The sequence below is a fragment of the Pseudophryne corroboree genome, chromosome 1 (genome assembly GCF_028390025.1).
Source record: "Pseudophryne corroboree isolate aPseCor3 chromosome 1, aPseCor3.hap2, whole genome shotgun sequence".
NCBI lineage: Eukaryota > Metazoa > Chordata > Amphibia > Anura > Myobatrachidae > Pseudophryne > Pseudophryne corroboree.
This window is the reverse complement of record NC_086444.1, coordinates 373,047,532-373,119,620: the sequence shown is the minus strand read 5'-3', so window position 1 is coordinate 373,119,620 and position 72,089 is coordinate 373,047,532. Positions and strand designations below refer to the sequence as shown.

General features: G+C 47.2%; 1 protein-coding gene across 4 annotated transcripts; it reads right to left on the bottom strand.

Moving 5' to 3' along the window:
- Window positions 1-13,723: 13,723 nt before the first annotated feature.
- On the bottom strand, window positions 13,724-68,347 carry EIF4ENIF1 (eukaryotic translation initiation factor 4E nuclear import factor 1). 4 transcript variants are annotated; one of them, XM_063913080.1, is made up of 19 exons: window positions 68,177-68,347; window positions 67,269-67,387; window positions 66,189-66,262; window positions 65,906-66,033; window positions 65,318-65,610; window positions 65,023-65,224; window positions 62,428-62,594; window positions 61,516-61,651; window positions 58,735-58,911; window positions 33,352-33,584; window positions 32,799-32,873; window positions 32,486-32,666; window positions 31,983-32,050; window positions 22,665-22,801; window positions 22,476-22,560; window positions 21,274-21,400; window positions 20,849-21,175; window positions 20,498-20,650; window positions 13,724-14,458 (listed from the first exon to the last, which is right to left on the bottom strand). In XM_063913080.1, the coding sequence occupies exons 2-19, from the start codon at window positions 67,356-67,358 to the stop codon at window positions 14,250-14,252; spliced, it is 2,862 nt and encodes a 953-aa protein (XP_063769150.1). In that variant the 5' UTR covers window positions 67,359-67,387; window positions 68,177-68,347; the 3' UTR covers window positions 13,724-14,249. The 4 variants fall into 4 exon arrangements, with proteins under 4 accessions (XP_063769150.1, XP_063769151.1, XP_063769152.1 ...); XM_063913081.1 differs by lacking the exon at window positions 68,177-68,347 and adding an exon at window positions 68,065-68,136; XM_063913082.1 differs by lacking the exon at window positions 68,177-68,347 and adding an exon at window positions 67,878-68,015.
- Window positions 68,348-72,089: the final 3,742 nt, after the last annotated feature.

Genomic DNA, 72,089 nt, shown 5'->3' with positions numbered 1-72,089 from the left:
ATCTCTTGAATTTCCGGGTACCAAGTCCTTCTTGGCCAATCCGGAGCCACGAGTATAGTCTTTACTCCTCTCCTTCTTATGATTCTCAGTACTTTTGGTATGAGAGGAAGAGGAGGGAGCACATACACTGACTGGTACACCCACGGTGTTACCAGAGCGTCCACAGCTATTGCCTGAGGGTCCCTTGACCTGGCGCAATATCTGTCCAGTTTTTTGTTGAGGCGGGACGCCATCATGTCCACCTTTGGTTTTTCCCAACGGTTCACAATCATGTGGAAGACTTCTGGGTGAAGTCCCCACTCCCCCGGGTGAAGATCGTGTCTGCTGAGGAAGTCTGCTTCCTAGTTGTCCACTCCCGGAATGAACACTGCTGACAGTGCTATCACATGATTCTCCACCCAGCGAAGAATCCTTGCCACTTCCATCATTGCCCTCCTGCTTCTTGTGCCGCCCTGTCTGTTCACGTGGGCGACTGCCGTGATGTTGTCCGACTGGATCAACACCGGCTGACCCTAAAGCAGAGGTCTTGCCTGACTTAGGGCATTGTAAATGGCCCTTAGTTCCAGGATATTTATGTGAAGTGACGTTTCCATGCTTGACCACAAGCCCTGGAAATTTCTTCCCTGTGTGACTGCTCCCCAGCCTCGCAGGCTGGCATCCGTGGTCACCAGGACCCAATCCTGAACGCCGAATCTGCGGCCCTCTAGGAGATGAGCACTCTGTAACCACCACAGGAGAGACACCCTTGCCCTTGGAGACAGGGTTATCCGCTGATGCATTTGAAGATGCGATCCGGACCATTTGTCCAGCAGATCCCACTGAAAAGTTCTTGCGTGGAATCTGCCGAATGGAATCCCTTCGTAAGAAGCCACCATCTTTCCCAGGACCCTTGTGCATTGATGTACTGACACTTGGCCTGGTCTTAGGAGGTTCCTGACTAGGTCGGATAACTCCTTGGCTTTCTCCTCCGGGAGAAACACCTTTTTCTGTACTGTGTCCTGAATCATCCCTAGGAACAGCAGACGTGTCGTCGGAATCAGCTGTGATTTTGGAATATTTAGAATCCATCCGTACTGTCGTAGTACTACTTGAGATAGTGCTACTCCGACCTCTAACTGTTCTCTGGACCTTGCCCTTATCAGGAGATCGTCCAAGTAAGGGATAATTAAGACGCCTTTTCTTCGAAGAATCATCATCATTTCGGCCATTACCTTGGTAAAGACCCGGGGTGCCGTGGACAATCCAAACGGCAGCGTCTGAAACTAATAGTGACAGTTCTGTACCACAAACCTGAGGTACCCTTGGTGAGAAGGGCAAATTGGGACATGGAGGTAAGCATCCTTGATGTCCAGAGACACCATATAGTCCCCTTCTTCCAGGTTCGCTATCACTGCTCTGAGTGACTCCATCTTGAACTTGAACCTTTTTATGTAAGTGTTCAAGGATTTCAGATTTAAAATGGGTCTGACCGAGCCGTCCAGCTTCGGTACCACAAACAGTGTGGAATAATACCCCTTTCCCTGTTGTAGGAGGTGTACCTTGATTATCACCTGCTGGGAATACAGCTTGTGAATGGCTTCCAATACCGCCTCCCTGTCGGGGGGAGACGTTGGTAAAGCAGACTTCAGGAACCGGCGAGGGGGAGACGTCTCGAATTCCAATTTGTACCCCTGAGATACTACCTGCAGGATCCAGGGGTCCACTTGAGAGTGTGCCCACTGCGCGCTGAAATTCTTGAGACGGGCCCCCACCGTGCCTGAGTCCGCTTGTAAGGCCCCAGCGTCATGCTGAGGACTTGGCAGAAGCGGGGGAGGGCTTCTGTTCGTGGGAAGAGGCTGTTTGCTGCAGTCTTTTTCCCCTTCCTCTGCCCCGGGGCAGATATGAGCGGCCTTTTGCCCGCTTGCCCTTATGGGGACGAAAGGACTGAGCCTGAAAAGACGGTATCTTTTTCTGCTGCGAGGTGACTTGGGGTAAAAAGGTGGATTTTCCAGCCGTTGCCGTGGCCACCAGGTCCGATAGACCGACCCCAAATAACTCCTCCCCTTTATACGGCAATACTTCCATATGCCGTTTGGAATCCGCATCCCCTGACCACTGTCGCGTCCATAATCCTCTTCTGGCAGAAATGGACATCGCACTTACTCTTGATGCCAGAGTGCAATTATCCCTCTGTGCATCTCGCATATATAGAAATGCATCCTTTAAATGCTCTATAGTCAATAATATATTGTCCCTGTCCAGGGTATCAATATTTTCAGTCAGGGAATCCGACCAAGCCACCCCAGCACTGCACATCCAGGCTGAGGCGATTGCTGGTCGCAGTATAATACCAGTATGTGTGTACAGGTTGAGTATCCCATATCCAAATATCCGAAATACGGAATATTCCGAAATACGGACTTTTTTGAGCGAGACTGAGATAGTGAAACTTTTTTGTTTTCTGATGGCTCAATGTACACAAACTTTGTTTAATACACACAGTTATTAAAAATATTGTATTAAATGACCTTCAGACTGTGTATATAAGGCGTATATGAAACATAAATGAATTGTGTGAATGTAGACACACTTTGTTTAATGCACAAAGTTATTAAAAATATTGGCTAAAATTACCTTCAGGCTGTGTGTATAAGGTGCATATAAAACATAAATGCATTCTGTGCTTAAATTTAGGTCCCATTGCCATGATATCTCATTATGGTATGCAATTATTCCAAAATACGGAAAAATCCAATATCCAAAATACCTCTGGTCCCAAGCATTTTGGATAAGGGATACTCAACCTGTATATACTTTAGGATATTTTCCAGCTTCCTATCAGCTGGTTCCTTGAGGGCGGCCGTATCAGGAGACGGTAACGCCACTTGTTTTGATAAGCGTGTGAGCGCCTTATCTACGCTAGGGGGTGTTTCCCAACGCGCCCTAACCTCTGGTGGGAAAGGGTATAATGCCAATAATATTTTAGAAATTAGCAGTTTTTTATCTTGGGAAACCCACGCTTCATCACACACACCTCATTTAATTCATCTGATTCAGGAAAAACTACGGGTAGTTTTCACACCCCACATAATACCCTTTTTTGTGGTACTTGTAGTATCAGAAATGTTCAAAACCTCCTTCATTGCCGTGATCATGTAACGTGTGGCCCTACTGGAAAATACGTTTGTTTCCTCACCGTCGACACTGGAGTCAGTGTCCGTGTCAGTATCGACCTGAGGTAACGGGCGTTTTATAGCCTCTGACGGTGTTTGAGACGCCTGTACAGGTATTAACTGATTTGCCGGCTGTCTCATGTCGTCAACAGTCTTTTGTAAAGTGCCGACACTATCACGTAATTCTTTCCATAAGACCATCCAGTCAGGTGTCGACTCCCTAGGGGGTGACATCACTAACACAGGCAATTGCTACGCCTCCACAACATTTTCCTCCTCATACATGTCGACACAGCGTACCGACACACAGCACACACACAGGGAATGCTCTGATAGAGGACAGGACCCCACTAGCCCTTTGGAGAGGGAGAGTTTGCCAGCACACACCAGAGCGCTATATATATATATATATATATATATATATATATATATATATATATATATATATATATAATAAGATTTTACTTACCGATAAATCTATTTCTCGTAGTCCGTAGTGGATGCTGGGGACTCCGTCAGGACCATGGGGATATAGCGGCTCCGCAGGAGACAGGGCACAATAATAAAAGCTTTAGGATCAGGTGGTGTGCACTGGCTCCTCCCCCTATGACCCTCCTCCAAGCCTCAGTTAGGATACTGTGCCCAGACGAGCGTGCATAATAAGGAAGGATATTGAATCCCGGGTAAGACTCATACCAGCCACACCAATCACACCGTACAACCTGTGATCTGAACCCAGTTAACAGTATGATAACAACGAAGGAGCCTCTGAAAAGATGGCTCACAACAAGAATAACCCGATTTTTGTAACAATAACTATGTACAAGTATTGCAGACAATCCGCACTTGGGATAGGCGCCCAGCATCCACTACGGACTACGAGAAATAGATTTATCGGTAAGTAAAATCTTATTTTCTCTGACGTCCTAGTGGATGCTGGGGACTCCGTCAGGACCATGGGGATTATACCAAAGCTCCCAAACGGGCGGGAGAGTGCGGATGACCCTGCAGCACCGAATGAGAGAACTCCATGTCCTCCTCAGCCAGGGTATCAAATTTGTAGAATTTAGCAAACGTGTTTGCCCCTGACCAAGTAACTGCTCGGCAAAGTTGTAAAGCCGAGACCCCTCGGGCAGTCGCCCAAGATGAGCCCCCTTCCTTTTGGAATGGGCTTTTACCGATTTTGGCTGTGGCAGGCCTGCCACAGAATGTGTAAACTGAATTGTATTACAAATCCAGCGAGCAATCGTCTGCTTAGAAGCACCCATCTTGTTGGGTGCATACAGGCTAAACAGCGAGTCAGATTTTCTGACTCCAGCCTTCCTGGAAACATTTTTCAGGGCCCTGACAACGTCAAGTAACTTGGAGTCCTCCAAGTCCCTAGTACCCGCAGGTACCACAATAGGTTGGTTCATGTGAAAAACAGAAAACACCTTAAGGAGAAATTGAGGACGAGTCCTCAATTCTGCCCTGTCAGAATGAAAAATTAAGTAAGGGCTTTATATATGATAAAGCCGCCAATTCTGACACACGCCTGGCTGAAGCCAGGGCTAATAGCATCGTCACCTTCCATGTGAGATATTTTAAGTCCACAGTGGTGAGTGGTTCAAACCAATGTGACTTTAGGAAACTCAAAACAACATTGAGATCCCAAGGTGCCACTGGGGCACAAAAGGAGGCTGTATATGCAGTACCCCTTTTACAAACATCTGAACGTCAGGCACTAAAGCCAGTTCTTTCTGGAAGAAATTAGACAGGGCCGAAATTTGAACCTTAATGGACCCTAATTTTAGGCCCATAGACAGTCCTGTTTTCAGGAAATGTAGGAAACGACCCAGTTGGAATTCCTCTGTAGGGGCCTTCTTGGCCTCACACCACGCAACATATCTTCGCCAAATGCGGTGAAAATGTTTTGCGGTTACATCCTTCCTGTCTTCGACCAGGGTAGGGATGACTTCATCTGGAATGCCCTTTCAGGATCCGGCGTTCAACCGCCATGCCGTCAAACGCGGCCGCGGTAAGTCTTGGAACAGACAAGGCCCCTGCTGGAGCAGGTCCTTTCTTAAAGGTAGAGGCCACGGGTCTTCCGTGAACATCTCTTGAAGTTTCGGGTACCAAGTCCTTCTTGGCCAATCCGGAACCACGAGTATCATTCTTACTCATCTCCCTCTTATGATTCTCAGTACTTTTTGTATGAGAGGCATAGGAGGGAACACATACTCTGACTGGTACATCCACAGTGTTACCAGAGCGTCCACCGCTATTGCCTGAGGGTCCCTTGACCTGGCGCAATATCTAGTTTTTTGTTCAGGCGGGACGCCATCATGTCCACCTTTGGTTTTTCACAACGGTTTACAATCATGTGGAAGACTTCCCGATGAAGTCCCCACTCTCCCGGGTGGAGGTCATGCCTGCTGAGGAAGTCTGCTTCCCAGTTTTCCACTCCCGGAATGAACACTGCTGAGAGTGTTATCACATGATTTTTCGCCCAGCGAAGAATCCTTGCAGTTTCTGCCATTTCCCTCCTGTTTCTTGTGCCGCCCTGTCTGTTTACGTGGGCGACTGCCGTGATGTTGTCCCACTGGATCAATACCGGCTGACCTTGAAGCAGAGGTCTTGCTAAGCTTAGAGCATTGTAAATTGCCCTTAGCTCCAGTATATTTATGTGGAGAGAAGTCTCCAGACTCAATCACACTCTGGAAATTTTTTCCTTGTGTGACTGCTCCCCAGCCACTCAGGCTGGCATCCGTGGTCACCAGGACCCAGTCCTGAATGCCGAATCTGCGGCCCTTTTATAGATGAGCACTCTGCAGCCACCGCAGAAGAAACACCCTTGTCCTTGGAGACAGGGTTATCCGCTGATGCATCTGAAGATGCGATCCGGACCATTTTTCCAGCAGATCCCACGTAAATGTTCTTGCGTGAAATCTACCGAATGGGATCGCTTTGTAAGAAACCACCATTTTTCACAGGATCCTTGTGCAATGATGCACTGATACTTTTCCTGGTTTTAGGAGGTTCCTGACTAGCTCGGATAACTCCCTGGCTTTCTTCTCCGGGAGAAAACATCCTTTTCTGGACTGTGTCCAGAATCATCCCTAGGAACAGTAGACGTGTCGTCAGAAAAAACTGCGATTTTGGAATATTTAGAATCCACTCGTGCTGTCGTAGAACTACTTAAGATAGTGCTACTCCGACCTCCAACTGTTCTCTGGACCTTGCCCTTATCAGGAAAGCGTCCATATTTCTTTTAAGAAGAATCATCATTTCGGCCATTACCTTGGTAAAGACCCGGGGTGCCGTGGACAATCCAAACGGCAGCGTCTGAACTGATAGTGACAGTTCTGTACCACGAACCTGAGGTACCCTTGGTGAGAAGGGCAAATTTGGACATGTAGGTAAGCGTCCCTGATATCCAGTGACACCATATCGTCCCCTTCTTCCTGGTTCGCTATCACTGCTCTGAGTGACTCCATCTTGATTTGAACGCTTGTATGTAAGTGTTCAAATATTTCAGATCTCACCTAGCCGTCTGGCTTCAGTACCACAATATAGTGTGGAATAATACCCCTTCCCTTGTTGTAGAAGGGGTACTTTGATTATCACCTGCTGGGAATACAGCCTGTGAATTGTTCCCAATACTGCCTCCCTGTCGGAGGGAGACGTTGGTAAAGCAGACTTCAGGAACTTGTGAGGGGGAGACGTCTCGAATTTCCAATGTACACCTGGGATACTACGTGTAGGATCCAGGAGTCCACTTGTGAGTGAGCCCACTGCGTGCTGAAACTCTTGAGATGACCCCCTACCGCACCTGAGTCCGCTTGTACGGCCCCAGCGTCATGCTGCGGACTTGGCAGAAGCTGTGGAGGGCTTCTGTTCCTGGGAATGGGCTGCCTGCTGCAGTCTTCTTCCCTTTCCTCTACCCCTGGGCAGATATGACTGGCCCTTTTGCCCGCCTGCCCTTATGGGGACGAAAGGACTGAGACTGAAAAGACTGTGTCCTTTTCTGCTGAGATGTGACTTGGGGTAACAAAAGGTGTATTTTTCAGCTGTTGCCATGGCCACCAGGTCCGATGGACCGCCCCTTTATACGGCAATACTTCCATGTGCCGTCTGGAATCTGCATCACCTGACCACTGTCGTCTGGCAGATATGGACATCACATTTACTCTTGATGCCAGAATGCAAATATCCCTCTGCGCCTCTCGCATATATAGAAATGCATCCTTAAAATGCTCTATAGTCAATAAAATCTTGTCCCTGTCAAGGGTATCAATATTTTCAGTCAGGAAATCCGACCAAGCCCCCTCAGCGCTGCACATCCAGGCTGAGGCGATTGCTGGTCGTAGTATAACACCAGTATATGTGTATATACTTTTAGAATATTTTTCAGCTTCCTATCAGCTGGCTCCTTGAGGGCTGCCGTATCTGGAGACGGTAACGCCACTTGTTTTTATAAGCGTGTGAGCGCCTTATTCACCCTAAGGTGTGTTTCCCAACTCGCCCTAACTTCTGGCGGGAAAGGGTATACCGCCAATAATTTTCTATCGGAGGAAACCCACGTATCATCACACACTTCATTTAATTTATCTGATTCAGGAAAAACTACAAGTAGTTTATTCACACCCTACATAATACCCTTATTTGTGGTACTTGTAGTATCAGAAATATGTAACACCTCCTTCATTGCCCTTAACATGAAACGTGTGGCCCTAAAGGAAAATACGTTTGTTTCTTCACCGTCGACACTGGAGTCAGTGTCCGTGTCTGTGTCGACCGACTGAGGTAAATGGGCGTTTTTACAAGCCCCTGACGGTGTCTGAGACGCCTGGACAGGTACTAATTTGTTTGCCGGCCGTCTCCTGTCGTCAACCGACCTTGCAGCGTGTTGACATTATCACGTAATTCCTAAATAAGCCATCCATTCCAGTGTCGACTCCCTAGAGAGTGACATCACCAATACAGGCAATTTGCTCCGCCTCCTCACCAACATCGTCCTCCTACATGTCGACACACACGTACCGACACACAGCACACACACACAGGGAATGCTCTGACAGAGCACAGGACCCCACTAGCCCTTTGGGGAGACAGAGGGAGAGTTTGCCAGCACACACCAAAAACGCTATAATTATACAGGGACAACCCCTTATACAAGTGTTTTCCCTTATAGCATTTTTATATATGTAATCATATCGCCAAATAAGTGCCCCCCCTCTCTGTTTTAACCCTGTTTCTGTAGTGCAGTGCAGGGGAGAGCCTGGGAGCCTTCCTCACAGCAGAGCTGAGCAGGAAAATGGCGCCGTGTGCTGAGGAGAATAGGCCCCGCCCCCTTTTCGGCGGGCTCTTCTCCCGGAGTTTGTGAGATCTGGCAGGGGTTAAATACATCCATATAGCCTCAAGGGCTATATGTGATGTATTTTAGCCATAAAAAGGTATTATACATTGCTGCCCAGGGCGCCCCCCCCAGCGCCCTGCACCCTCAGTGACAGTTGGTGACTGTTGGTGAAGTGTGCCGACAACAATGGCGCACAGCTGCAGTGCTGTGCGCTACCTTATGAAGACTGAAAGTCTTCTGCCGCCTGTTTCTGGACCTCTGGACCTCTTCAACTTCGGCATCTGCAAGGGGGGTCGGCGGCACGGCTCCGGGACCGGACTCCATGGCTGGGCCTGTGTTCGATCCCTCTGGAGCTAATGGTGTCCAGTAGCCCAAGAAGCAAATCCATCCTGCACGCAGGTGAGTTTACTTCTCTCCCCTAAGTCCCTCGTAGCAGTGAGCCTGTTGCCAGCAGGACTCACTGAAAATAAAAAACCTAACTTAAACTTTTATTCTAAGCAGCTCAGGAGAGCCACCTAGATTGCACCCTTCTCGTCGGGCACAAAAATCTAACTGAGGCTTGGAGGAGGGTCATAGGGGGAGGAGCCAGTGCACACCACCTGATCCTAAAGCTTTTATTATTGTGCCCTGTCTCCTGCGGAGCCGCTATATCCCCATGGTCCTGACGGAGTCCCCAGCATCCACTAGGACGTCAGAGAAATATTATATATATATATATATATATATATATATATATATATACATATACACACATTATATATATATATATATATATATATATATATATATATATATATATATATATATATATATACATACATACATATATATATATATACATATACATACAGGGATAACCTTATATAAGTGTTTTTCCCTAATATAGCTGATGTATATATTAATATGCCAATTTAGTGCCCCCCCTCTCTTGTTTTACCCTGTTTCTGTTGTGCAGGACTGCAGGGGAGAGTCAGGGAGCCTTCCTCCAACGGAGCTGTGAGGAAAAAATGGCGCTTGTGTGCTGAGGAGATAGGCTCCGCCCCTTTTTCGGCGGCCTTTCTCCCGCTTTTTTGTGGAAAACTGGCAGGGGTTAAATACATCCATATAGCCCAGGAGCTATATGTGATGTATTTTTAGCCATTTAAGGTATTTTCATTGCGTCCCAGGGCGCCCCCCCCCAGCGCCCTGCACCCTCAGTGACCAGAGTGTGAAGTGTGCTGAGAGCAATGGCGCACAGCTGCGGTGCTGTGCGCTACCTTATTGAAGACAGGACGTCTTCTGCCGCCGATTTTCCGGACCTCTTCACTCTTCTGGCTCTGTAAGGGGGCCGGCGGCGCGGCTCCGGGACCCATCCATGGCTGGGCCTGTGATCGTCCCTCTGGAGCTAATGTCCAGTAGCCTAAGAAGCCCAATCCACTCTGCACGCAGGTGAGTTCGCTTCTTCTCCCCTTAGTCCCTCGATGCAGTGAGCCTGTTGCCAGCAAGTCTCACTGAAAATAAAAAAACCTATTTAAACTTTTACTCTAAGCAGCTCAGGAGAGCCACCTAGATTGCACCCCTCTCGTTCGGGCACAAAATCTTAACTGAGGCTTGGAGGAGGGTCATAGGGGGAGGAGCCAGTGCACACCAGCTAGTCCTAAAGCTTTTACTTTGTGCCCAGTCTCCTGCGGAGCCGCTATTCCCCATGGTCCTTTCGGAGTCCCCAGCATCCACTAGGACGTTAGAGAAATATATATATATATATATATATATATATATATATATATATATATATATATATATATATATATATATATATATATATATATATATATATATATATATATATATATATATATATACACACACACATATACACATATACATACACATATCTATATAGATCTATACACACACACACACACACACACACACACACACCACAGTGAACCCATGCACCTAATAGGGCAGATAAATACTGTGCACCTAATAGGGTAGATAAATACTGTGTATTTGTAGGGTAAATAAATACTGCACAGTAGATTTTTAATTATCAATGAGCTGAGTCCCAGCTCCTGTAATAGAGCAGATTCCCTGATCTAAATGTCTGAAATGGGGCAGAGGACTCCCCTGCAGGAGGAATGTAGCCAAAGCAAGATGTAACAATATTTCTGCAGCACACTGCACAGAAAAGCTACAAACTCCAGAGACAGGTGTGTTGCCTAGAGACAATGAGAGCTGGGAGCCTCCACCGAGGGGAATAAGCTTCACCCCCCTTCCCCCCTCATACCTTATACATGTAAAGAATCCTCCCTGCACAGCCAGGAGAGGAAAGGAGCTTTCAGTGGCCCGGGAGACTGTGGAGCGGCGTCTCGTCATGCTGCAGCGGCTGGGGAGCGGAGAAAGCCCGCCGTACAGAGCGGGAGTTAGCTCCGCCCCCTCCGCTTTGGCGCCAAATTCAAATCCGCTGTATAGTAAGCGGAAAGCGCCCATGCATCCCCCGGCCGCCTGTATGCTGCGGCCGGGGAGCGATGTGCGGCCGGGGAGCGGAAAGCCTGAGCCCGCCGAACGGAGCGGGAGTTAGCTCCGCCCCCCTGCTCCGGTCACTTTCAAATTAAAACCGCACTATCATCCGGCTGCCTGTAAGTGTGTATGCTGCGGCCGGGGAGAGTGTGTCCTTTGCTGGAATCGAACCCTAGCTCGTGGGCATCGTAACCATAGGTGTTACCACTCTGCCATGAGAGCTATGCTAATTATTACACAGATATATGATATATGTAAATGTATCACCCGGCTGCCTGTATGCTGCAGCCGGGGAGTGAAGAGCGCTGAGCCCGCTTACAGAGCGGGCTGAAGCTCCGCCCCCCCACATAATGGCGCCAATTTCAAATTAGTAAGCCTTTTATGCACTCCAGCCTGTCTGACTGGAGAGTATAGGGGAGCCTGTCCATCCATGTATTAAAACACTGAAACTGAAAAATGTAAAAACATACATCAGTCTGGAGGGGGAGGGGGAGGGGGGGAGATTGTACTCACCGCTTCCTTCCGTCAGGCGTTTCGACCCAGCGGCCCCGACGCGCCGCACGCAGCGGTGTCCGGCCATTTTTGATACTCACCGCTGCCGGAATCTTCTGCTGGATGGAGTGGCCCCGATACGCGCCGCACGCAGCGGTGTCCGGCCAACTCAGGAGAGCTCAGTGTCTCCCTCAGCCGGTGCCCATCCCGAGCCGCACGCAGCTGCGATGGGACCCCGCCGGCATCTCCCGCGGTGCAGACTGGCAGTGGCAGAGCTGCCAGTCTGTGTGTGTGAAAGAAAAAGAAAATAAAGAAAAGAGAAAAAATTCTTCAGCTAAACCCAAGTGAACCAGCTACCTCGGGCACTAAACTAAGACTGGCTTGGAGGGGAGATAGTAGGGGAGGAGCTAGCCACAGTGTGAGAATTTTAAAGTGCCAGCTCCCAATTACTGCCTACTATTTCCCCATTGTAACTACGCTCCAGTGGCCCCTAGTGGATGAAGGAGAACTATACATATGTAATATACACACACAATGCCCAATGATGAAGCAACATTGCCCCCACAGTGCCAGATATGCAATGCCCCCACAGTGCCAGATATGCAATGCCCCCACAGTGCCAGATATGCAATGCCCCCACAGTGCCAGATATGCAATGCCCCCACAGTGCCAGATATACAATGCCCCCACAGTGCCAGATATACAATGCCCCCACAGTGCCAGATATACAATGCCCCCACAGTGCCAGATATACAATGCCCCCACAGTGCCAGATATACAATGCCCCCACAGTGCCAGATATACAATGCCCCCACAGTGCCAGATATACATTGCCCCACAGTGCCAGATATACATTGCCCCACTGTGCGCTCATTGCCCCCCACCCCTTACCGCTGGCTCCGTTTCTTCTATGTGAGGGGAGGAGAGCGCAGCATAGAGTCTCTCTTGCCTCTCAATTCTCTTCGATGCCCGGTCTCACTCTCCAACGGCGGCGGGGTCAATCTGAAATGATGTGCCGGTTCGTTAGCCAATCAGAGCTCACGGACCGGCAGCCAATCAGGAGCCGCGGCTGCTGGTCCATGAGCTCTGATTGGCTAGTAAAGCAGTGCCTTATACAGATTGACCCCGCCGCCGCCGATGGAGAGTGAGACCGGGCATTAAAGAGAGTTGAGTGGCAGGAGAGGTACTGCGCTGCGCTCTCCTCCCCTCACACAGAACGAAGCCAGCGGAATGCAGTATTGTGGACGGTACGGCGTACCGGCTGGGAATTTCTTACAATAATGTGGATGACAGCTGGCTCAGTGCACGGTTTGCTTTGCTGTCTCACATGGGACCAATTCCGATGATTATGGTGTGGAGTATGTATGTTCTTTCCATGTTTTTTGTGTTTTCTCTTGGTTTTTCCCACAGTCCAAAACATACTCAAGCAAGGACTTTGTCCATAGCCCTCCTAAATGCTGCCCCCTGATCAGTGGTGGTGTATAGCTGGGGTGATATAAAGATCAGTGAGGTCCCTCTGTCTCCTCCTGAGCTCCGTGTGTGTCTGTGGCTTCTGCTGCAGGGTAAGGTCTGTGATCTGATTGGCTCTCTGAGTCAGTGAGAGCCAATCAGAGCTAGCAGTGGGTCCTGTTGCCTAGCAGCAGCCTAGAGAGGGGAGGGGGTGAGGGTACTGGCTGAGCAGGCTCATGTCTGAAACAAACTGCATAAACTATATTAGAGGGAAATTAGAAAAATAAAGTTACTTTGGCAAAAGTAAAATATTAAACTCATTTTAGTTCTTCCCATAGTATGTAGGTGTGTGCTATTAAGTCTGCTGGCAGAGTTTACCAAAGTCTAGGCCTACCATACTATCCCTATAAACCAGGACACTTACACAGGTTCTGTGGCTGATTAAAACCAGATGAAAAGGCAGGTATGATGTTAGCCAGCCACAGAACCTGTATAATTCATTAATGTCCCAGGTTTAAAAGAATAGTATGGTAAGCATACCCATGTCTTCTTTTCTTCAGTTAGGATAATAAGATAATATCTTGGGGCATGTTCTCTCCAGATTTCAAAGGGTCTCTATAGCTTAAGTTTGTTAGGAGACATCATGTAACCTCTGCCCCAGAAAACATTGTGCATTGACCTGGTATCCTGTAGGAACTCAGGAGCACATCAGTTCAATCAGTGGGTCCTGACCTTGTGTCAGTAGCCACTGATAAAACAATGCACCACACAAGTAATTATCCAAACTCACTATTAGTATATGCAGATTTAATGAAAGAAAAGACATGTACAAATTAAAGGGAGAGCTCAGACTTTGTAAGTGGCAAAACAGATTAAGCTTTCTCATCTGTACAGCTAGTCAAACAAAAAAAAAAAAAAACTATTATAAGTGAATATATACACAAAACAAAAAATCTTTATACAAGTCTGTACACAAAGTTCATTATCTCCATTACCCCTCAGCACACTGCCAACGCAAAAAGGATAAAAAAAAAGAAAGGAAAAAAGAAAGAAAGAAAAAGAAAAATGCCCCTTCCCAAAATAGGCTTCTTGGGCAAATGAGATGATTCCTCCTTCACCAGACAGTCTGCATTGGTATTGAGCAGAGGGGGGGGAATGCAGATCACTTCATTTGCAGCTTCAGTGTACTCCGTACATTGCAGCCCAAATTTAAACAAAAACAGAGCTGATTAGTTGGGTCTTCTACTAAAGACACCCGTCATCCTCTGCTTGGAACAGATCAGACTGTACACCATGATTAGTTACTCAGTTCTGCTTCACTGTCTGTATTCAAGTTCATCCACACTGATCACTTTAGCAGGCATAGACGGGAGTGGCTGCTGAAGAACGTCCGACCCAAACCACTTGGCCAATCCCACAGGAGAAGTACTCCTTTGAAAACGCTGATCCATCATGTTCAGATTGGGCCGACTTGATAAGCCTTGTGAAGATGTATGAATGCCGGAGAAGCTTTGGGTGCCAGAACCTGGATAACAGTTTTGGATTATAATCAGTAAAATTAGTACATCCAAGCCCCAACCACAGACATTTAAAACACTTACCCCCAAAACAGCAGAGCAGTACAAGCTGTTCTATCATAAAGGCTTATTTAAACACTTACTAACAAGTCAAATAGTTAACAGTTAACATAATTTTAAAAATATTTAATAACGTTTTTCTAGCATCCATAAGGGATACTGGGGTCTTAGTACGATGGGTTTAGATTGGGTCCAAAGGAGCCGGTGCTTCAACTTCAACTGCGTGTGCTGGCTCCTCCCCCTCTATGCCCCCTCCCACAGGCAGTTTAGAAAAACGTCCTCAGGAGAGGATGCACACTCTGGAGCTCCAGAGAATTTTCTTCAGGGGGGGGGGGGGGGGGGGGGGGGGGGGGGGGAGGTCCCAACCTCTTTAAGAGCCGCTTCCCTGCTGCAGGACCACTGTACTGAGAGGTTGTGTTCCCGCGGGTATGGCACCTTAAGCATGCACAATCGCAGCACACCCCTAACATATGCCTGGAGGCGAGTAGAGTGGTGAGTACACAACGGGCTCCGCGCCCCCCCCCACCCCGCCGATAGGGGTGTCCCCTGGTTCTTTGTGTGGTGCGATCGTAGGGGTGGCATCTGGACACCCCCTGGGGGGATTCCATAGCCCCCCTACGTGAACTGTCCGGCAGTTTGGTGGAAACAAGTATTTATATACTCTGTTTGGCACAATATAGGAGACATTGCCAGTATAAGACCATAGCTCTGGCGCCATTACAGGGAGCGGAGCTAACTCAGCAGGACCAGCAGTGTTCTGGCGCCATTCACTGCACACTGATTACAGACACTGCAGGGGACAAATCAACTTCCCAAGGGACACTCCAACGCCACAAGTGGCAGTGGGGTTTATTGTAGGGTGGAGTGATACTACAGGAGCTTAATAAAAAAATAAAATAAAAAAAAAAAAACACACCAAGAGGTCCTAGGACAGACAGACACAGAGACATCTCCCAGCAATTAGCTGGAGGCTGGTTCTTTCTCTGTATAAACTATGAAAAGCATGCTCGTTTCCCATGTCGTTCCCCCTACATATACTAATATACATATACTAATATGAGTAAAAACGAGTTCCGTCTGGTTTTCCTCTATGTGTGGTGTGGTTCTCAGCAGCCATCATCTACAGGCAGAGGAGGGGAATGATTACATATACCAGAGAAATCTTACTTTCTCTGCAAATGTTATATCTGCCACACCTGCAGTCAGGGGTGTCGGAATGGAGGGGAAGGGGGCAGCAACTCGCTCCACCCAAAACTTGAGGCGCTATCCACCCATACCCACATGCCTGTGCCACCGCCAGCTTCAGCGCTGCCTGCGCTGTTGTATTAGCAGTGGTGCGTCCGGCACGGCTACTATAATGTTACCCAGCAGCAGAGCCGGCGCTAGCCGCTCAGCATTGTGCGTGATGCAGGGAGGCGTGGCCTGGAAAGGTGCTCTCCTCATTCCACTGTTTGCTGCGCCTGTCAGCTGCTGCCCGGCTGTGGCAAGCCACAACAGTGGAAGAGGGAGCACCTCACTGAGACTGCCCGGCTGGGGTCTTCTCTCCTCTCAGAGGGAGACAGCGCTATTTGAACTAGCGCTAGGTGAGGCAAGGAAGGGAAAGGGGGGGGGGGGCAGATATTTACCAAGCCAGCTGGTGAATGCTGAGGGGCTGGGCCAATTAAAAAAAGCAGATGCACATACAGTGGAGATTGGGACTGACTAAGCAGCAGAGAGGAGGGTTTACAGGAAGCAAAGGGGCCACGCTGGTGCTGATGTTCACGGCTGCGGACATGTGTCTGGGTAAGAAAGCAGCTCGGAGCTGGGATTCTCAATGCCAACGGCTCCCTCTGTCAGCACTTTATTAGATTTAGATTGTAGTTACTGCCGAGTATGGGGGTTGTATGCCGCCCCTCCCCCCCTCTGTAGTAGCCGCCTCGCAGGGGAATCATCTAGGTCTCCCAACAAGCTCAACTTCCTCTCCGCATGTAACCCCGCCCCCAGGTCTCCTGCTGCTCATCCATTCTCCTTTTCCTGGCTGGACTGGATGGAGGCGCTCACAAGAATCCCAGGTGTGCCTCTTTCCCCTATGTAAACTAGGTTTCTGCCACCCCTCCAACTGTGCCTCTACCCCTCCCCCTTCTATGCCTCAGTCCTTTCCCTTTAGTGCCTCTGCTCACTTACCTATATACTGTACAGGGGCTCTACCAGGCATAATGTGTAACGTATAATGGTCTCTACCAGGCGTAAATGTGTACAAGGGGGCAACTCCCAGCTGCTCCATAGAGTTCCATACAGGTGCAAGAGACCTGTCTAAGGTGGCCAGGAGCTAGGGTCGCCAAATTGAGTCAACCCCTCCCAAACCCAAAACGTTCTGAAGCCCCTGCCTGCAGTGCACATGGTGCATATACCAAGACTATCGGGAACGAAGAAGAAAATGTCCCAATATTGCAGGAGAGCCCTCTTCCCCTACCAACCTGTTACTTGAAATCCATTGTTCCTGCTGGCAATTATTGGTCCCTCATGCAATATTGGGACATTTTCTTCTTAGTGCACGATCCTCTTTGCATATTCCAACATTGGATACGGATGAACTCCTTGAACTGCTAATGAGGCGGACACTAAACATCTGGATCACTGGTAATAACTTGACTGCAAAATTATCGGATTTATGCTAAAACAGCCGATTGAGGCATCTTCCAGTGACATTAGTTCCATTTGAGTAAATCTTAGCCAGCATCTAGTAAGATCTGCAGCAATATTGATGAACACAGGTTGCTATGTGGAATTTTTTAATCCATTTCCGTGTGAATTTTATTATGTTTATATAATAAGTGTTCCTTTTAACAAGCCGTTAAGACATTAATTTCATTTCATGTACTTCTTGAACAGACAGCGCTGGTAAATCTTCCTTTTTTTGTATCCACTACTCAGGGGACTTTACCATCCCCATACCAGCAGCTATTGATAATGCACCCTGAAATTCTCCTTAGTATTTCTGGCAGAACAGGAGGAGTTAATGGTTTTGCTGGATATAAAAGGATGCTTATCTCCATATCCCGATTTGGCCGCCCCACCAGGCTTACCTGCCGTTTGCCCTGTTGAACGACCACTACCAGTTCCAGCCTCTGCCTTTCGGCCTGTCCACAGCTCTGTCTTCACGAAGGTGATGGCGGAAATGATGTTCCACCTCAGAGTCCAGGGGGTCAACATCATCCCTTACCTGGATGATACCTTAATAAAAAGGCGAGATCCAGGGAGCTTCTATTGCTCAATATCAACCGCACTATTCAGCTTCTGTCATAATATGGGTAGATTCTAAGTTTACAGAAGTCTCACCTGGAGCCAACTCAGCAGCTCCTGTTCCTGGAAAGGTTTCTGGATACAGTGGCTCTGAAGGTATGCCTCCCAGACAACAAGGCAAGGATGCTTCAGGAGATGGTCTATGGCCAAATCGGATATCTATCCATCTTTGCATACGGTTGTTGGGAAAGAGGTTATCCAGTATGCAGAACATTTCAAATGGATCTCAAGCAAGTGGTCCGGATCGCATCTTCACATGCATCGGATCATACGCCTCACCCCTCAGGCAAGGGTTTCCAGTCCTCAAATCTGCTGGAAGATCAAAGTTTCAGTATTCAGGATTGGATCCTCCTCACAACGGACGAGAGTCTGCGGCGATGGGGAGCCATCACCCAAGGGGCTCAGGTCCAAGGCAGGTGGTCCTCCCACGAAGCCCTACTTCCGATCAACATTCTAGAACTTCGGACAATCTATAACGCTCTGTTTCAGGCCTCTTCTCCGCTTCGGGTCATTCAAGTTCAGTCGGACGCCGCCACGGCAGTGGCATACATCAATCGATCGACAGGGAGGAACAAAGCAGTGCCTGCATGCAAGAAGTGTCAAGGAGAAATGCAAGAGCAATGCCAACCATCTTTATTCCACGGGTGGACAACTGGGAAACGGACTTGCTGAGTTGTCACGACCTCCACTCGGGAGAGTGGAGCCTCCTCCCACAGGTGTTTTGGCAGATCACCAACCAGTGGGGCTCAACAAGGTTTGCCGGTATTGTTCAAGAACCAGGGACCCTCAGGCGATAGCACGGACGCTGTGGCCTTACCGGTTGGTCTACCCGTTTCCGCCGATTACGTTGCTCCCAAGGGTGCTAAAGAGAATAAGGCATCAAAGAGTCCATGCAATTCTAATTGCCCCAGACTGGCCTCGGAGGGCGTGGTACGCAGATCTTCTGGACATGTCTGTCGAAGACCCTTGGCCTCTGTCACTGAGAAGAGATCTTTAACAAGGACTGTTAGTCTACCCAGACTTACAGCGGTTCAGCGGAACATCCTAGCTCGCAAAGGCCTTTCCAACAGGGTTATTGAAACCATGGTTCAGGCCAAGAAGCCTGTAACATCAAAGCATTACCATCATCTCTGGAGGAGATAGGTCTCTTGGTACAAAGTGTACACGTATCCTTCTGCGGGTTTTCACCTGGGACGCTTCTTGCGTTTCCTACAGGATAGAGTGGATATGGGCCTACGTCTGGGTTCCCTCAAGGTCCAGATTTCGGCCCTCTATTTTCTTCCAGAAGAAGTTGGCAATGTTGGCAGAAGTTCAGACTTTCTTGCAAGGGGTACTCCACATACAACTTCCTTTTGTGTCACCAACGGCACCCTGGGATTTGAATGTGGTTTTGGAGTTTCTACAGTCGTCCTGGTTTGAACCTTTGATGGCGGTAGAAGAAAAGTACCTTACACGGAAGACTGTAATGTTGCTGGCCCTGGCTTCTGCTAGGTGCGTCTCAGAATTGGGGGCCTTATCATGTAAAAGTCCATACTTGGTCTTTTACGAAGACAGAGACTAGCTCAGGAATAGGCAGCAGTTCCTGCCAAAAGTGGTTTCTGCATTCCACTTGAACAGACCTATTGTGGTCCCATCTAGTTCTGGCTCATCTTCTCCTCCGGAGGCATTAGATACTGTGTGAGCCTTGAAGATCTATGTCAAGAGGACGGCTTGGATCAGAAAGAGATTCCCCGTTTGTGCTCAATGATGCGCAAAAAAAAAAAAAAAAAAAAAAAAAAAAAAAGGGTTGCCCTGCTTTTAAGCAGTCCATTGCCCGTTGGCTTAAGCTTACTATCCAACAGGCCTATGTGTCGGCAGCCTTACCTGTTCCTCAGTCTCTGAAGGCCCACTCTACAAGTTGGTGGGGTCTTCCTAGGTGGCTGCTCGTGGAGTCTCGGCCTAGTGCCTATGCCGAGCTGCTACCTGGTCGGGGGAAGTACACCTTTGTAAAGTTCCACAGGTTTGATACCCTGGCCAAAGAGGATACCCAGTTTGGGCAGGTGTGCTGCAGAAGTCTCCGCCCGTTCTGGAAGCTTTGGGACGCTAGAGAAAATAGTATTTTGGTTACCTGCCGGTAAATCCTTTTCTCGTAGTCCATAAGGAATACTGGGCGCCCGTCTCAGTGCGTTGACTTTTCTGCAGGTTTTTCTTCTGCAAAAGTTTACCTGTTCAGCTGTTGCTGGTCGGTTTATGTTGTGGTGTGCGATTCACACCACTAGTTATATTCCTTCTCTCAAGTATGTCCATTCTCCTTTCGGCACAGTTTTAACTAGACTTGCTGTAGGAGGGGGCATAGAGGGGAGGAGACAGCACACCCAGTTGAAGAAATTTAAAGTGCACCGGCTCCTTTGGACCCCATCTATACCCATCGTACCAAGACCCCAGTTTCCCTTATGGACTATGAAAAAAGGATTTACCAGTAGGTAATCAAAATCCTATTTAAAAAAAAAAAAAATTAAATATTATGCACATCTGCAGAACAGATCTAGTCAAAAACTGGGCACAGTGGAGTGGCGTAGTCACATATGACCAGACCATGTCCGTTAAGTGGTCCAAAAACCTTAAGAAAATGTGCTGTGAGCCTAAACTAAAAGGTCTATAAATTAGTCTGAGTATTCAATAAAATTTCCTTGTGCAGCACAAAGTACCAACAAGGTCCCTCATACCTGATCGTTGCATCATTGCAAGTTGAAGGGGGTTTGTAGGGCGTTGGTTGAGAAGAGGGTGCCCTGTAGGTGCTAGTGGGTAGAAAGGCTGTCCTATTACAGATGGCGATAGAGTATGCAGTGCTGGCAGGTCAATACCAGGTGGGAGTAGACCTAAGAAGAGAAACAATTAAGAAATGGCATATATATAAATCAAGTTAACATGGGCTGAGTAGGTGGGGCTATAACCGAGAGGGAGCCTGTGCTGCTGAGGGGTATGTGTGGGGGATATTTGGTGCCCAGGGTACACTGCTCCACTCTATACCCAGTCATCCCAGTGTCCCCATAGCAGACAGGATTTAGTGTACTGACCTGCCTGCAGAAGGGAGAGGTGTTGTGGAGGAACACCCTGTGCCAACATCTTCTGTACCAACCCTGGATGCAGCTGGTGTGATGGCCGAACAACTGGTACAACAGGTACCTGGTGGAGAGGGCGCAGAAAGGAAGCTCCAGGCACTGGAGATACCAAAGTAGGAGTTTGCCTCCCTGTAGATTTTGGACGATAGTCCTGGTCTTTGGTGTAGCGATGAGTTAGGGGTGGGGTACACCCAGAGCGTTGAGATGCTGGAAACCTTGCGTCCAACACTGGAGATGTGCCTTGGACACAGTTGTCAGGTATAGGACTGATTAAGGCTCCATCTGTTACCAGGAAACATAGGTTAAAGTGCACAGCCAAAGCATGGAAAGTATGCTAAATCAATATGCAGTAACACCACCTTGATACCCAGATGCATTACCTTCCTGCACTCCGCGAACATCTTTCCCATAGGCATTCTGCTTTCCTATTGAGGTCTCATCTTTTATCTTCTCTTTACTTTCATACATTTTACGTATCACTGAGGTAGGTGTAAAGGATGGGGACAGCTGGAGAGAGAGTAGCACATGAAAACAGCCATATCCTCACAGCACCTCAAGGAATGAACTTCATAAAAACACATGAAACATAACAGTAGGAATTTTCCCCTTTTGGTTGGGCTTCCATAAAATGCAACATTTTCCACCAAATACAAGTTCTCAACTCAATCCTTATACTCTACCAACCTGTGATATCCCCCACTTGCCATCCCCTCCATTCTTAATTCCTGACTACACACTCCTTATTCCCCACCATCACACACATTAGTTACACCCATACATCCATTTACAGTAACACCCAATGGTTTATTTCCCCCTTCCTCCACAATTCTGCATCTTTAGATAAACTGACAAGTAGCATGCTGAGAGGACCTCACTCACAGCCAGTTACAAAGAATTAACGTTTCCTTCCACCCACTGCTTGTCCACGAAGTAGCAAGGGGGAGGGTAGAATCAGTCTTTCCTTGGGGTTAAGTGGCTGGCAAGGGGGAAGCTTTGACCCCACAACCTACACACAAAATTACACAATTTCAAGTCAAGCCCAACTGTCCAAGCATCTAAACCTCAATATTCATATCAGTCCCCCCACCATGCCCTATTATTTTATTTTCTGCCATAAGGCCAATGTACTCAATGACTCACCTGTAACACAAGACCAAATCAAACAAGTATTAGCTCTATATCAGGGCATATGGTAAAATAATCTTGGGGCAGATATATTAACCTGGAGAAGGGATAAAGCAGTGATAAGCACAAGGTGATAATGATTGGCTGGTGCGTTATCACCTTGCGCTTATCACTGCTTTATCCCTTCTCCAGGCTTAATACATCTGCCCCCTTATAAGCGACGCCAACTGCAGCAGTATTGACCATGTGAAAGTAATACACAAATCGCTACGCTTTGTAAGTGCTCAAGGAGTATTTAAATAAACCTCAGTAGGCAAGCACATTAATGGCACGTGTCCAGTGAAGAGCAAGTGGAGCTCACTGTTCCTTTTCATTATATATGAAGTTAGTCAGTAACAAACAAAATTCTCCCAATTTAAAGGGCTATTTTCAGCACTACACTATATCCGGTGCTTACCATACTAGTAACAGGTGCACCCGGACCGGGAGATACAGATGATCCTCGTAGGCTGCCTACTGGAGATTTATTCATCCTCTGTTGTCTGAGAGTAGAACAGAAGAAGAATTAATGCAAGCATACCACAACACAGCATGGTACCCACTACTTCTGCACAAAGTCAGTCTACAGCTTTCTGGTTATATTAACCTGTGACGAAAGCCATCCCTGCCTTTGTCCATCTGCATTTTTCCATAAACTGGGTGGTAGTAGTTTGAAGCTGGGAAAGCAAGATCATGTGGTACCAATCCTTCTAACAAAGCGTGTTGCATCTCCAGAGGACTAACCTTTAAAAAGAAAAAATATATAAGCCATACACACATTAAAGTATAGGTTGAGATTCATTACAGTCTTCATACATACGATTGAGGGAGGGTTAATAAGGTTTGCCTTTACAGATTCAGAAGGGAGCACCCATAATGCCCTAAGCCTCTCAAATGCATTGAGGCTACATAGCCAGATGTGGGACCTGGATGTTTTTATCCTTTTTTTGGAAAACCTTACAGCTCTGAATAGCACACCATGAAACACACAAGTGTGGGAATATGGAAAAAATAAAACCCTGGTGTCACTGGCATTTGCCCACCACACCTTCTGAAACAAGCCTAGTAGGGTAATGACAGAATGACAGGGAGGGAGAAGTGCTACCTGCTGAGGCAGGTATATCCAGGTGCTGAAGCACACTACAGTCGGGTTTACAGAAGGAGTGACAGCAGACTAGCCACATCTGCCTGTTATTATAGGATAAAAGAGAACTCTTCCCCATGACCTAGTTTTTTTTCTTCTTTTGAGCTTGAAGAAAAAAAAAAAGAAAAAAGAAAAAAGAAAAAATTCACGAACAAGTTCTATCCAAGGACTAATTTGAGATGGGATTTATTTATCAATCTTTTGTCAGGAGGTTATCTGAGAACTGCTGCATTAGCAGAGGCAATAGCCAAACGTAACATTCCTTACATTTGGCACAATAAACTAGATTAAATATGTATTTGGGGGGTTTAGCCTTTTAGCCTGTATGTGTCTGGTATACTGGACAGAACTGTACAGTAAAAAGGTGCAGACAGCAGACAATCATATGCAGTATCCTGTAAGGCACCAAACAAACAGGTGGCAATAAAAACTACACTACATAACATGCACAAGGTATTACTATATTTCTGCATTCCCCTCCCCCCCCCCCCCACCCTAGTACATACAAACAACATACATAAGTATCTTGCAAGATGCTTCTAACCCAACTTACTGAGATAATCGCTAGTTAGACAGCCAAGAACTAAGCCAATTTTAGTCTACAGCAAATTATTATGCTCAGGACAAATAGTGCCAAACTATAGATGTAAACGCATGCACATCATGATATGCAACCACAAACGCTTCAGTGCATCTGAATGGCTGCCACACCATATCAAGGAAGGCCAATGCCAACAAAAAACATCACATGTAAGATGTAAATCAGACCAACGCTAGCCACATGTACAGATGGGTCCACTGTTATCTTGACTAGTTTGCTGCGCCTAGGCACAACATGGCTTATTTAACCCTTCATCTATTGTTCTCAGCTGCAATACAATACAGAGAACAATACAGTAGGGGATTAAGTCCGACTGGCCAGTCTCAGTTAATCCTATTAAAGGTCAAGATAAACATGGACCCATCTGTAGTAGCAAAGGGCCTAATTCAGACCCGATCGCTGCTGTGCGTTTTCACACAGCAGCCGATCAGGTCTGAATTGCTCCGGCACCACAGTGTGCCGGCGCATGCCAGACAGCCGATGGCCATCTCAGCCCTGCAATCGCCTCGGTAGTAATCAAATGCCTTAGAATTTCTGCATATGAAGTGATTGTATTAGAGCCTGTATAGGATTTATGATGCCTTATGCTGAGTACACACTAGCAGATATATTGGCCGATAAATTGATTGGCCAATATATCGGTAACGGATCTGGTAGTGTGTACAAGTGATATTTCTGTTAACACAGTCGTTCAGCCCTATTGAGTCGGCCCTGCAGCACAGATGACGACCAATAAATCTGCAGATATATTTGCGCATCGTTCTGTGTTTATGGCCGACACACGATAGGTCGGCCGTCTTGAGGTGGGCGGGATTATTAAACTAAAATTGTGCGGGGTGGGCACCAGACAACCCTTCCTGCAGCGCTCCTTGTCCATCCTCCAGTCAGTATACATCCACAAAAGCTACCCGTCACCGCCGGGCGGCCCGAGTTGGGGGGAGTTTCTTGCCTCAGTAAACGAAGCTCCTCGTGACTGTTGCTGAGCCCTGCATGGAGCGGTGGTCACAGACTCCATGCAGGGTTACGTACAGCTTCCTCCCGAACACACACAGCATGTGTAGCACTGATGTGTCACATGGCTAAAGATAGGGGAGAAGGGTCTAGGTACTGGGGAGGGGGAGAAAAACCGAAACCGAGATGGGGGTGAATAGGCAGATAGGCACTGGGGGCGTTGGGTAAGAGTATATAGAGACTAGGGAGAGGGGGAGGTAGATGCAGATAGGGACTGGGAAGAGAGGGTTCAATGCCAATGCCCATCAGTTTACAGATTACAAAAGAAAAAAAATCTGCGCCATGTCAGAAAATGTGTCTTTAATAATAAGAATTTACTTACCGATAATTCTATTTCTCATAGTCCGTAGTGGATGCTGGGGACTCCGTAAGGACCATGGGGAATAGCGGCTCCGCAGGAGACTGGGCACATCTAAAGAAAGCTTTAGGACTATCTGGTGTGCACTGGCTCCTCCCCCTATGACCCTCCTCCAAGCCTCAGTTAGGATACTGTGCCCAGACGAGCGTACACAATAAGGAAGGATTTTGAATCCCGGGTAAGACTCATACCAGCCACACCAATCACACCGTATAACCTGTGATCTGAACCCAGTTAACAGCATGATAACAGAGGAGCCTCTGAAAGATGGCTCACAACAATAACCCGATTTTTGTAACAATAACTATGTACAAGTATTGCAGACAATCCGCACTTGGGATGGGCGCCCAGCATCCACTACGGACTATGAGAAATAGAATTATCGGTAAGTAAATTCTTATTTTCTCTAACGTCCTAAGTGGATGCTGGGGACTCCGTAAGGACCATGGGGATTATACCAAAGCTCCCAAACGGGCGGGAGAGTGCGGATGACTCTGCAGCACCAAATGAGAGAACTCCAGGTCCTCCTCAGCCAGGATATTAATTTTGTAGAATTTTACAAACGTATTTGCTCCTGACCAAGTAGCTGCTCGGCAAAGTTGTAAAGCAGAGACCCCTCGGGCAGCCGCCCAAGATGAGCCCACCTTCCTTGTGGAGTGGGCATTTACAGATTTTTGGCTGTGGCAGGCCTGCCACAGAATGTGCAAGCTGAATTGTACTACAAATCCAACGAGCAATAGTCTGCTTAGAAGCAGGAGCACCCAGCTTGTTGGGTGCATACAGGATAAACAGCGAGTCAGATTTCCTGACTCCAGCCCTCCTGGAAACATATTTTCAGGGCCCTGACAACGTCTAGCAACTTGGAGTCCTCCAAGTCCCTAGTAGCCGCAGGCAACACAAGTAGGTTGGTTCAGGTGAAACGCTGAAACCACCTTAGGGAGAAACTGAGGATGAGTCCTCAATTTCGCCCTGTCCGAATGGAACATCAGATAAGGGCTTTTTCAGGATAAAGCCGCCAATTCTGACACGCGCCTGGCCCAGGCCAGGGCCAACAGCATGACCACTTTCCATGTGAGATATTTTAACTCCACAGATTTAAGTGGTTCAAACCAATGTGACTTTTGGAACCCAAAACTACATTGAGATCCCAAAGTGCCACTGGAGGCACAAAAGGAGGCTGTATATGCAGTACCCCTTTTACAAACGTCTGAACTTCAGGGACTGAAGCTAGTTCTTTTTGGAAAAAAATTGACAGGGCCGAAATTTGAACCATAATGGACCCCAATTTCAGGCCCATAGACACTCCTGTTTGCAGGAAATGTAGGAAACGACCCAGTTAAATTTCCACCGTTGGGCCTTACTGGCCTCGCACCACGCAACATATTTTCGCCAATTGCGGTGATAATGTTTTTGCGGTTACATCCTTCCTGGCTTTGATCAGGATAGGGATGACTTCATCCGGAATGCCCTTTTTCCTTCAGGATCCGGCGTTCAACCGCCATGCCGTCAAACGCAGCCGCGGTAAGTCTTGGAACAGACAGGGTCCTTGCTGGAGCAGGTCCCTTCTTAGAGGTAGAGGCCACGGATCCTCCGTGAGCATCTCTTGAAGTTCCGGTTACCAAGTCCTTCTTGGCCAATCCGGAGCCACGAATATAGTGCTTACTCCTCACCATCTCATCAATCTCAGTACCTTGGGTATGAGAGGCAGAGGAGGGAACACATACCCTGACTGGTACACCCACGGTGTTACCAGAGCGTCTACAGCTATTGCCTGAGGGTCCCTGGACCTGGCGCAATACCTGTCGAGTTTTTCCCAACGGTTTATAATAATGTGGAAGACTTCTGGGTGAAGTCCCACTCTCCCGGGTGGAGGTCGTGCTGAGGAAGTCTGCTTCCCAGTTGTCCACTCCCGGAATGAATACTGCCGACAGTGCTATCACATGATTTTCCGCCCAGCGAAGAATCCTTGCAGCTTCTGCCATTGCCCTCCTGCTTCTTGTGCCACCCTGTCTGTTTACGTGGGTGACTGCCGTGATGTTGTCCGACTGGATCAACACCGGCTGACCTTGAAGCAGAGGTCTTGCTAAGCTTAGAGCATTGTAAATGTCCCTTAGCTTCAGGATATTTATGTGAAGTGATGTCTCCAGGCTTGACCATAAGTCCTGGATATTCCTTCCCTGTGTGACTGCTCCCCAGCCTCGCAGGCTGGCATCCGTGGTTACCAGGACCCAGTCCTGAATGCCGAATCTGCGGCCCTCTAGAAGATGAGCACTCTGCAACCACCACAGGAGGGACACCCTTGTCCTTGGTGACAGGGTTATCCGCTGATGCATCTGAAGATGCAACCCGGACCATTTGTCCAGCAGGTCCCACTGGAAAGTTCTTGCGTGGAATCTGCCGAATGGGATTGCTTCGTAGGAAGCCACCATTTTACCCAGAACCCTTGTGCATTGATGCACTGAGACTTGGCTCGGTTTTAGGAGGTTCCTGACTAGCTCGGATAACTCCCTGGCTTTCTCCTCCGGGAGAAACACCTTTTTTTTTTTTTGGACTGTGTCCAGGATCATCCCTAGGAACAGAAGACAAGTCGTCGGAACCAGCTGCGATTTTGGAATATTGAGAATCCAACCGTGCTGCAGCAACACTACCTGAGATAGTGCTACACCGACCTCCAACTGTTCCCTGGATCTTACCCTTATCAGGGAATTGTCCAAGTAAGGGATAACTAAAATTCCCTTCCTTTGAAGGAATATCATCATTTCGGCCATTACCTTGGTAAAGACCCGGGGTGCCGTGGACCATCCATACGGCAGCGTCTGAACTGATAGTGACAGTTCTGTACCATAAACCTGAGGTACCCTTGGTGAGAAGGGTACATTTTTACATGAAGGTAAGCATCCTTGATGTCCCGAGACATCATGTAGTCCTTCTTCCAGGTTCGCAATCACTGCTCTGAGTGACTCAATCTTGAATTTGAACCTCTGTATGTAAGTGTTCAAAGATTTTAGATTTAGAATCGGTCTCACCGAGCCGTCCGGCTTCGGTACCACAACAGTGTGGAATAATACCCCGTTCCCTGTTGCAGGAGGGGTATCTTGATTATCACCTGCTGGGAATACAGCTTGTGAATGGCTTCCAAAACTGTCTCCCTGTCAGAAGGAGACATCGGTAAAGCAGACTTTAGGAAACGGCGAGGGGGAGACGTCTCGAATTCTAATTTGTACCCCTGAGATATCACCTGAAGGATCCAGGGGTCTACTTGCGAGTGAGCCCACTGCGCGCTGAAATTCATTGAGACGGGCCCCCCACCGTGCCTGATTCTGCTTGTAAAGCCCCAGCGTATACTGAGGGCTTGGCAGAGGCGGGAGAGGGTTTCTGTTCCTGGGAACTGGCTGATTTCTGCAGCCTTTTTCCTCTCCCTCTGTCACGGGGCAGAAATGAGGAACCTTTTGCCCGCTTATCCACGAAAAGACTGCGCCTGATAATACGGCGTCTTCTCATGTTGAGAGGCGACCTGGGGTACAAACGTGGATTTCCCAGCTGTTGCCGTGGCCACCAAGTCTGAAAGACCGACCCCAAATAACTCCTCCCCTTAATAAGGCAATACTTCCAAATGCTGTTTGGAATACGCATCACCTGACCACTGACGTGTCCATAACCCTCTACTGGTAGAAATGGACAACGCACTTAGACTTGATGCCAGTCGGCAAATATTCCGCTGTGCATCACGCATATATAGAAATGCATCTTTCAAATGCTCTATAGGCAAAAATATACTGTCCCTATCTAGGGTATCAATATTTTCAGTCAGGGAATCCGACCACGCCAACCCAGCACTGCACATCCAGGCTGAGGCGATTGCTGGTCGCAGTATAACACCAGTATGTGTGTAAATACATTTTAGGATACCCTCCTGCTTTCTATCAGCAGGATCCTTAAGGGCGGCCATCTCAGGAGAGGATAGAGCCCTTACAAGCGTGTGAGCGCTTTATCCACCCTAGGGGGTGTTTCCCAACGCACCCTAACCTCTGGCGGGAAAGGATATAATGCCAATAACATTTTAGAAATCATCAGTTGTTATCGGGGGAAACCCACCCATCATCACACACACCTCATTTAATTTCTCAGATTCAGGAAAACTACAGGTAGTTTTTCCTCACCGAACATACCCCTTTTTTTTTTTTGGTGGTACTCGTATTATCAGGAATGTGTAAAACATTTTTCATTGCCTCAATCATGTAACGTGTGGCCCTACTGGAAGTCACATTTGTCTCTTCACCGTCGACACTGGAGTCAGTATCCGTGTCGGCATCTATATCTGCCATCTGAGGTAACGGGTGCTTTATAGCCCCTGACGGCCTATGAGACGTCTGGACAGGCACAAGCTGAGTAGCCGGCTGTCTCATGTCAACCACTGTCTTTTATACAGAGCTGACACTGTCACGTAATTTCTTCCAACAGTTCATCCACTCAGGTGTCGACCTCCTAGGGGGTGACATCACTATTACAGGCAATCTGCTCCGTCTCCACATCATTTTTCTCCTCATACATGTCGACACAAAAGTACCGACATACAGCACACACACAGGGAATGCTCTGATAGAGGACAGGACCCCACTAGCCCTTTGGGGAGACAGAGGAAGAGTTTGCCAGCACACACCAGAGCGCGATATATATATATATATATATATATATATAGTGACAAGAACACTGGGATAGTGTTTGAGGGCAGGTATATTTGTCCCAGGTTCTTGTCTTACATGTTTTAGAAAATGTTAACTTCTAGGAAAAATGCTTTTTGTTTTGTCTGAACCTTTTCAGTTTGCTGTAAAAGCTGGGTAAAGGCTCTGAGAGAGAGATAAGGCGAGTTCTAGACATTGGGCCCAGTTCGGGTCTTTGGCCTCACAGAGGGCTAATCAGGGTTTCAGCTGTGTAAGAGTGATATAGTGCTTCTAACCTGATTAGTATGGGCAGACTGCCTGGGAAGGCTGCAGGATCTGTGTGTGAGAGACACGCTTTCTGATGCAAGTGAGCTATACAGTATGTACTGAAGAACTCTGTGTTTTGTTTAGTGACAGTTAGGAATATCTTATGTTTAGTTAGTGCCGGACAGGCAAGGTATTTTTATTTACAAATTAGGCGCAGTATTAACTTATATAAGATATATAGATATATAGATATATATTAATTTTTCAGGACCTTTTCTTGCTTCTGGCTCTGTAAGGGGGCCGGCGGCGCGGCTCCGGGACCGAGCTCCGAGGCTGGGCCTGTGTTCGGTCCCTCTGGAGCTAATGGTGTCCAGTAGCCTAAGAAGCCCAATCCACTCTGCACGCAGGTGAGTTCGCTTCTTCTCCCCTTAGTCCCTCGATGCAGTGAGCCTGTTGCCAGCAGGTCTCACTGAAAATAAAAAACCTAAACTAAAACTTTCACTAAGAAGCTCAGGAGAGCCCCTAGTGTGCACCCTTCTCGTTCGGGCACAGAGATCTAACCGAGGCTTGGAGGAGGGTCATAGGGGGAGGAGCCAGTGCACCCCAGATAGTCCTAAAGCTTTCTTTAGATGTGCCCAGTCTCCTGCGGAGCCGCTATTCCCCATGGTCCTTACGGAGTCCCCAGCATCCACTTAGGACGTTAGAGAAATTTAAATGGTCAATTCGGCCTGCCGAAACGGGTCTCAGAACAGGGCGCATACCAGGGACTAAACTACAAGCAGTGCAGCTGGTGCATTGTACAAAGGCCTGCGGCAATGAAGTGGCTCGCAGCAATGACTCAAACAGACTCATTACAGTACACTATGACCGACTGGTGGCCATAACGAATGCGAGAACATGGTCCAGCCAGAGCCTGTTGGCACATTTTATAACAATCTGCCAGTATGTACAGAGGAAAGATTAACTGGTCTATTTCCTCAGCCACAGATATATCTTAAGGCGACAGTGGTGGTTGGTCAGTGTTATGGTGCCCATACACTTGTGAGATAAATCGGTACTAACCTTCGATTTCGACCTCATCTGTGAGAGAAAGCGAAGGATTGTATGCACATTTAAGGTACCTTGAGATGCGATGCGCGGGCACGCCGCTCGAATGTTGCGTCTCAAGATACTATGTGCTGGACTTAATATCTCTTGCATCGCAGTGCGATCGCATGTGGTTTTAAAACCACACGAGATTTAAAAAAAAAAAAAAAAAAAAGAATTGCAATGTGTGATGGGCACCCACGGGGAGCGGCCAGAGGCTGCTCCCACTTGGCGGTGACGTTAAACGTAATCTCACTAAAAAGACATAAAATAAATTGAAATGTTAGAAGTGTAGTGAATCTACTGGAGGAGCATGGGAAGAAACAGCAATGGTACGAGACAGTTTAGACCAGTGTTTCCCAACCTCGGTCCTCAAGGCACACTAACCGTTCTGGTTTTAGTGATATCCAGGCTTGAACACAGGTGACTTAATTAGTACCTCAGTTATTTTGATTTAACCATCTGTGCTGAAGCCTGGATATCACTAAAACCTGCACTGTTGGTGTGCCTTGAGGACTGCGGTTGGGAATGCCTGGTTTAGACATACACTACCTCCAACTAACAGTCATACTTTCCATCTTCCAGTACTAATTTATTGTTTTGCATTTCTAGCTTCAGGCTATATTTTTTCAGAATATTATTTTCTCTCTCTGAAGGTGGAAAACCATTTCTTCAGAACTGTGAAAGGTCTGTGTGCATTTTTCAATCAGGAAAAAAAAAAAAAACCCCACACAACACACAGGATTCACAAGACAACGTAGAAGAGGAATTGTGAAGTAAATAGCTTGAGATTTTACCTGTGCTATAAGTGGGCTGTCAGCTTTGGGAACTGCAGTGCGAAATTGCTCAGGACCTGCAGAAAATCCTGTCCAGGAGGAGGGGTGCAAGAGAAAAGAAACAAACCATAAATTAAGTCTCCTCAATGTGTTTGCAGTGTTTAAAGTGGGTTTTTGTGGCCACCACTAGATGGCACCTGGCAACAGCAATTCATCTGTTCTGCCGGTCAGGTGCCCAGCAGCCACATTTTTGTTCCTCGCAGACTCATGAGGTGAGAGAAAAATAAATAGATGTGCACAAACTCAGCACTTTGGGCATCCAACCAGTATTTTAGACTCCTAAAGCAGTGCTTTAGATGAGTAACAGTTTTACACAGCTAAACCCTGTCTCTTTGTACGTGACATGCGAGACATGCATGTGCGCCCAAACAATTTCATTCTGACAAGGAAGATAGGACAAGAGAAGGACTTTTTGGAGTGAACAACCTTTGACACAAGTGCACCAGTATAAAGAAGTGCTTTACCTAGGGGAGAAGGTATTCGAGCTCTAATGTAATCTGCAGAGGAGGCACGCGTGGGGAACACTGGTGGTATTTGAGGAGAGGGAGTCCGTTGTCTTAGCAGGGATGTTGTAGAGTTGAGAGTTCCCATAACATTGTTCAGCACATTAGAGGATGGATCAGAAATAGGAGGGCCAAGGAGCTCCTGTGTTACAGCAGGAACATTTAAAATTGCAATATTACCAGAAATCTTGAATGCAAACAAATGGACACGGTCACAAAAAAAAAAAAAAAAAAAAAACACAAAACATTTTCTTCCTTAAGACTGAGCCCATACCTGCAGAATGTTCCGCTGGAGAGTAGAGGGACCTGTGACATCAGCAGATGATATCAAATGGCCATCTAGGTTTCGCTAGAAGAATAAAGAATTTATTAACTTGCCAGATATTTACTCCAGTGTCCTAGTGGATAAAGAAGAAAAGTAGTTTATAGTGAACACCTACACCCCAGGTGACATTCCTCTAACAAGTGAGCACACAGATACAAACCAGGCATGATATGTCACATTAATGGGAGGAAAGAGTACGGATCAAACTTAAAGCAATTATGTAATCATAATCAGTGGAACAACCAACAAAGCAGAATCCAAGTAAAGCAGAATAGAGCCAAGTAAAAACACTACCGTGCACAAAGATCTCCCATAACTAAACCTCATTACTGCCAGTATCAAAGCAAAGGGCACAAAAAACTAGACAATGAAATACATGTTGTGAGATGCAAATAGGAATGGTTTGTCTGTTGCCGGGTATGTGCCGAGGATATGGATTCTTCTTCTGTACAAACAAAGTCTGGTCTTCTAAACACATTTCTTATCTCACAGTAGTACTTACATTCACTTTAGGTTGGAAAGGCAGCGTCCCACTTGCCTTCATGCTGCTTACAAGTTTGTTAAAAGCAGACATGTCACCATCTCTCTGTGGTTTCCTTGGCCCAGCCATTGCTGTTAATGCCTCCTCCAACTGTTCAGCCATAAATGGGGTGGCAATCTTCCCCTCTTGCTCAACCCTCAATCCCTTCAGTCCTGCTTCAACTTCCTCTACTGACAAAGCCACTCCAGAATGTGCTGCATTCAAGACAAAAACCACCATGTTCATCATTACTGAGCAATAGTTTTCCCAGATAACACTGTAGGACAGAGAAAGTTAGAGCTACCAGTAAGGGGCAGTGTGTTTTAAGAGACCTCTCGTCTGCTTTCTACCCAGTATCCAAAAGCAAAATTACATGGCGGAACGGGTCACAGATGGTTTCGTTTGTGTTGTGAGAATCAGATTGTTCAGGATTCTGTTAAAATAGGATTTTAATTACCCACCAGTAAATCCTTTTCTCGTAGTCCGTAGAGGATGCTGGGGTCCAAATTAGTACCATGAGGTATAGACTGGTCCACTAGGAGCCATTGGCACCAAGTTTAATAGTGTGGGCTGGCACCTCCCTCTATTCCCCTCAGACCAGACAAACTGTGCTCAAGGAGACTTGACAACTTCGAGAGAAGGATTATATGCAGATAGTGGCGAGATTCACACCAGCTCACACAAACCAGCTTGAAAACTCAGCAACAGCTGAACAATACTGGACCAAATAATAATGCAGTACTTAAGAACAAAGCAGTACTGAATACAGTAACCACTGCAGGATAACGAAGCGCTGGGTGGGCGCCCAACATCCTCTACGGACTATGAGAAAAGGATTTACTGGTAGGTAATTAAAATACTATTTTCTCTTACGTCCTAGAGGATGCTGGGGTCCACATTAGTACCATGGGGATGTACCAAAGCTCCCAGAATGGGAGGGAGAGCGCGGAGGCTCCTGCAGAACTGATTGGCCAGAGAACCTTAAGTTTGGTCAAAGTATCGAACTTGTAGTAGAACTTAGCAAACGTGTTCAACGCAGACCAAGTAGCCGCTCGGCAAAACTGTAAAGCTGAGACAACCTGGGCCTTAACAGATTTTGGACACGGCAATCCTGCCGTAGAATACGCAAGCTGGATAGTGAACCTAATCCAGCGAGACATCGTCTGCTTAGAAGCAGGACACCCAAGTTTCTTGAGATCATACATGACCGTCTGATTTTCTGTGACGAGCAGTCCTCTTCACAGACTTTAAGCGCCCTTACAACATCCAAGGACTTTAATGGAATTGAGGAATCAGTAGCAACTGGCACCACAATAGGTTGGTTGATATGAAAAGCAGACAACCTTTGGAAGGAACTGCTGACACGTTCAGAGCTCAGCTCTATCTTCATGGAAGACCAAATAGGGGCTTTTACAAGACAAAGCCCAACTCTGACACGTCGAGCAGAAGCTAAGGCCAATAAAGTGACAGCCTTCCACGTGAGAAACTTGACCTCAACCTCCTGTAGAGGCCCGAACCAATCTGATTGGAGGAACTGCAACACCACGTTAAGATCCCAGGGCGCCATAGGCAGCACAAAAGGAGGCTGGATGTGCAGAACCCCTTTCAAAAAAAGTATGAACCCGAGGGACAGTTGTTTCTTGAAGTAAATGGATAAGGCCAAAATCTGGACCTTTACAGATCCCAACCTCAGGCCCATATCCACACCTGCTTGCAGGAAGAGGAGAAACCGTCCCAGTTGAAACTCCACCGTAGGAAACTTCTTGGATTCACACCAAGAGACATACTTTATCCAAATACAATGGTAATTTATTTTTTTATGCAAAGTGTTTTATTGACAAAGGGATAACAATACACAGCACAAAAGAATTGCATGTAATACAAGAAGTAGTGTAACAAGTGCTGACATTTCATATGTAAACTGAGAATACAAAAAATAAAACAAAAAGTAATATTTGCTTACTTATCTTAGGATAATAAACCGCGTTATCTTCACGTAGTAAGAACAATAAAAAGATAGATAATAGAACACACGGGAAGCAAAAAGTATAGACAAGATGAGAAAGAGGAAAGAACCACTATCACCATTGCGACCCTATGATGACGTAGGGGAGGGGAGTCGCAGAAGGGTTTTGTATTCCTGCGTACCTTTGAATTCCAGCCAATCAAGCCAGACGGCTGCAAATCGAGAGGCAGACTATCCGGAGGAAGACGTCAAATCCTCCATTACCATATAATAAGCGATTCTTTGGAACCACTTGGCAATGGGAGGCTGTGTCTGGGACCTCCAGAAGCACGGAATGGACGCCCTAGCGGCATTCATTAAGTGTCGCAATAAAGAATTTTTAAACTGGGACAGAGGAAGGTCAATTAAGTTAAGTAGCCAAAACTCAGGTGTCTCTGGTATAGGGAGCCCCGTGATATGCCTGGTGATAGAGTGGACCAGTTGCCAGAACGAAGCCAGTCCCGGGCACCGCCACAAAATATGGCAAGGAGTGCCGTGAGACCAGCCACACCTCCAGCAGACATCTGGAACACTCGGAAACATGTGGTGGACTCAGTCTGGGCACCTATACCATCTCGATACCACTTTGTATTGAGTCTCCAATATTTAAAGTGAAGGTGAACTGGCAAATGTGAACTGAAAAATGCGGAACCATTGGTCAGAGGTCAACTCCCTACCTAAGTCCTCATGCCACGCTGTTACGAATGCCAAGGGTCGAGTGGGAGTGCGCGCAAGGCAATGTCTGTACAAAGATATTAGGATTCGAAAACAGTCGGCCTCCATCCCACTGCGCGAGCTGGTGTTGCAGCAACATAATGCCAAACTTATAGATAAGGCCAGAAAGAATTATGCGTTAGATCACAGGATCTTAAGGGTCCGGTTTAGGGTGGGATGTTTTATGCGTGGAATCTTTTTTTTTTTTTTTTAAGCCAGGGAAGAATAAGTGAAGGAGTCCCCACAGACTTTTCAGCTATCAGCAGCCACTTAGTATAGGGAAGGGGGGGGGGGGGGGGGGAGGGGTCCTAGTCATATCTAGGACTCTGGACAGGTGCACAGCATAATAGTAACTAAGTGAGGCAATTGTAGGCCACCTTCCTTACGAGTCCGTGTCCGTGTGAATTGGGAGTCGACGCCCTCTCTGCCCCCAAATAAAATGGCCAACAGATGACTGCAAAGTAGTGAAAAAGGAAGTAGGGACTGTTATGGGCAGCGTTTGCAGAAGATACAAGACTTTAAAGGAGAATGGTCATCTTCACTGTGTTAATCCTCCCCAGCCAAGTAAGTCGGATTGCAGACCATTTATGAAAATCCGCAGTAATCTTATGGAGTAGAGGAAGAAAATTTACCCGGTATAAATCAGTAAGGTCTTTAGTCAAGAGAACTCCCAAATACTTTAGCTTAGTAGGATGCCACTGAAACGGGAACAAACCCCCTCAAGTACTTGCGAGGGCGTTGAAATATTCATAGTCAAAGTAGCCAAAAGGTTATCCGCATACAGTGCCAGCTTGTGCTCCCGCTTTCCAGCCCATACATCATGAATGTTCGGATTAGCCCGGATTGCTCCCGTAAGTGCTTCAATGCAGAGAACAAATATGAGCGTGGACAGGGGGCAACATTGCCGCGTTCCGTATCGTATCAGAAAGGGGGCAGAGAGGGCACCATTCACACGAACCCTAGCCGATGGTAACTTATAAAGAGCCAATATACGACTAAGGCAGGTCGGGCCCAGACCCATGTGCTCAAGTATGCCCACCATGAACTGCCAATCTATCCTGTCAAAGGTCTTCTCCACGTCAGTGGACCATAATGAGAGGACCCGCTTTGAACAAGGTGGATAAGATCTATCACTTTGGAAGTGTTATCCTTAGCCTCACGTCCCAATATAAAACCCACCTGGTCCCCATGCACCACCGACTGGAGAAGGCGGCCCAAGCGACCCGCAAGCAGTTTAGCAAAAAGATGTATCGCAATTCAGGAGGGAGATAGGTCGGTAGCTCGAGCACTGGGTGGGGTCCTTACCCTCCTTTGGGATCACAGTTATATGTGCTTCCAGGGTCTGCGGAGAAAAGCCTCTCGGCAGAAATGGAATTGCACACCTTCAGGAAAAGAGGTAATAGGGACTGTTTAAAAGGTTTTATAATATCCGACTGGGAAGCTGTCTGGGCCTGGACTCTTCCCAGTCGGTGTAGCTGCAAGGGCTGTTTCCAGCTCTTCCATGGTGAAGGGCTGATCCAACGCATCGAGATCTGGTGCTTGTAAGCTTGGGAAATCAACCTCCGCTAGATACCTCTGTATCAGTACCTTCAAATCAGAGGTGGCCTGAGGAGTTTGATCCTAAGATTAGAGAGATACACATAAGTTTGAAAGGAATGAGCAATCTGAGGCAATGTATATGCAGCACAGCCCCCTGGCTCCTTGACTGAGTTAACATAAGACTGCAGCCTTTAGGCCCTCAAAGCCCTAGCGAGCATAGTACCCAGTTTGTTTCCCCGCAAACAGAATTTGTGTTGACACTTACTCATTTCCATTTTTGTTTTATCCCATAAAAATGTATTAAGGGCTTGACGGGCTTCAGTTAGTTCGGGAAAACCCCCTTCATCAAGGGAAGACTGGTGCGAGGCCTCTAAAGTCGCTATTCGTTCAAGGAGCTGTAGCTTCCATGCCGTTCGCTCCTTCGTAAGTCGAGAGCCAAGCGGTATACATCTACCTCGAATTACACATTTATGTGCTTCCCAAATCGTGATTGCACTAACAGCCGGGGTGTCATTTATCGCAATATAATCCGAGATGGCAGAGGTGAGTTCGTCCTTTAAACAAGGATCTTGAGTCAGGGAACTGTTAAACCTCCACGACCATGGCGTGGGGGGGGACAAAAGCGCAACAGATGTACACCGGAGCGTGGTCCGACCATCTGATGTGCCCGATAGTGCTCGAGGGAAACAAGTGTAGAGATCTATGTTCAACTAAGAAGTAGTCAGGGCGTGAATACATGGTGTGAGAAGAATGTGTAGTCTTTCCCCATCGTATGCGGAGTTCTCCATAAGTCCATCAACTGAAACTCACGCAGAAGGCGGCACACACGACCGTGATCACGTGTCGACCGTCTAGTCAAGGGAGGAAAACAGTCTACACCAGGGTCCAAGGACCAATTAAAGTCGCCCCCCATAATTAGACGCCCTTCTTTAATGGGTTTTATCTGTCGTAATATTTTAGTAAAGAACTGTCTCTGGCGCTGATTGGAGCATATATATTTACAAGAGTATAAACCTGGTTATATATTGTGCATTTAACAACCTGACATCGGCCTTCATCTAGAATTAGATGGGACACATCTGAAATCGGGACCCGACGTGACAATAGGATCGCGACCCCTAACGATTTATTGACGGAGTTACTATTACAAAAAAACCTGCGGGTAATAACCTAATTTGGGGGAGTCTTGGCTTTTAAAATGGGTCTCTTGAAGGAAAGCAATGTCTATGCGCTCTGCCCACAACTCCCGTAACAAAGTGGACCTTTTTTTCGGGGATATTAAGTCCCCTCACATTGAAGGAACATAACCTAAGGTCAGAGAGCATTCAAGAGGCTGAATTTGATGTCCAGAAAGAGTAAGCAAGGTAACGTAGACTTACAGAGGATGCAGGGAGGGCAGGACATCCATCCGCAATGAGTGTCGAGCCGCAATGGTGATGAGCGGAGAAACCAAGAAAAAAAAAAAAATGCATGAAAAGGCAATATCACTAAGTGGCTAAACGTAAAACAATCTCTGGTATATAGGAGGAGCAATGACCTAGCGTTGAACTCCAGGATCGGCTCAACCAGATATCGAAGACCCAGGCAGTGCCAATCAGTGTTAAACTTCATCTGGTAAGTCCATATCGGAGAAAGAAGACATGAATCAAGTCCCAGTTTCTCCATGATTCGGAGGTGACCGAGTCGCTCCCCGTTTTCTGTTGCTGACCGGGGTCCAGGCTGGCCTTGGGGCCGGAGGGTCAAAACGATAAGATTGAACCTGATCCGTTAAGGCTGGTTTAGGCAGACAATGCTGAGCAAAAATTATCCAAGTCATCTGGCATGTGCAAGACAACCTGTCGGCCCTCAAAGGTTGCTTGAATATTGAAGGGGAAGCCTCACCGAAACTGTATACCCTTCTCTTTAAGAGCCTCTGTCAGGGGTTTGAGAGACCTACGTTGCTGGAGTGTATACCATGACCGGTGCGGGAAGATCTGGATCACATTGTTAAACTCCAAACCAGAGGTCCTCAAACTCGGTCCTCGGGGGCCCACACAGTGCATGTTTTGCAGGTAACCCAGCAGGTGCACAGGTGTATTAATTACTCACTGACACATTTTAAAAGGTCCACAGGTGGAGCTAATTATTTCACTTGCGATTCTGTGAGGAGACCTGCAAAACATGCACTGTGTGGGCCCCCGAGGACAGAGTTTGAGGACCTCTGCTCCAAACGATCCAATTTGCGGGCTTTACTAAGTATCTCCTCTTGCGTGATAATAGTGAAGCAGACCTAACACGTCTCTGGGAGCTTCAGAAGAAAGACCTTTTGGCCGCAGTGCTCTGTGGGCCCTATCAAACAGTATGGTATTGTCAGATTTCACTTCCATGATCTCATTGAAAATCTTAGTGAGGGCGTCCATGATACCCAGACCTTGTACATCCTCCGGCAACCCCCGGATGCGTATGTTGTTTTTCCGGCATCTATTTTCAAGGTCATCCTATCGGCGCCACAGTGCCTTCAGTTCCTGGGCTTGAAGAGCAACTGTATCAGAGTTTCCGTTGGAACGAAGAGACTTCATCGACGTGATCTTCCACATCTGAGACTCGATGGGATATTTTAGAAATATCTGCCTGGAGGACGGAGATCTCAGATTTTACAGTGTCACGTATCTTGTTCCAAATCTAAAAAAAAAAGTCTCGGTTAGTAGGCAGATCCTTTTTGGTAGGAAGTGCACACAAATAGGCCAGAACAACCATAGAATCTTAAGGCGCCTTGTCCAATGGAGAAGAGTCGGCTCCCGCCATCTCTCCGGTGTCGCCAGGAGAGTCCGAAACAGAGGATGATGGAGTGTCTTCACTTTCTATGTCCGGTTGAAGATAGCGAAACAAGTTAGGTTGTTGGGACTTGTCACCGGATTTCTTAGCCGCAGACGATTGCCCCCCCTTTTAGTCTCCCCCCCCCCCCCCCCCCCCCCCATTCAGCAGACGTGAAGCATAATATACAGTGAAACAGGGGAAAGTCACTTAAATTTGTTCAAAAGCATTCCATATCCGGCTTGCCAAGTCCCCGCTGCATTACGAGTGTACCGGGTTATGCCATCAGCCACCAATCCCCATTGTGTAGGGGTTCATGGCATGGAGCAAGGGCAAGATTCAAGGCATTAATGCTGCAGTGGCGAGGTCAAAGCAGACTGCGAGATACGTGTAGTTATCAGAGGGTGCACTTAAACAGCAATCACTACAGGGAGTAGCGAGCGGAGACGCGGCCGAGGGAGGGTGATGTCTTCTGTAGTGCCTGCAAGCGCCGATCGCCCTGCTTCCGGTCCGGAGCTGGCCCAAATTCGAGGCCCCGGCTTCTGGAGGATGGGGTGGGCCGCAACCCGCACGGGAGCAGGAGGCCCCCGCAGACCACACCACCCGTGTCAGATGTGCTACGTATGTCCAGTAAACATGTAACCGTGGAAGCAGCGGCCCCAAATACACAATTTAATCAGGCGTCCAGCAGCCAGGCCACACCTCCTGTTATACACTGTTTAAGTTGCTTCCCCCCCCCCCTCCCTCCCTTATGTAGTATTTATTGTACCTACGGCAAAGCAGCTGGAGGAGTCCCAAACAGTGTCCGGGAGATTTGCCACAAGACACCCCCTCACTCAAAAGCTGAATCTCCCCGAGCAGGCAGTGAGGGACCCATCCAGCAAACAAGATGGCGCCGCCAGGTCTTGGAGGAGGCCCTCCGCCACCCAGGCCCCTGGAGGCAGCTACTAGACTAGCCGGGAGCGGGCGCAGTAGTGGGTGTGTAGGACGGGGTCCCCCTGTCCAGGCACCGCTCAGCGGAAGAGGAAACCGCAGCGGGAGAGGGCAGGAGAGCTCACCAGTCACAGACTCTCCACAGCGCAGCGCAACGACCGGCGGGCGCTTCTCAAAAGGTAAGGGGGCAGCACTCACCGCCACCCGGAGACGGGATAGCTGGCGTCGGACTGTGCACACAAGCGGTGAGCCGGGGGGGGGGGTTGTCCTCCGCGTCGGGCTCCAGTTATCAGAGGTCACTTCGCTCCAGGCCGTGCGGAAATAGAGGTCCCAGCAGGCCACAACCCGGACGGGTGTAGGAGACACCCGACTGCTCCGCAGACCGTACTGCCCAGTGTAGGGGAACCCCAGATGGTAGAGGGGAGTCCCCAAAGTGACCAGGGAGTAGCTGCATGCCGATATTAACGTGTCCAAGGTAGAAGCTTAGTAGCCTAATTCTGCAGCTAAGCCACACCCCTCCGCCCCCCCCCCGATGGTAATGTTTAGACGTTACTCCTTTCCTAGCCTGTATTAGGGTAGGAATGACTGTTCAGAATGCCCTTCCTAATATCTTGCATTCAACCTCCATACCATCAAACGTAGCCACGGTAAGTCTTGATAAGCGAACGGCACCTGTTGTAACAGATCCTCCTGAAGAGGACTCGGATCTTCCAACAGTAGATCAAGAAGATCCACGTACCAAGCCCTTCTTGGCCAATCCGGAGCAATGAGGATTGCCTGAACTCTTGTTCTCTTTATGAGCTTTAGAATCCTTGGGATGAGTGGAAGTGGAGGAAACACGTACACTGACTGGAACACCCACGGAGACACCAGAGCATCTACCGCCACTGCTTGCAGGTCTCTCGACCTGGAACAATACCTCCGAAGCTTCTTGTTGAGACAGGAGGCCATCATGTCTATTTGAGGAACCCCTCCAAAGATTTGTCACCTCCATGAACACCACTGGATGGAGGCCCCACTCTCCTGGACGGATAGTGTCTGCTGAGGAAGTCTGCATCCCAGTTGTCCACTCCCACGCCAACGCGTGTTTTTCTGCCCAGAGGATTCGTTACCTCTGACACTGCAGCTCTGCTCTTCGTTCCGCCCTGTCGGTTTATGTAGACCACCGTCGTTACATTGTCCGACTGCACTTGAATGGCTCGATCTCGCAGATGTGCCGCTTGAAGACAGTTTTACACAGCTTAGTTCCAGAATGTTTATTGAAAGACTGGATTCCAGACTTGACCAACTTTCTTGGAAAGTTTCCCCTTGAGTGACTGTGCCCCATCCCCGGAGACTTGCATCCGTGGTTAGAAGGATCCAGTCCTGAATCCCGAACCTGCGGCCCTCCAGAAGGCGAGACATTTGCAGCCACCAGAGGCCTTTGGCGACAGACGAATCCTCAGGTGCAAATGTAAATAAGACCCCGACCACTTGTCCAGTAGATCCAGCTGGAAGGATCGAGCATGAAATCTTCCTTACTGTAGAGCCTAGTAGGCAGCAACCATCTTCCCCAGAAGGGAAATGCACTGATGAACCGATACCCGGGCTGGCTTCAGGACATCCCAGACCATTGTTTGAATCCGTATCGAGGTTCATCCCCAGGAAAGACAATCTTCTTGTCTGCTCCAAATGTGACTTTGGAAGGTTCAGGATCCAACCACGTTCCCTGAGCAGACGGGTCGTGAGAGCAATAGATTGACCAGAAAATGGTTGTTGCAATGTCATTATCAGCAGATCATCCAGATATGGAATTAGGTTCACCCCCTGTCCACAGAGCAGAACGATCATCTCTGCCATCCCCTTGGTGAACGCCTTCGGTGCTGTGGAGAGGCCGAATGGCAGTGCCCGAAATTGATCGTGCCTGTCTACCAGTGCAAATCTGAGATAAGCATGGTACAGTGGCCAAATCGGAGTGTGGAGGTACACATACTTAATATCCAGGGATACCAGAAACTCTCCCTCCTCCAGACCTGAGATCACCGCTCTGAGATTCCATTTTGAATTTGAACTCCCTTAGATAAGGGTTTAACGATTTCAAGTTCAAAATCGGTCTGACCGAACCATCCAGTTTCGGTACCACAAATAGTAACCCATGTGTTGAATATGATGTGGAAACAGGAACTATGACCTTTGACTTTCAATTTTTGGATGGCCTCCTGGAGGATAGCCCCGTCTGTCAGCAAAGCTGGCAAGCCTGATTTGAAGAATTGGTGAGGCGGGAGTTCTTGAACCTCCAGTCTGCACCCCTGGGACACCATATCCTGTACCCAGGGATCCGTGCCGGACACTCATACGTGGCTGAAATGTCTGAGTCTCGCCCCCACCAGCCCATCCTCCAGGCTGTGTGGTCCACAGTCATTCTGAGGATGTTGAGGAACCAGAAGCAGGTTTCTGGTCCTGGGAGCCTGCGGGTGCAGGCTTTTTGGATTTTGCACGCCCACCTCTAAAGGTGGTGGTAGGAGGCTTGGACTTTGTTTTAGCAGTCCGAAAGGACTGCGATGCAGATGAAGAAAATAAGATTTTACTTACCGGTAAATCTATTTCTCGTAGTCCGTAGAGGATGCTGGGGACTCCGTAAGGACCATGGGGAGAGACTGGCTCCGCAGGAGACATGGGCACTTTAAGAAAGAATTTAGTTCCTGGTGTGCACTAGCTCCTCCCTCTCTGCCCCTCCTCCAGACCTCAGTTAGAGAACTGTGCCTACAGGAGATGGACAGTACGAGGAAAGGATTTTTGTTAATCCAAGGGCAAGATTCATACCAGCCACACCCATCACACCGTATAACCTGTGATAACAATCCAGTAAACAGTATGACAACAACATAGCATCAGTTCACGCCCGATGCAACAATAACGTAACTCTTATTGAAGCAATAACTATATACACAAGTATTGCAGAAGTCCGCACTTGGGATGGGCGCCCAGCATCCTCTATGGACTACAAGAAATAGATTTACCGGTAAGTAAAATCTTATTTTCTCTAACGTCCTAGAGGATGCTGGGGACTCCGTAAGGACCATGGGGATTATACCAAAGCTCCCAAACGGGCGGGAGAGTGCAGATGACTCTGCAGCACCGATTGAGCAAACATGAGGTCCTCCTCAGCCAGGGTATCAAACTTATAGAATTTTGCAAAGGTGTTTGTACCCGACTAAGCAGCAGCTCGTCACAGCTGTAGTGCCGAGACCCCTCGGGCAGCCGCCCAAGAAGAGCCCACTTTCCTAGTGGAATGGGCCTTGATCGATTTAGGTAACGGCAATCCTGCCGTAGAATGCACCTGCTGAATCGTGATACAGATCCAGCGAGCAAGAGTCTGCTTTGAAGCAGGGCCGCCAAGCTTGTTGGCTGCATACAGAACAAACAGTGCTTCCGTTTTTCGGACTCTAGCCGTCCTGGCTACATAAATTTTCAAAGCCCTAACCACATCAAGGGACTCGGAATCATCCAAGTCCCGTGTAGCCACAGGCACCACAATAGGTTGGTTCATATGAAAAGATGGAACCACTTTGGCAGGAACTGAGGACCTGTCCGCAATTCCGCTCTATCCATATGGAAATCAGATAGGGGCTTTTATGTGATAAAGCCGCTAATTCCAACACTCGCCTAGCCGAAGCCAGGGCTAACAACATGACCACCTTCCAAGTGACATTTCAACTCCACCGTTTTCAGTGGTTCAACCCAGTGTGACTTTAGGAAGTCCAAGACCACATTAAGGTCCCAAGGCGCCACCGGAGGCACAAACGGAGGCTGAATATGCAGTACTCCCTTAACAAAAGTCTGAACTTCTGGGAGAGAAGCCAATTCTTTTTGGAAGAAAATGGATGGGGCCGAAATCTGGACCTTAATGGAACCTAATTTAAGGCCCAAATCCACTCCAGTTTGTAGGAAGTGAAGGAAACGGCCCAGATGGAATTCTTTCGTAGGAGCATTCCTGGCCTCACACCAAGAAACATATCTTCGCCATATACGGTGATAATGTTTTGCTGTTACTTCCTTCCTAGCCTTTATCAGCGTTGGGATAACCTCAACCGGAATACCTTTTTCCGCTAGGATCCGGCGTTCAACCGCCATGCCGTCAAACGCAGCCGCTGTAAGTCTTGGAACAGACAGGGTCCCTGTTGCAACAGGTCCTGTCTTAGAGGAAGAGGCCACGGATCTTCCAAGGAGCATTTACTGCAGATCTGGAAACCAGGTCAGTCGTGGCCAATCTGGAACAATGAGGATTGTTCTCACTCCTTTTCTTCTTACTATTCTCAACACCTTGGGTATGAGAGGAAGAAAATAAGAATTTACTCACCGGTAATTCTATTTCTCGTAGTCCGTAGTGGATGCTGGGAACTCCGTAAGGACCATGGGGAATAGCGGGCTCCGAAGGAGGCTGGGCACTCTAGAAAGATCTTAGACTGCCTGGTGTGCACTGGCTCCTCCCACTATGACCCTCCTCCAAGCCTCAGTTAGGTACTGTGCCCGGACGAGCGTACACAATAAGGAAGGATTTTGAATCCCGGGTAAGACTCATACCAGCCACACCAATCACACCGTACAACTCGTGATATGAAACACAGTTAACAGTATGAAACAATAGAGCCTCTCAGATGGCTCAACAATAACCCGATTTAGTTAACCATAACTATGTACAAGTATTGCAGATAAACCGCACTTGGGATGGGCGCCCAGCATCCACTACGAGAAATAAGAATTTACTCACCGGTAATTCTATTTTCTCTAACGTCCTAGTGGATGCTGGGAACTCCGTAAGGACCATGGGGATTATACCAAAGCTCCCAAACGGGCGGGAGAGTGCGGATGACTCTGCAGCACTGAATGAGAGAACTCCAGGTCCTCCTCAGCCAGGGTATCAAATTTGTAGAATTTTTGCAAACGTGTTTGCCCCTGACCAAGTAGCTGCTCGGCAAAATTGTAAAGCCGAGACCTCTCGGGCAGCCGCCCAAGATGAGCCCACCTTCCTTGTGGAATGGGCATTGACAGATTTTGGCTGTGGCAGGCCTGCCACAGTATGTGCAAGCTGAATTGTTTCTACAAATCCAACGAGCAATAGTCTGCTTAGAAGCAGGAGCACCCAGCTTGTTAGGTGCATATAGGATAAACAGCGAGTCAGATTTTCTGACTCTAGCCGTTCTGGAAACATATTTTCAGTGCTCTGACAACGTCTAGCAACTTGGAGTCCTCCAAGTCCCTAGTAGCCTAGGCACCACAATAGGCTGGTTCAGGTGAAACGCTGACACCACCTTTGGGAGAAACTGGGGACGAGTCCTCAATTCTGCCCTATCTATATGGAAAATGAAATAAGGGCTTTTACCAGACAAAGCCGCCAACTTTGATACTCGCCTGGCAGAAGCCAAGGCCAATAACATAACCACCTTCCACGTGAGATATTTCAGATCCACGGTTTTTAGTGGTTCAAACCAATGTGATTTTAAGAAACTCAACACCACACTGAGATCCCAAGGTGCCACAGGAGGCACAAACGGGGGCTGACTCTGCAGCACTCCTTTTATAAATGTCTGAACTTCAGGTACTGAAGCTAGTTCTTTTTGAAAGAAAATCGACAGAGCCGAGATCTGTACCTTAATGGAACCCAATTTAAGGCCCATAGTCACTCCTGCTTGCAGGAAATGCAGAAATCGACCTAGTTGAAATTCCTCTGTTGGGGCCTTTTTTGGCCTCACACCAAGCAACATATTTTCGCCATATGCGGTGATAATGAGTTGCTGTAACCTCTTTCCTGGCTTTAGTAAGCGTAGGAATGACTTCCTCCGGAATGCCCTTTTCCTTCAGGATCCGGCGTTCAACCGCCATGCCGACAAACGCAGCCGCGGTAAGTCTTGGAACAGACAGGGCCCCTGCTGCCGCAGGTCCTGTCCGAGTGGCAGAGGCCATGGGTCCTCTGATATCATTTCTTGAAGTTCTGGGTACCAAGCTCTTCTTGGCCATCCACGAGTATCGTTCTTACTCCTCGCCTTCTTATTATTCTCAGTACCTTTGGTATGAGAGGCAGAGGGGAGAACACATAAACCGACTGGTACACCCACGGTGTTACCAGAGCGTCCATAGCTATCGCCTGAGGGTCCCTTGACCCGGTGCAATATTTTTTATAGCTTTTTGTTGAGGCGGGACGCCATCATGTCCACCTGTGGCCTTTCCCAATGGTGTACAATCCTATTGGAAGACTTCTGGAGGAAGTCCCCATTCTCCCGGGTGGAGGTCGTGTCTGTTGAGAAGATCTGCTTCCCAGTTGTCCACTCCGGGAATGAACACTGCTGACAGTGCTAACACATGATTTTCCGCCTATCGGAGAATCCTTGTGGCTTCTGCCATCGCCATCCTGCTTCTTGTGCCGCCCTGTTGGTTTACATGGGCGACTGCCGTGATGTTGTCTGATTGGATCAGTACCGGCTGGTTTTGAAGCAGAGGCCTTGCCGGCCTCAGGGCATTGTAAATGGCCCTCAGGTCCAGAATATTTATGTGTAGGGAAATAACCTGACTTGACCAAAGTCCCTGGAAATTTCTTCCCTGTGTGACTGCCTCCCAGCCTCAAAGGCTGGAATCCATGGTCACTAGGACCTAATCCTGTAAGCCGAACCTGCGGCCCTCTTGAAGATGGGCACTCTGCAGCCACCACAGTAGAGATAACCCTGTCTCCAAGGACCAGGGTATCAGCCTATGCATCGGAAGATGCGATCCGGACCACTTGTCCAACAGGTCCCTCTGAAAACTTCTTGTATGGAACCTGCCTAATGGGATTGCTTCGTAGGAAGCTACCATTTTTCCCAGGACTCGCGTGCAATGATGCACCGCTACCTATTTTGGCTTCAGGAGGTCTCTGACTAGAGATGACAACTCCTTGGCTTTCTCCTCCGGGAGAAACACTATTTCTGGTTTATGTCCAGAACCATCCCCAGGAACAGTAGACGTGTCATAGGAACCAGCTGTGACTTTGGACTGTTTAGAATCCAACCATGCTGTTGTAGCACTTTCCAAAATAGTGCTACCCCGACTACCAACTGCTCCTTGGACCTCGCCCTTATAACGAGATTGTCCAAGTACGGGATAATTACAACTCCCTTTTTTTGAAGGAGTATCAACATTTCGGCCATTACCTTGATAAAACACCCTCGGTGCCATGTACAGTCCAACGGCAGTGTCTGGACTTGGTAATGGTAATCCTGTACCACAAATCTGAGGTACTCCTGGCGAGGATGGTAAATGGGGACATGCAGGTAAGCATCCTTGATGTCCCAGGATACCATGTAATCCCCCTCGTCCAGGCTTGGAATAACCGCCCTGAGCGATTCCATCTTGAACTTGAATTTTTGTGTTCAAGGATTTTAAATATAAAATGGGTCACACCGAACCATGCGGTTTCGGTACCCCAACCCGTGTGGAATAGTAACCCCGTCCTTGTTGAAGTAGGGGCACCTTGAGTATTACCTGCTGGGAATACCGCTTATTAATTGCCTCTAGCACAGCCTCCCTGCCAGAGGGAGTTGTCGGCAAGGCATATTTTAGGAAACGGCTGGGGGGAGACATCTCGAATTCCAGCTTGTACCCCTGAAATACTACTTGAAAGAAACAGGGATCCACCTGTGAGCGAGCCCACTAATTGCTGAAATTTTTGAGACGGCCCCACACCGTACCTGGCTACACCTGTGGAGCACCCGCGTCATGGTGTGGCCTCACAGGAGGCGGGGGAAGAATCTTGATTCTGGGAACAGGCTGACTGGTGCAGCTTTTTTCCCTCTACCCTTGTCTCTGTACAGAAAGGAAGCGCCATTTGACCCGCTTGCTTTTCTGAAGCCGAAAGGACTGTACCTTTGTTTGTGAGGAAACCAGAGGTAAAATTATTTCTTCCCAGTAGTTGCTGTGGATACGAGGTCCCAGAGACCATCCCCAAATAATTCCTCACCCTTATAAGGCTCTCTATGCGCTTTTTAAGTCAGCATCACCTGTCCAGTGACAGGTCTCTAATACCCTCCTGGCAGAATGGACATTACATTTATTTTGGATGCCAGCCGGCAAAATATCCCTCTGTGCATCCCCCATATATAAGACGACGTCTTTAATATGTTTTTATGTTTTCCAACTAGTATCCCTGTTTGACAGGGTCACCGACCACGCTGCAGCAGCACTATCTGCAGGTCTCAGTCTAGTACCTGAGTGTGTAAATACAGACTTCAGGATAGCCTCCTGTTTTTTATCAACAGGTACCTATTAAAGTGGCCGTATCCTAAGACGGCAGTGCCACCTTTTTTGACAAACGTGTGAGCACCTTATCCACCCTAGGGGATATCTCCCAGCGTAACTTATCCACCTGGCGGGAAAGGGTACGCCATCAGTAACTTTTTATAAATTACCAGTTTAACGGGGGAACCCACGCTTTCACACACTTCATTTATTCATCTGATGGGGGAACAAAACACTGCCTGTTTTTTCTCCCCAAACCTAAAACCCATTTTTAGAGGTGCTTGGGTTAAAGTCAGAAATGTATAACACATTTTTTATTGCCGGGATCACGTCACGGATGTTCCTAGTGGATTGTGCATATGTCTCCACCTTGTCGACACTGGAGTCAGACTCCGTGTCGACATCTGTGTCTGCCATCTGAGAGAGCGGGCGTTTTTGAGCCCCTGATGGCCTTTGAGACGCCTGGGCAGGCGCGGGCTGCGAAGCCGGCTGTCCCACAGCTGTTACGTCATCCACCCTTTTATGTAAGGAGTTGACACTGTCGGTTAATACCTTTCACCTATCCATCCACTCTGGTGTCGGCCCCACAGGGGGCGACATCACATATCGGCCTCTGTTCTGTCACCATATAAGCCTCCTCATTCAACATGTCGACACAGCCGTACCGACACACCGCAGACACAGGGAATGCTCTAAACGAGGACAGGACCCACAAAAGCCCTTTGGGGGGACAGAGTAAGAGTATGCCAGCACACACCAGAGCGCTATAGATATACAGGGACTAACTGAGTTATGTCTCTAATAGCTTTTATATAATATACTGTATACAGTGCCAATTTTAATGCCCCCCCTCTCTTTTCCCTCTTACTGTACTGTAGATTGCAGGGAAGAGCCAGGGAGCTTCCCTCCAGCCGAGCTGTGAGGGAAAAATGGCGCCAGTGTGCTGAGATAGGCTCCGCCCCTTTTTCGCGGCCTATTCTCCCATTTTTTATGGAATTCTGGCAGGGGTATTTACCTCATATATAGCCCCTGGGGCCATATATTGAGGTATTTTAGCCAGCCAAGGTGTTTTTATTGCTGCCTCAGGGCGCCCCCCCCCCAGCGCCCTGCACCCTCAGTGACCGGAGTGTGAAGTGTGTGAGAGGAGCAATGGCGCACAGCTGCAGTGCTGTGCGCTACCTTGGTGAAGACAGAGTCTTCATGCCGCCGATTTTCCGGACCATCTTCTTGCTTCTGGCTCTGTAAGGGGGACGGCGGCGCGACTCCGGGACCGAACATCAAGGCTGGGCCTGCGGTCGATCCCTCTGGAGCTAATGGTGTCCAGTAGCCTAAGAAGCCCAATCCGGCTGCAAGCAGGCGAGTTCGCTTCTTCTCCCCTTAGTCCCTCGCTGCAGTGAGCCTGTTGCCAGCAGGTCTCACTGAAAATAACAAATTCTAAGACTATAACTTTCTAAGAGCTCAGGAGAGCCCCTAGTGTGCATCCAACCTCGGCCGGGCACGAAATCTAACTGAGGCTTGGAGGAGGGTCATAGTGGGAGGAGCCAGTGCACACCAGGTAGTCTAAGATCTTTCTAGAGTGCCCAGCCTCCTTCGGAGCCCGCTATTCCCCATGGTCCTTACGGAGTTCCCAGCATCCACTAGGACGTTAGAGAAATACATAGACGGACCGGAACACCCACGGTGTCACGAGGGTGTCTACCGCTACTGCCTGAGGGTCTCTGGACCTGGCGCAATACCTCTGTAGCTTTTTGTTGAAGCGGGACGCCATCATGTCTATCTGTGGCAGTTCCCACCGACTCACAATCTGTGCGAAGACTTCTAGATGAAGTCCCCACTCTCCCGGGTGTAGGTCATGTCTGCTGAGGAAGTCTGCATCCCAGTTGTCCACTTCCGGAATTAACACTGCTGACAGTACGCTTACATGATTCTCCGCCCAGCGAAGAATCCTGGTAGCTTCTGCCCTTGCCGCTCTGCTCCTTGTGCCACCTTGGCGGTTTACATGAGCCACTGCGGTGATGTTGTCTGACTGGATCAGAACCGGTTGGTCGTGAAGTAAGGCCTCCGCTTGACGTAGGGCGTTGTATATGGCCCTTAGTTCCAGGATGTTGATGTGAAGACAAGTCTCTTGACTTGACCAAAGACCCTGGAAATTTCTTCCCTGTGCGACTGCTCCTCAACCTCGGAGGCTTGCGTCCGTGGTCACCAGGATCCAATCCTGAATGCCGAATCTGCGGCCCTCGAGAAGGTGAGCACTCTGCAGTACCACAGGAGCAACACCCTGGCCCTGGGGACAGGGTGATCAACCGATGCATCTGTAGATGTGATCCGGACCACTTCTCCAACAGATCCCATTGGAAAGTCCTCGCATGGAACCTGCCAAAGGGAATGGCCTCGTATGAGGCCACCATCTTTCCCAGGACTCGAGTGCAATGATGCACGGACACCTGTCTTGATTTCAAAAGGTTCCTGACCAGAGTCATAAGTTCCTGGGCTTTTTCTATCGGAAGATAAACCCTTTTCTGGGTCGTGTCCAGAATCATGTCCAAGGCAGGAGAGTCGTAGGAACCAACTGCGACTTTGGGATATTGAGAATCCAGCCGTGTTGTTGTAACACTTTCAGTGAAAGAGATACGCTGTTCAGCAACTGCTCTCTTGATCTCGCTTTTATGAGGAGATCGTCCAAGTACGGGATAATTGTGACACCCTGCTTGCGCAGGAGCACCATCATTTCCGCCATTACCTTGGTGAAAATCCTCTGAGCAGTTGAGAGACCAAACGGCAACGTCTGAAATTGGTAATGACAGTCCTGTACCGCAAATCTTAGGTACGCCTGATGAGGTGGATAAATGGGGACATGAAGGTACGCATCCTTTATGTCCAGTGACACCATAAAATCCCCCCCTTCCAGGCTGGCGATGACTGCTCTTAGCGATTCCATCTTGAACCTCTTCAAGTATAGGTTCAGAGATTTTAAATTCAATATGGGTCTGACCGAACCGTCCGGTTTCGGGAAAGCACAAACATGGTCGAATAATAACCCCTTCCCTGTTGAAGGAGGGGAACCTCGACCACCACCTGCTGAAGATACAATTTTTGTATTGCATTTAACACTATCTCCCTCTCTGGGGGGGGGGGAAGACGGTAGGGCCGATTTGAAAAACCGGCGAGGAGGCACCTCTTCGAATTCCAGCTTGTAACCCTGAGACACAATTTCTATTGCCCAGGGATCCACCTGGGAGTGAACCCACATGTGGCTGAAATTCCGAAGACGCACCCCCACTGGCCCCGACTCCGCCAGTGGAGCCCCAGCGTCATGCGGTGGATTTTGCAGAGGCCGGGGAGGACTTCTGTTCCTGGGAACTAGCTGTATTGTGCAGCTTCTTTCCTCTGCCCCTCCCTCTGGCAAGAAAGGACGCACCTCGGACTTTGTTTCTTTGTGAACGAAAGGACTGCATTTGATAATGCGGTGCTCTCTTAGGCTGTGAGGGAACATAAGGCAAAAAAATTGACTTACCAGCCGTAGCTGTGGAGACCAGGTCCGAGAGACCTTCACCGAACAATTCCTCGCCCCTGTAAGGTAAAACCTCCATATGTCGTTTTGAGTCGGCATCACCTGTCCATTGCCGAGTCCACAGGACCCTTCTGGCAGAAATCGACATAGCGTTTATTCTAGAACCCAGCAGACTAATGTCTCTTTGAGCATCTCTCATATAAAAGGACAGCGTCTTTAATATGCCCCAGGGTCAATAAAACAGTATCCCTAGCTAGGGTGTCAAACTCCTCTGATAAGGTATCAGTCCATGCCGCTACTGCACTACACACCCAGGCAGACGCAATTGCCGGTCTGAGCAAGGTACCTGAATGTGTATAAATGGACTTCAGGGTACCCTCCTGTTTGCGATCAGCAGCATCCTTGAGGGTAGCCGTATCCTGGGACAGTAGGGCTACCTTTTTGGATAAGCGTGTTAAAGCTTTGTCCACCCTAGGGGAGGATTCCCATTGTAACCTGTCCGTTGGCGGGAAAGGATACGCTATAAGAATCCGTTTGGAAATCTGCAGTTTATCTGGAGATTCCCAAGCTTTTTCACATTACTCATTCAGTTCGTGTGAGGGGGGAAAAGTTACCTCAGGTTTCATTCCCTTATACATATAAACCCTTGTGTCAGGGACAGGGGTTTCCTCTGTGATGTGCAAAACCTCCTTAATTGCTATAATCATATATCGGAGTGATTTAGCCAACTTTGGCTGTAACTTTGCATCATCGTAATGGACACTGGAGTCAGAATCCATGTCGGTCCCTGCGACATAGGATCAGGCACGGGTTGAGACCCTGCCTGTCCCAATGCATCAGCCTTGTCTAATCTTTTATGCAAGGAATTTACATTATCATTTAAAACCTTCCACATATCCATCCAATCAGGTGTCGGCGCCGTCGGCAGAGACCACATTCATTTGCTCCCGCTCCTCTCCCACATAGCCTTCATCATCAGACATGTTGACACAAGCGTACCGACACCACACACACACAGGGAATGTCCTTTCTGAAGACCGTTCCCCCACGAGGCCCTTTGGAGAGAGAGAGTATGCCAGCACACACCCCAGCGCTATATAACCCAGGAATAACAGTAACTTAATGTTAACCCAGTAGCTGCTGTTAATATACTTTTTTGCGCCTAATTATGTGCCCCCTCTCTTTTCAACCCTCTTCTACCGTGTATCAGCAGGGGAGAGCCTGGGGAGCTTCCTCTCAGCGTGCTGTGGAGAAAAAAATGGAGCTGGCGCTTACATTTTATTTCTTTGGCGGGGGCTCCTACATATATACAGTACCCAGGGGTGTGTGTGTGTGTGTGTGATAGATATATATATATATACGTGTTCATTTGCCAGAATGAGGTCCCAAATGCTGCCCAGGGCGCCCCCCCCCTGCACCCTGCCAGTGACCGTAGTATGGGAGGTGTGTGTAGCAATGGCGCACAGCTGCAGTGCTGTGCGTTACCTCCAGTGAAGATCACGAAGTCTTCTGCCGCCTGTGAAGTCTTCTTGCTTCTCATACTCACCCGGCTTCAGTCTTCCGGCTCTGCGAGGGGGACGGTGGCGCGGCTCAGGGATGGATGGCGAGGGCGAGATCCTGCGTACCGATCCCTCTGGAGCTAATGGTGTCCAGTAGCCTAAGAAGCAGGACCTAGCTTCAGAGAGTGGGGCTGCTTCTCTCCCCTCAGTCCCACGATGAAGGGAGTCTGTTGCCAGCAGAGCTCCCTGAAAATAAAAAACCTAACAAAACTTTCTATCAGCAAACTCAGGAGAGCTCACTGAAAAAGCACCCAGCTCCTCTGGGCACAGAATCAAACTAAGGTCTGGAGGAGGGGCAGAGAGGGAGGAGCCAGTGCACACCAGGAACTAAATTCTTTCTTAAAGTGCCCATGTCTCCTGCGGAGCCCGTCTCTCCCCATGGTCCTTACGTAGTCCCCAGCATCCTCTAGGACGTTAGAGAAAAGGGTTTCTTCGTAGAAGGCGTAGCTGAGGGAAGAAAAGGTGACTTACCTGCAGTTGCCATGGAAATCCACGCATCCAATGCTTCCCCAAATAGAGCCTGACCCGTGTAGGGTAGGTTCTCCACACTTCTCCTGGATTGCACGTCTGCAGACCATTGGCGTAGCCAGAGTCCCCAGAGAGCCGAGACAGACATGGAAGATACCCTTGCAGTCCGCGTACCCAGGTCCTTCATGGATTCCACCATGAACCCTGCAGAATCCTGTATGTTAAGTAAAAACATTTCAATGTCACTTCTACCCACTGTATCCAAATACTCTAGTAACGTGCGTGACCACTTTACTATAGCTTTAGAGATCCATGCACAGGCAATAGTAGGCCTCAATGCCACCCTTGAAGCAGTGTATATGGATTTGAGAGCCAATCTTACGATCAGCCGGTTCTTTTAACGCGGTAGACCCAGGGACAGGTATAACCACCTTCTTTGACAGTCTGGAAACAGATGCGTCAACTATGGGTGGGTTTTCCCCATGTTTTTCTATCCTCCTCAGGGAAGGGAAAAGCAACCAGAACCCTTTTGGAGATCTGGACTTTTTTCTCTGGGTTTTCCCAGGATTTTTCAAATAGAGCGTTTAATTCTTTAGACACAGGGAAGGTAAGCGAGGCTTTCTTATTGTCAGTGAAGTAAGCCTCCTCAACCTGCTCAGGTGGCGTGTCAGTTATGTTTGACACATTTCTAATGGCCTCAAACATGAGCTGCACCCCCTTTGCAAGGGATGCCCCCTCAGCACTTCCCCATCACCGTCTACTGTGTCAGAGTCTGTGTCATCTTGCATAATCTGGGCAAGTGCACGTTTCTGTAGGTATATGCTAGGGGATTTAGAAAGAATAGGAACAGAACCTGACCAAACTGCCATAGAATTCTTTAAAACCTAAGTTTCAGTCTCAGTATGAGCCACCCTAGTAGAGAGCTCATTCCCTTAATAGAAGTCAGCCATTCTGGCTCAGTAATAGGAATCTGAGACAATGCATTACATTCCTGGGTACATGGCATGGATTCTTCTGGAGAAGAAAAGTCCTCTGCAGCATAAGACACAGAGTCCCTGGACATGGCTATGTGAGGGGGGGGAATAAAAAAAACAAAAAACCACCCACACCAAACCCATACACCCCCCCTTGCTATGTACCACTGAGCTCTCCGGAGCGCAGTTAGTACTGCGCTCCTACCCTGTTTCCGCCATTCACACTGGCACCCCACTTGTCAGGTCGCCAGTGACTCACTCGCCACTGGAATCTTCTTGCTGTTAGGGGGTGGCGGCATGCTGCGGGAGTGAGCGGTCACCTCGGGCAGCTAACTATCACCCCTCTCAGGAGCTCAGTGTCCTGTCAGCGGAAATAGTGGCAATTAACCTCTCAGGGTTGGACACTACTCCCACGAAGCAGGGAGGCTGTTGCCAGCAGCCTCCCTGTGCCTAAACTCTAATAAAAAAATAAAACTAAAGAAACTCCTATGGAGCTCCTCTAGCTGTGACCAGCTCATCCGGGCACATTTTCTAAACCAAGTCTGGTAGGCGGGGCATAGAGGGAGGAGCCAGCCCACACTATTAAACTCTTAAAGTGCCCATGGCTCCTAGTGGACCCATCTATACCCCATGGGACTAATGTGGACCCAAGCGTCTTCTAGGACGCAAGAGAAAACAGTGTGTGTGTCTCAAGGTCTTTAAAGAGGAGATTTAAATGGGAATTAGATTCCTCCATATGCTGGCAAACACAGGAAATAAGGGGTCTCCATAAGAGACACAAGAGGGTAAGAATTTGAGGGTAAAATTGTCCTCTGACTAAATAAACAAACTTGATTGTTATAAACAGAGTGAAAGGTGCATTTTTCACAATGCTCAAGAACATGTCAAAAAACATTTTTGCTTTTCAGGTAAATGCTTGAAACCTCGCTTGTTGTCTTTGATTAACAAATATATTAAAAAAAAAAAAAAATCAATTGCTGTATAATCACAATTTTCTTCATTTTTTAAAAAAAATATTTGTTAGACATAGCAATAACCCCATATTAAATAGTTATATATAGAACACTTTTTTGGGATTAATGGTTTTAGGTTGCAAATAAAGCCCCTGCTGCAGCCAACGTAAGTACAGGAGCATGTGCCCTAAAATGCCACTTGTCGGCAATCATAGGCCTCATCACTTCATGTGGCAGCAACAGGAGGTGGAAGTCCGTTCTCAGACAGGACACAGCAGAGCAGCCCCAACATATGCAATATGACCTTGTGAAGGTAACACTCCTGGCTGCAGTCACATCACACTTTAAGGCCAGTTAAGGTTAAAAGGACAGCTTTTGAATCTGTAACCCAAGCCTCATCCTTTTCACCATAAACTACGATTGTGTGCACAGGTAACATTCAATGGTGATGCAGTAAATGTTAAGCTAGGTACACATTAGACAACATGCTAATGATACAATGTCACTCACGATTTCCCTTCAACTCCCAGACAAACAATATTGTGTACACACACTGAGCGATCTTACAAAATGACCAGTCGTTTAACACTACCAAATTGTAGTGTTAGTCTAAATTAACATGTCATTCTTTAGTGGTAGCGTACACACTGCATAATTAGATATGGAGCTGAATGTACAGACTACCTCTTTAGCGACCTGTGGGAGCGTGCATCGCTAGCGATACAGTGCTTACATATTGGACGATAAAACTAATCTGCGTAACAATGTGTTATCAGCAAATTTAAAGTGTCATCTAGTGTGTACCTAAGTTTAGAAGGAATTAGAACATGCATGCATCTTTAATCTCAGTTCATATATATTTGTCAAAGTCTGTATACAGATGCCGGAAGCATCTATTCACACGGGTGCACGCTTCCTGCCTAGACATCTCTGCGCTCTATTATAATCCTAAGGGAGGGAAGAGAAACATTTACAGTTAACCAAACCTCTACCCTTGGCCTGGGGAGCATTGAAAATAAATTGCTGAGGGCCTCAGGAAGTAGTGAGCCAAAAAGAGCAGGAACAATTTGCAATTTCAAACCACGTTGATCTTTAACTCTTCATTGACTTTTTTTTTGTGATTTTCTGCTGTCAACTTTTCCCATTAATTTAATTTAGTACAACCCATCATTTTGTATACGGTTTCCATATACCTAGTAAGTGGTGCTTATGTATAACCTATTCTGTTTGAGGGTGGGCCCTCTCAAACAGCATAGGTTACACATAAGCACCACTTGCTAAGATACAATTACTATTTAAAATAGACTGATACTGAAGAAAATGGACATGGTCTTGAGATGAACCACAGTCTTCAAGTGGTTAAAGGTTAACAACTGCTTCTGCTCTTAGCAGCTCGATCGCAGGCTCCAGTACCAATCATTACAAAATTAGATGCAAGTAAAGCGTAGGATTATAGTCCAGATAAATAAGGAGTGAAGATGATAATATAGATATGACCACATTACTCAGGCTTCTAGAAAGAGGATATAGGAATGATTAAATTTAGTTGTCACAGGGCAATACAAGTTGTACCCCTGTGCATTGACATTGAAACTTGAAAGAAAAAAAAAAAAAAAAAAAAAAAACACGACAGGTGGGAACCTGCACTCCCATACCAACCCCAACTTACTGCTCTCCCGTAGCTTCTCCTTGTTCGCAGTCAGGCTAGATAGAAGCGGCTTCAAGTCCACTTTGGCTTTGTGCAACATCTCCAAAATGTCAACTTTGTCAGCATGGTCTTCAAATTGAATAGGTGCAAAATAATTTCCGGAGTTTTGTCCATGAGTGGGAATCACTTGATCCAAGCCTGGAGTCAATAGCAAGTATTGCGTATTAGCTGCACAGCATTTCTTGCGTCAACATGCTCATCCACTTCATCAGCAAAAATACCCAGTTATCAAACAGATACTACCCCACTGCTCTGCATTTACCAGTAGGACTGGCGAGCCAGAACATGAAGTCTGGTCACACATTCATGCAGTGTATGAAAGAGTACATCATACAGCAGAGCCCCACTGATGTGAAGATGCCAATTTTGGGAATTGACAGGAGCGACATTTGTAGAGTAATACATATGCCCAATTTTCCCATTACTACAGAATCTACATGTCTGTCACTCTAGCAGTATATGTAGAGATGATGTAAAAGCCGTACAGGTTTCAGTGTGGTTAGCCAGCTGTGCCTTCAGCACTTACATGCCAGGCTACAATGTAGAGGCTTTGCATAGAAAAAAGCACTAGACTTAAATTTTTTGAATATATATATATATATATATATATATATATATATATATATATATATATATATATATAACACATATACACACACACACACACACACACACAGTACCAGTCAAAAGTTTGGACACACCTTCTCATTCAATGGTTTATTTATTTTAATTTTCTACATTGTAGATAATTACAGACATCAAAACTATGAAAGATCACATATGGAATTTTGTATACAAAAAAGTGTTAAACAAATCATAATAGCTTTTACATTTTAGATTCCTCAAAGTAGCCCTCTTTTGCTTTGATGACAGCTTGGCATTCTCTCAATCAGCTTCATGAGGTAGTCTCCTGGAATGGTTTTCCAACAGTCTTGAAGGAGTTCCCAGAGTTACTGAGCACTTGTTGGCGGCTTTTCCTTCACTCTGCGGTCCACCTCATCCTAAACCATCTCAAATGGGTTTAGGTCGGGCGATTGTGGAGGCCAGGTCATCTGATGCAGCACTCCATTTCCCTTCTTGGAAAAGTAGCCCTTACATAGCCTGGAGGAGTGTTTGGGGTCATTGTCTTGTTGAAAAACAAATGATGGTCCCAGTAAGTGCAAACCAGATGGTATGGCATGGTGCTGCAGAATGCTGTGGTAGCCATGCTGCTTAAGTGTGCCTTGAATTTTTAATAAATCACCAGTGTCACCAGCAAAGCACCCCCACACCATCACACCTCCTTCTCCATGCTTCAGTGGAAACCACACATGCAGAAACCATTCGTTCACCTTCTCTGCATCTCAGAAAGACACAGCGGTTGGAACCAAAAATCTCAAATTTGAACTCAGACCAAAGTACAGATTTCCACTGGTCTAATGTCCATTCCTTGTGTTTCTTAGCACAAACAATTATTTTCTTGTTGTTCATCCTCAGTAATGCCTTCTTTGCACCAATTTGACCATGAAGGACTGATTCAGTCTCTTCTGAACAGCTGATGTTGAAATTTGTCTGCTACTTGAACTCTGAATAATTTATGTGGACTCTAATCCGAGGTTCTGTTAAGTAGCGGTTTCTGAGGCTGGTAACTTTAAAGAACTTATCCTCTGCAGCAGAGGTTACTCTTGGTCTTCCTTTCCTGGGGCGGTCCTCATGAGAGCCAGTTTCATCATTGCGTTTGATGGTTTTTACAACTGCCTTGAAGATACATTCAAAGTTCTTGAAATTTACAGTATCGACTGACCTTCATGTCTTAAAGTAATGGACTGTCATTTCACTTTGCAGAGTTGAGTGGTTCGTGCCATAATATGTATTACAGGTTCAGTATCCCATATCCAAATATTCCGAAATACGGACTTTGAGTGAGAGTGAAATCGTGAAACCTTTGGTTTTTTGATGGCTCAATGTACACAAACTTTGTTTAATACACAAAATTATTAAAAGTATTGTATTAAAGGACCTTCAGGCTGTGTGTATAAGGGGTATATGAAACATATGAATTGTGTTAATGTAGATACACTTTGTTCAATGCACAAAGTTACAAAAAATATTGGCTAAAATAACCTTCAGGCTGTGTGTATAAGGTATATATGATACATAAATGCATTCTGTGCTCAGACTTAGGTCCCATCGCCATGATCTCTCATTATGGTATGCAATTATTCCAAAATAAGGCAAAATCCAATATCCAAAATACCTCTGGTCCCTAGCATTTTGGATAAGGGATACTCAACCTGTATAACAGTAGTCAAATAGGGGTGTACACTGTGTACTAACCCTACATCTGCACAACTGGTGGTCTCAAACACATTAAGAAGGCAAGTAATTCTGCAGATTGACTCCTGACAAAGCACACCTGTTAATTCAAAACAATTCCAGGAGACTACCTCATGAAGCTGACTGAATGCCAAGAGTGTGCAAAGCTGTCAAAGCAAAAGGCAGCTACTTTGAGGAATCTAAAATATAAAACATTTTGATTTAACACTTTTTTGTTTAAAACATAATTCCATATGTGTTCTTTCATAATTTTGATGTCTTCAGCATTAATCCACAATGTAGAAACTTAAAATAAAAACCATTGAATGAGAAGGTGTGTCCAACTTTTGGCTGGTACGGTTTATTAAAAGCATCAACTTCAAAATTTCATCTTACAAATGTAACTATTGAATACTCTTGTCCATAGTACAAACTGCTCAAGTATACCTGCCAATCGTTCTAGCTCCTCATGGGGTGTAGATCTTAGACTGCTGGATCGACTTTCAGAGTGGCTATGATTGGAAAACCACTTCCTGAATCTACTGGAAGACACAGATCCCTCCCCTAGCACATCCTCGATCATCTGCAGGGAGACAACGTGTGACGTTAGACTTACAGGTGCCACAGAGTGAAAGGAGAGTAGGGACTACAAGGGAGCTACTTACTTGTAGGAGATGGGAATGCTCTGTGGCTGCGGAATATCTGCTGTGAACCTGGAGTCCAGTTTCAGTTTTAATACCCCATCAAACAGATTACACAATGTAAAAGTTGGGAGACTGCAAAACCTGACACTCTTACAACAACCAGCACTTCATAGGAGATCGCTTCGCTTATTGCAACACAAGTGTAGAAGCAATTATCTTCATCACAGGAGAACCACCAAGACTAACCAGAGCCAGCAGAACTGAGACACCATCATATTACACAATAGGTTGCCAGATGAAGGACAGATTACAAAATAGGGGGGGGGAAGGAGACCAGTCCCTCACAGAAACCAAGCAATAATCATATAACCGTCTAAAGAAAAAAAAAATTAGATTGTCACGCATGACCATTAATGCAGTTTAATTATTGAAAACAATATAACGTGTGAGGGCACAGTTCGTGAGATATCAGGCCAGGTAACAATTCCCAATTCCCACACCATCCATGTGCACAACTGTGACTAGCCACCACGAGTGCAAACTAAAATACACAAACCGATATCCCCTGGAAGCACCTCTATTCACAGGCCAAGCCACTGCAATTTACATAACTAGTCTAGAATCCCTCATTTCACCCCCATAAACTGGCGAGGCTACAGTAAAGAGCTAGGTGCTTCCAAGGAAGCCAGGTGCAGCCATATCCCACAGGACTCACCGAAGCCAGGCCAGGCACACTTTTGTCCAGATTAAAGAACTCATTGAAGTCAAACTCTCCTGCCATTGGTCCTGGCAGAACAGCCTCTTGAGGTACTTCCTGGTCAGCTGTATGTTCTGGAGGAAGAACAGCTTCTTCCTCTGGTACACCTCCATTGCACTCAAACACTACAAAATACACACCAAAACAATTAGCTATTGATACTCTTACTGGGGAAAAACAAATCTAAGACTATAATAAACTGATCAGCTAAACAGTCTAATCTGTAGAGCACTAAAGATCAGGGGGCTGATAAAGAGTTGCACGCTGCTGCGGCTATAGCTGCATCTTTACGCTAAAACTAGTATAAGCCCTTCCCCTGGTGTATACAGTTGTGCTCAGAAGTTTACATACCCTAGCAGAATGTGATTTTCTGGCCATTTGTCAGAGAATATGAATGATAACTCAAACTTTTTTCACTCATGGTTAGTGGTTGGGTGAAGCCATTTATTGTCAAACTACTGTGTTTACTCTTTTTAAATCATAATGACAACAGAAACTACCCAAATGACCCTGATCAAAAAAGTTTACATACCCCAGTTCTTAATACCGTGTATTGCCCCTTTTAACATCAATGACAGCTTTTAGTCTTTTGTGGTAGTTGTGGATGAGGCTCTTTATTTTCTCAGATGGTAAAGCTGCCCATTCTTCTTGGCAAAAAGCTTCCAGTTCCTGTAAATTCTTGGGCTGTCTTGCATGAACTGCACGTTTGAGAACTCCCCAGAGTGGCTCAATGATATGGAGGTCAGGAGACTGAGATGGCCACTCCAGAACCGTCACTTTATTCTGCTGTAGCCAATGACAGGTCAACTTGGCCTTGTGTTTTGGATTATTGTCATGTTGGAATGTCCAAGTACGTCCCATGCGCAGCTTCCGGGCTGACGAGTGCAAATTTTCCTCCAGTATTTTCTGATAACATGCTGCATTCATCTTGCCATCAATTTTGACCAAGTTTCCAGTGCATTTGTAGCTCACACATCCCCAAAACATCAGCGATCCACCTCCGTGTTTCACAGTAGGAATGGTGTACCTTTCGTCATAGGCCTTGTTGACTCCTCTGCAAATTTAACTTTTATGGTTGTGGCCAAAAAGTTCAATTTTGGTCTCATCACTCCAAATGACTTTGTTGCAGAAGTTTTGAGGCTTGTCTCTGTGCTGTTTGGAGTATTGTAAGCGGGATGCTTTGTGGCATTTGCATAGTAATGCCTTTCTTCTGGCGACTCGACCATACAGCCCATTTTTCTTCAAATGCCTCCTTATTGTGCATCTTGAAACAAAACACACCACTTTTTTTCCCCAGAGAGTCCTGTATTTCAGCTGAAGTTACTTGTGGATTTTTCTTTGCATCCCAAACAATTTTCCTGGCAGTTGTGGCTGAAATTTTTGTTGGTCTACCTGACCGTGATTTGGTTTCCACAGAATCCCTAATTTTCCACTTATTAGAGTTTGAACACTGCTGATTGGCATTCTCAATTGCTTGGATATCTTTATATCCCTTTCCTGTTTTATACAGTTCAATTACCTTTTCACGCAGATCCTTTGACAATTCTTTTGCTTTCCCCATGACTCAGAATCCAGACATGTCAGTGCAGCACTGGATGAAAGATGCAAGGGTCTTTCAGGAGTCCAGAAACTCACTGACCTTTTAAACACACTGATTACAAGCAAACAGATCACAGGTGAGGATGGTTACCTTTAGTAGCCATTCAAACCCATTTGTGTCAACTTGTGTGCATGTTATCAGGCCAAAATCTCCAGGGTATGTAAACTTTTGATCAGGGTCATTTGGGTAGTTTATCGTCATTATGATTTAAAGAGTAAACACAGTTGTTTGACAATAAATGGCTTCACCCAACCAAGAGTGAAAAAAGTTATCATTCATATTCTTTGACAAATGGCCAGAAAATCAAATTCTGCTAGGGTATGTAAATTTATGAGCACAACTGTAAACCTGAATCAGAAAGGTCTAGGAGCCCACTTTGAGCGGCTGCAGTCACAATCGTGATACTTGTACAGCATCTCCGCCAGCACAGGGATGCCAGTGTACACGATTATGCATCAGTTCGAAAAACACCACATCCCTGTGCTTAAATTTTGCCACCAGCTCACTATATTTCAATCGTGCAGCTCAAGTCAGTCCTGCACCATGGCATGACTGTGTGGCACAACTCCAGGGATTTTGGCGCAATTGCAAAAAAAAATTTTTTTTTTTTTTACGTGAACAGATTTGCGTTCCACTCAGAATCAGGCCCCAGGAGTGCATATGGAAGATATTAACAAGGAACCAGTTTAACCAATCTACACATAACAAAAAAGGGAGGTGGTACCCTCATAAAATGAACAGTATCAATATTAAAAGCTTTGGCACTCTGCTTACTAGGAGATTATGACAGAAGCACCCTTACAATTTAGCTTAAAACTTCTAAATTAGCCCAACACCGACGCTTAATTAACCTATATAAATTACTAACTGAATATCATGTTATACAGTCTTTACACATTAGCACCCAATAAAACTAGACACAGGCATTAGTCTGTAGCAGTTCAGCAACTTGCCTTCCTTTAAAGAGGATGTTCGTTTCCGTGTTCTCTTTCTTCCCTTCTGATCCTCCTCCAATATTTTATCATCAAAGCCAGTGAGCTCTATAGTCTCAGACTGGCTAGTGGGGCCACCAGAAAACCACTCTGGTTCCTCCTCTGTATAAGAATCATTCCTCCTGCGCTCACCAAAGACTCTTTTACTGTCACCATATTCTCTCTAATATAAAACAAGCACATCATAGTGTGACCAGAAAGCCACAACTCTAAGATTGCTAAAATAGCCAGTTGTACATATAGATAAAATGCTTACCCTGAAGCGCTTGTCCTTGTACTCCTTTTCCCGTTCTCTCCCCTCACGAGGTTCTCTTAGGTCTTTTTCTCCTCCTCGCATGTCACGATCAAATGCTCTAGCAGCAATGATCCTGCCACTGCCAATCCTGCGTCCACCGATGAGACGCAAGCTTTCATTTTCCTTGTTGTCTAGAGGGCTCCCAGCACGACGAGAGCCAACAGCAGCTGTTACATGGCACCCACCCCCAAAGCTTCGCCTCTGTGGGCTGAGCACAACATCAAGGTCATCCTCCTTAACACGCTCCCTGGGATCTACATAAGATAAATACAGGAACAAGGGGGCATTATACATGTCGCTGCAAAACAGAAGTCAGTAAAATCCAAACGGTTTATTTGGCTGCCATAGCTTGCAATTGCCATTGTGAGGTCACATCAACATTCATTAACAAATTTTACATTTAATAAAGATGAAAACATTGCTCTTGAAAGCTACTAATTCAGTGTCATGAAATTACATTGGTAATTTAGATGAGGGAAAAATGCTTAAACACTTCATTCCAAAATAAATGGTCAGTCAAATAATGCCCTACTTAAAAAACCCTTTTACCTGCTATCCTACGCTTCAGAGACGTTCTCTCGGAATCAGTTTCTTTTCTTAATGCATCAACAGGAGAACTGCGTCCTGAGTTAGGGTACAAAGATGCATGCCACTTCTCGGGATCCCAGACGCCATCACTGCATTAAAAAGTATTTTATACAAGTCAGAAAGGGGGAGAGAAGAAACAACCCCCACCCCAAACAAAAAAAAAAAACTAAACAAACCAAACAACTAAAGTAACAAAACAAACAAGACAACTAACACTACATATTATTCAGGACATGGAAAATACCTGTCATATTTATCCAGTAGACAAGACGGCCTCTGTCTGGAGTGTGGCAGCTCTTTAATGTCAAGAAGTTCGTCCTGTAAAAGTGTATTAAGAGTCATGGTATTAGAGCAGTGGTTCTCAAACTATGTGCCTAGGGAGCCTGGGGTGCCTCGGGGTACTTGCATGGGTGCCCTGGGTTGGTGGTCCAGGACCAAAATCATTTATGGTTGATGTAATAAGCAAAACCAATGATGGTGGCTTCCAATCTTAAAATATGTGGAGACTCAGAAGTGAATCCTGTCCCTCACCACACAACTGACCCTAAGAATGAAAATTTACATAAATCCATTTTTTTTTCCTGACTTTCTAAAGAAGAAAAAAAAAAAAAAACCCACACACCAAAAAAAAAATAAAAAAAAAATGGCCTAGGGGTGCTGCGAGAAACAAATTCTGATACTGTATGGCACCATGACTCAAAAAAAAAAAAAAAAAAAACGTTTGTGAATCACTGTATTAGAGTAAATCGCGCTGCATACACCCCTTTGAGAGTTTGTTACAGATTAGTCAGGTTACTCATGCCATAGGGTGAAGTTTGCAGAAGAGACATCTGCAGTTGCTTCCCTGTTTATGCCTAGATCTTTAAATGAATGCACATACAGCTCATGGGAGTATGTGCTTTTGTCCAATATCAACCTTTGAGATTTGTCGCTCCATGCTTATATCACCTTAAAAGCCATACTACTTATGAAACCTAAACAAATTTAACTTGAAATGCATGCAAAATGTACCCTTTGTCCAAATCACCATCATCTACTCTTGCAGCCACAGAAGCTATAGACAACTAATGTAGAAGAATAAATGTCTTATACAGAGAGACCCCATGGACCCGGCTTAGATATTTGCTTAATTAACATGAGACCCACCTGTATGGAATCTCTTGCTTTCAATACATCAAGGGTCCCTCATTAAACAAGCATTACTTTGTATGCCCACTACCTGCATTTGTCACATAAGCATCTTACCATTTAGAAATTAGAGCCTGGTAGGTTAGACATAAAGGGAACTGCAACAGTAACGGCCGTACAATCATTTTATTAGTACCTTAGAGTATCTATGATGAGATCGGCTCCGGGGGGCCTTCCTGATGTCAATTAAAGGTTCTCTGCTGTCCAAGTCCTCCTTGTGATCCATCCCAAAAAGCCCTGATAGCCACTATACACCTAGGGAAGAGGTAGCACAGTGTTGCTGCACATTCTACAATCACAAATTAAATGCCCGCAACGGTACTACTGCCAGTGGGAAAGTCATGACATAGCTACACATATACACACACAGTTGTTCAACAGCTTGGAAAACGTGTAAGTGTTCACTGTGCTTCTACCAAATGATAAGCATCACCATACACCTGTGCACCCGTCCATGGCAGCCATACACCCCCTGACCCACACAGCTGCAGCAACCTATAGGCTACAGGAACCATCTGCCAGCATCTATCCAGCAGGAAGTTTCCTCCATAGACACAGCAGTTACACAAAGGCCTCCAGCCCCTGCCTTGGGAGAGTTTCCCCGGTAGCCGAAATATCACCTCACCAGCTAGCCCCTACACTGCACCCAGCGCTGACCCCAGGGCAGAGCCGGACGCTCTATCCCCATGCTCACACACCGGCAGGGAGAGAGGAGCCGGACACGCACTGTACAGAGAGCGCTCACCACACCGGGGACGCCAAGTGGCCCCTCCGCTCAGCCAGGGCACGCAAAGCCGCCCTGACACCCAGCTTACTGCCCAGCACATAGCACCTGCCGGAGGTGCCGGCGGCCACGCCGTGGTGCTAGCCCGGGGCCTGACTAGGCTACGGCCACACACCCAATACCTGACCCGCTACCACCCCGGTCTTACCTGAGCGCACACCCATCTCTCCCGGTTCCCCGCCCTCTAATAACACCCCCGCCGCGTCCACACGCCGCTTACGCACAGCACGCAACGCACGCACATAGCGCAAGGTACGTACCGGCCCCGCTGCTCCCGTCACTGCGCCGGTCCACTCTCCGCTGGGAGCTTCGGGGCCTCCGCGCTTGTTCTCCTCACACCGTTGTCAGATGTAAAGCTCCCGGTCAATTCAGGCACCGAAAGACGCCTACGTCAAGAGGACCCCGGACGTCTAGCGTCACTTCATCCGACGTCACAAGGGGCGTGCCACTCAGACATTTAACCCTTAATGGGAGGCAGGTCGCGGGTCACGTGACAGTGATGATGTCACGGCTACAAAAGTGAAAGTGAGGTGACGTGCCCACACATGGCTGTGCTGCTGACTCTGAGTGTACGTGTGCTGTCACCGTACGGGGGAGATACATACATACTCCTTCCCCGCTGCAGGTGGCTGATGTCACCGAGCTTTACTGCTAATGCATAATGCTAATTCTGACTCCATAGAGGTGACAGGGCTGAAGCATTCATTAGCAGTGTCTGTCTGTCAGACAGAGACATAGAAGCTAGGTAGATGCTATAGAGCTAGGGTACTAGCCCTTTAAACCTGGACACTCATACATTACACATCTTCTGTGGCTGGCTTCAAGCCTGCATTTCAGCTGGTTTTAATCAGACACAGAACCTGTGTAATCCGTGAGTGTCCCAGTTTAAAAAGATTGTTATTGTAAGCGTACGTAGTCATACAGCAAGTTCTGGTGTGTATAAAGATATACTGGAAATATGTACTTATCTATTGACACAAGCATAGCCCCCACCCATTTTACTACCCACCTCAACAGAAGCCCACACTTCTATCAGCATCATCAAGTAGCACATTTGTCTGCTGGGTGGCTGTTCTTCCCTACGAGGAGATCCTTGTGAGGTTGCATGCCCATCCCAAAAGACAGGCCTGGTTGCTCCCCTGAGTTATACCACTTTCAGACCGCCTGAGGCGGGTCGCACATGGGAGCCTGACACAGAAGGAAGCTCCCAGTGTGCGACCTACCTCAGGCGCCCCACTACCGCTGACTGCAACCCGGCATATTGCTGGGTTGGTGACGCAGCGGGGGCGGCATTTGGAGATCACATGACCTCCAAGCGCCGCCGGTACACACAGCCCCAGCTCCTGTTCACACCACACACTGAGCTGGGTTGAAAACGTGTTCAACCCTGCTCACGACCAGGGTTGAAATACCGGGTCAATCGACCCGGTATTTCAAACCTTGCACCTTTCAGACTGCACCTGAACACGGGTTATGCGCGCTCATGTGCCATAACCCAAGTTCATAGGTGGTGGTCTGAAAGGGGCAGTGCCTAAAGTGGTCCTAGAGAGGTGGTGGAACTCAGTAGTTTAGCCCCCCTGTAGTTTGCCCCCAAGTAGTAATGCCCCTGTAGTTACGCCCCTGTAGTTATGCCCCCAGTAGTAATGCCCTCCTGTAGTTTGCCCCTAGTAGTAATGCCCTACTGTAGTTTGCCCCCAGTAGTTAGCCCCTTTGTAGTTTGCCCCCAGAAGCTTGCCCCCTTGTAGTTTGACCCCAGTAGCTTGTTCCCTTGTAGTTTGCCCCAGTAGCTTGCCCCCAGTAGCTTTCCTCCTTGTAGTTTGCCGAAGTAGTTGGCCCCCAGTAATAACGTCCCCCAGTAGTTTGCCTCCAGTAGATGCTCCTCAGTAGTAATGCCCCCCAGTAGTTTGCCCCCAGTAGTAATGCGCCCCAGTAGTTTGCCCCCAGTAGATGCCCCCCCAGTAGTTTGCCCCCAGTAGATGCCCCCCAGTAGTTTGTCCCCTGTAGATGCCCCCCCAGTAGTAATGCCCCCCTGTAGATGCCCCCCAGTAGTTTGCCCCCCAGTAGTAATGCCCCCCAGTAGTTTGCCCCCAGTAGATGCGCCGTTACACTAAGGAAGAAAACAAAAATCACAATACTCACCGAGCCCCGCTCCCGCTTCCAGACCACTGCAGTCCTCTCTTGGCGCCTGCTCATCAGCACTATGGGAGAGACGTCATGACGTCTCTCTCATAGCGCACAGTGACAGCGCCGGAAGCCGGAGCTCAGTACTGAGCTGCTGCCGCCAGCTTCAGCTATAGAGAGGGAGACAGGCGCCCGCTGGTAACACAATCTCAGTGGGCGCCCGTCATCTCCCTGCGGCGCCGGGGACACATCGGGTTAGGTGAGCCGGAGGAGGCGGAACTGCATTCCGTCTACAAGTGGAACTGACGGAACGCAGTTCCGCCCCGTTCCGGCTCACTTTAACCCCTGGAAAGGGGTATTAGTGACACTATTGCTGTATCATAGCTGCATCTCCGTGCCCCAAAATACACCATTGCTTATTTTCTTGTTAACCATTTCATACCCTCCAACATTTTACACATAAAAATCGGTACAAACGAGAAAAGGGGGCGTGGCCACGGGTAAGCTTTTCCTATACTTTCAATGGAAGTTTGGAGAGCCAAAAATCAGTACAGACCATAAAAAAAGGTACTGTACCTATTAAAAAGGTACAGTTGGAGGGTATGCCATTTTAAGTATTACATTACATACATTATCAATTTAGAAAGAGCCTGTGTAATAAATGCTTTCGTCCTGATATTAAGATGCTACAGGAAACACACTCTTGGGGAGATGTATTAAGCCTGGAGAAGTGATAAAGCAGTGACAAAGAAGTGGAAGGTGGAACGCACCAGCCAATCAGCTCCTAACTGTCATTTTTCAAACCCTTAATGATTGGCTGGTGCGTTCTGACTTCGCATTTAGCACTGCTTTATCACTTCTCCAGGCTTAATACATCTGCCACAATAGTTGAAAAGTGCTCAATCCACTCTGAAAAGCTCCTGGATACAAGAATGTGTGTCTGCCTCAGCGACGGATTGGCACGCCAGGACGCTGGACCAGATTCCGTTTGGCTGGTCCGGACGTCCCCTCAGTAGCCGCTGTCATCCCCCATGCTGGCTGCTGCCGCGATCGGAGCTTAACTCCGATCGCGGCAGCTTTAGTTAAAGCTAAATAAAAGATGGCCGCAGGCGGAGCGGCTGCGCATGTGCAGCTGCAGCAGACCCCCATAAGCCTCTGTAGGGCCGGGCCCTCAGTCACCACTGATGGCTCCGCCTCCAGTACCACCTCCAGCCCTGAGTCTTCCTCCGGCTCCAGACAGACACAGTTTCCCTCCAGAGTCCAGACAGCCGCAGCTGCCAGGCAATTCTTAATTTCTTAGTAAGTAAAAGCCACACTGTATCCAACATGATGTGCCTGACTGCTGTATATATATATATATATATATATATATATATATATATATATATAAAAAATACCTCCAAGTGCGGTAATCTTGGATATTATAAATGATTTTCTAGTGTCCAGGAGTGCCGCACTTGGAGGTCGGACCGGCAACAATAGTACATGGAGAGCCGGACCACATGGGGATATATATATATATATATATATATATATATATATAAAAATTTATATATAAAAATATATATATATATATGTATACACTGCTCAAAAAAATAAAGGGAACACTTAAATAACACATCCTAGATCTGAATGAATGAAATAAATATTCTTATTAAATACTTTGTTCTTTACATAGTTGAATGTGCTGACAACAAAATCACACAAAAATTATCAATGGAAATCAAATTTATTAACCCATGGAGGTCTGGATTTGGAGTCACACTCAAAATTAAAATGAAAAAACACACTACAGGCTGATCCAACTTTGATGATGTAATGTCCTTAAAACAAGTCAAAATGAGGCTCAGTAGTGTGTGTGGCCTCCACGGGCCTGTATGACCTCCCTACAATGCCTGGGCATGCTCCTGATGAGGTGGCGGATGGTCTCCTGAGGGATCTCCTCCCAGACCTGGACTAAAGCATCCGCCAACTCCTGGACAGTCTGTGGTGGATGGAGCGAGACATGATGTCCCAGATGTGCTCAATTGGATTCAGGTCTGGGGAACGGGC

Coding starts and splice junctions, on each gene's coding strand:
- EIF4ENIF1 (XM_063913080.1), bottom strand. CDS start 67,358: ATGGATCACAAGGAGGACTTGGACAGCAGAGAACCTTTAATTGACATC. Junction 66,263..67,268: donor CTCATCATAGATACTCTAAG/GTACTAATAAAA, acceptor ACACTTTTACAG/GACGAACTTCTTGACATTAA. Junction 65,611..65,905: donor TCTGAAGCGTAGGATAGCAG/GTAAAAGGGTTT, acceptor TATCTTATGTAG/ATCCCAGGGAGCGTGTTAAG.